Below are 72089 nucleotides of genomic sequence, written 5' to 3' on the forward strand. Positions count from 1 at the left end.
GGCCTAGCGGTCCAGGCGCATACCACATATGTTGGTAATCCAGCTTGACAGCGTGTCACAGGTTCGACTCCCGATCCCGACAACCTTCGCTGTATATCTCCCCCTCATCTCTCTGCCCATTTCCTGTCAGCCTACTATCCTATCAATAAAGGCAGAAAAAGCCCCAAAAAATATCTTGAAGTTCACAGAAATGTTATGCACATCCATTTTAGCGCTGGTGCAGGACAAAATAAGTTATTAGACCAAGATTAGAACAGATTATTTAACTAGAACTGGTCATGTCCCCTCACTGATGATATGATGGACGACAGATATATCCACAGACAATGTTGTCAAATCTATTGCCAGGCCAATATGCTGCTCTGGAAATGTGTTCTGTTGATGTTAAATGTTCATTGTTTAGAGTCTATGTATATGGCTCATCTCTGGCATTCGTACAGGGTGAGGAGTATGCAGAGGCGCCTCAGAGTGGCTTACAATGATGCTATGAGGTTGCTGCTCCACATTCCCAGATGGCATAGTGCCAGTCCATTGTTTGTGTCCTCTGGTGTGCCTACATGTTTACAGTTTAGGCATTTAGCTGACGCTCTTAATCCAGAGCAATTTACGGTAAGCAAGGACACAAGATAATACATCATAATACATCAATAATACATCAAATGCATAGAAATAGTCATCTAATAATAAAGTATACATACGAAAACCATCATCAGCCTACATTGAAACTATACACACTATAGGATCAACAATGACCTGGCATCTGTCTACATAACATGCTATCTAAGTTACATTTTAGCCTTTGCATAATCATGCAAGGTCGTCAAGTGCTACTGGCTGAAGAGTCTGGAGTCTGAAGAGGTGAGTCTTCAGATTACGGCAGAAGATTGGGAGAAAGTCTGCAATTCTAATTGCAATGGGGAGCTAATTCCATAGTTTGGGAGCCAGAAGGGAGGATGTTTTAGCGAAGGTTCTGACAGCTTCCCTGTGTTAGCTGATCTTGAAGATACGGGGGTGCCATACCTTTACATGAGAGGCACTTTGACGACAGTTAATGTTTAACTTTATGTGTCGCCTTGATTTGTCCGAGAATAGCATCATAGCGGCTCTAACAGCCCTATGAGAAGCTTTTATTGGTGCACATACAGGGGGTGTTGCGTATGAACACTATTCCGAAATTCACAACATACACACTATGTCACGGTCACCCAATGTCCTCAATGTGTTTAACACGTCATCTGTGCTCTCCTTTGCTGGTCATGTTCTTGTTGGTGTCTATGATACAGTCAGCCTGTTCATTTATACTCTGTCGCACAACAGATTATAAATCAATCAGGCTTATTACATTGCACATTATATGAGACATACAGTATGGAGGAGCCTATTTAGTAACGGCCCGATTGTTGTACATTGACATTGGAGCATGCAGTGTAGGAGCTGTTTTTTGTTCTTGTTTTTTTATGTGTGTGCATATTCCTATCTGGTCTGATGATAATTAGCCTGGTAAACCACCCGGTCGTGGAAATCATGTGATTTCCGCGACCGGGGTGGTTTACCAGGCTAGGCGAGAATGGGTATAAAGGGAGTTGGCTCTTTGAGACCAGAATTGACTGTTGTCTCAAGGTGTAGTTCTAGTTGACTGCTTAAATCCTCTAATACTTACTAAAAATGGACCTGAGTTGCATTGTACTTGGTGCACTCTTTTCTTCCCTCTCTAGCCAAAAATAGCCGATCTACAAGCTCACAACAAGCCGCGTTGCTACGCTTTGTGAGATTGTAGATCTGCTATTTTTTGGCGAATAGTTCCCCCAGAATAGGGATGCTGTGGTTTAAGTGGTTAAGTGAGTTCACATGTGATAGGAAGAGGCTGCTTGACAGCCCCAAAGACATCTACAATACTGTATGTTCAAAATCACAATAATAATCATACAATCATCATCATCCTTACCAATGCCATTGCTATTTCTCAATCATGACAATCATAGGCTCTCATCATAGTTTAATGGCGTAAGGGATAGTTATATCAGATACAGTACTGTATATTGGTACACGGTACAATTTCAGAACATCATAAAAATTTAGAAATGTCGCAATTGTCTAGTCTACTTCATATACCAAGAAAGAAACTCAACAGTCATCTTTTTTTTTTCACATGACAAATCATTTTATGGATGACTTTTCCTGTGAGAGAGAAAGAGATACGCTAACCCAGACCCTGACTCAGGATTAAGTGAATGAATAAACACAACAGAGCTATGATGTATTCAGTTCTTTTAAGAACCATTTTTCTTGTAGCCTATTTATCTTATCTCAACATACATGCGACTCATCATTACATTGAAAATGTATTATTTGTGTGGTTCTTGGTAATGTATTAACGTCCCCCACAGATGTCATGGGGGCTCAGTTCCCACATCATTTGAGCCCTGCATGTAACTCTAGGCGTACAGTACATATAATGTATGGACACACACACACACACACACACACACACACACACACACACACACACACACACACACACACACACACACACACACACACACACACACACACACACACACACACACACACACACACACACACACACACACACACACACACACACACACACACACACACACACACATTCCTAGTACATTACTCCACCTAAGAGCCACTGATCCACACAGGAACAGAGAGAAGTAAGCCAGTAGTGGATCGCTAGATGGGTCAAGACAGGACACAGCACACATTTCACCCCATGTCCTGAAATGTCCTGGCCCGGCCACTGACAGGGCCTGTACATTGGCCTTATTGTCTTCTTGACTAGACTTTCTCTGTGCTTTGGGCTGTAGTCCAAGCATGCACTCAGTGGGTGAGCGAGGTGGGGAGGGGAGGATGAGAGAGTGAGCAAGCATCAAAACTGCTGAGGATGAGGCTCGGTTCTTTTATATTTGACATGGATCGTGAATTGTCAGAGCTCGTTCTGAAACTGTGTGGCGATAGCGTGACCAGTACTGAACTGAGGTGTTGTGTGAAACTCCTGAATGAGCAAATAAACTGAGTCAAACTGCTGACTCATGGGTTTATTGCATAGCAAACAGAAAGAAGAAGAAAAAGAAGAAGTAACTCAGACAATTCTATTGAGTGACAAGGTAGGAACAGATTACTTGATATCTTAAGCTGTAAAAATCGATAACTTTCTTGCCATCTGTTGCTTGCACTTTGTCTTCTTGCTACTCAATGTTTAAAAAGGCTGTCTAAAAGTGCATTTTCTACAGTATACTAGCCTATGTGCCAAAGCTCTGGGCGCAAGCAAAAAAATAGTTGAAGTAGGCTGTATCAGAGAAACATAAATTTCCCAGCCCCCCTTATTAGTTCAACTTAACTGCTTCCTGAGAATAGTGGGCGTGCTGCAGCCTGTCATGTGAAGTTGTATGCATGCTCTTTGTCATTGAGGAAGTTGGCTGTGACAGGCTGAGGACGGCCAGCAAAGGTGTGGCCTTGCCCCGACGAAACTACAGGTACAGCCAAGGCTCAGACACTGTCCTGCAGTCACTGTCTGCACTCTGACAATGACACGTACGCTCCTATTGTGGATCCCAATGCTAGTAACCTTACTCAAGCCTTCAGGTAAGTCACTGGATACTCTTTGGCTGCACTCAACACAATGACTAATTCATAACTAAACAGTTTACAGGTAGCCATGTTCTCTGCGGTTTCTTCAGTGAAACCATGCTCACATGCGTTTACGTTTTTTAAGATGGATTTCTTGGAAAGAGACATTTAGGGAGAAAAGGACAAGTTATTATTATAATGTTGTTATTATTATTCTTAATTTGATCAAATCAATTACAACAATGACAACACAGACATATAACACAAGCAGCATGACAAGACAGGTCAAAAATACTAACAAGAATAAATGAACAAGTTTAAGTCCAAAACATGACCTGACATATTTTAATTTTCCCATTTTAACAGAGAAGATGGAGTATAACTAATATAAAATATATTGTGTTGATGATGATTTGTTTTAGATATAAATGTATATCTACTGTCTGTGTAAAATATGACAAGAGCAAATCAGTTCATGTGACTCAAGGGACTATTTACGCTGCTCAAAAAAAAAACTGTTGCAGGCAGGTTTTAGGCAATCACAAAGCTTGTGATTGCAGGCAAACACAAAGCTTTATTTTTACCCAATTCTTTGCCCAATGTGCCTGTGTGTAAACAGGTCATGACACAGCATGTTCAACATGCACATGATCTGCCTTCTCTCACCTTGTCATTTGTCATTATATAGTCTATACAGCTGGTTGTCTCAAGGAATCATAGGAATATTGTCAGAACACTGAGGTTTTTCCTTACTGCAATTGTGGTAACCCATGAAATTAAGATTGTTTCACTGTTGTCTTCAAGTCAGTCTTGGTGCGGAAGTCTAAAATGTTAAAGTGAAACGCAGATTTTCTCAACACCATGCTTGTTATGAGAGAGGGTCCATGGGTAACATGCCTCTTCCCTCTTGCCATTGTGGTTTGGGGTTTCATTTACACTTTAGATATTTCGTTAATGGTCTTATTCAGTCCAGTGCAAATATGCAATATGCAGTGTAAGTGTGAAAGTGTGAGCAGGTACAGTAGCAGCTCAGGACTCACGGACACTTTAACAGGACACATGACTGAACATGGGATGTTACCACCAGGCCACCATCCCATTTCCTATTGGGCTGTAAATGCCTCATAAACCTTCTGTAAATATGCTGCATTCCAAAGCACGCATGCATCTACTCTAGTGACACCGTTTTGAAGCTGACCTTTGGAGCAAAACAAAGCCACACCTCCTCCTACGGTATAATAGGTTCCACCATGTACCAGGCAGAAAGGTGAGATAAACAGGGGGCTAGCAAAACATTCAGTACATTACCACGGCAGGTAAAGATGAGTCAGAAAGACATGAATGTTCACAGAGACGATTTTGCAAACGTTTAGGTTGCATAACATGTATTGTAAAACATCATGTGAAGATGACACAATATCAAAACAATCCTAATATGGCAAGGAGAGACGAGTTTTAGAAGACATCAGATTACCAAGCACAGTTACAAAATGGAGAGGAACTGATAATAATTAGATACTACTGTATGTTAAAGACTGCATGAGCCCAGCTGTCTTGTTAAGATAAGATAGACCGGCCTGGGCCGCAGCGTGGCGGTCCAGGCACCCTAGGCTGCAATGCCAGCCTGACAGCGTGTCGCGGGTTCGACTCCCGATCCCGACGACCTTTGCTGCGTGTCACCCCCCCATATCTCTCCCCATTTCCTGTCAGTCTACTGTCATCTATCAATAAAGGCAAAAAAAAGCCCCAAAAATATCTTAAAAAAAAAAAAAAAAGATAAGATAGACCTTTATTGATCCCTGGAGGGAAATTCAGGCATCATGGCAGTGAGTGAAACACAGTGGAGGTAAGAGTAAAATGTTATGATTGTTTGAACCGATCATCATGTTGCTCTTAATTTTAACAATGTGACAAAATGAGTGCAGGAACATTTTGCAAAATACTACCTCCCCTCTAAATCTTTATGATGCAAATGTCCCTGACAACAAGGCATCCAACTGTTTTCCACAAAGACAAAGAGCAGTTTGACTGCATCTGCAGTCGCACTGAAGAATTATTTCAAAGGTTATTTCCTGTCACGCCAAAAGAACTGTAGGCAGACTTGGCACAGAAATGGATCGTGCATTACTTGTTAGTCTAGATATAATTATTCATGGGACATGGAAATTAGTTACTTCCGTTTGTAGGACAATAACATCAGAAACATATCTTATATGAGATAAAGTCACAATGCAACACAAATTCCTGTGTTCCTTAAACTGTAAATGGATCCCTTATCTGTAATAAAACTGTCCATAACTGAGCTTCGTCCACATCTGTGTTGTTAGTGTACACACAGTGCACTGCAATGTGTGATGGATTGCTGGGCACAGACAATGGGAAAGGACATAATTATAGGCTTGGTTGCCTCAGGGTTTGTGGGGCACCCAGCCGAAACACCCCAGAGGTACATAGTTTAGCAGCACTCTCATTTTGTCTAAAGAATGTCAGGTTGGTATGAAAACTGTTGCTGTTTCAACAATCTGGTGTAACTTCATGTGAAAGGCTGTTGGTCAAATGGACATGAGGAGATTTACAAAAGAACATATCCATGACTGATTCCAACTGTTCTGTTAAAGTGTCCTTTTTCCCAACATGGAATTCTACTGACTCCTGTAACATTGTCGAATTGCCTTTTCTGTATGTGTTCTATAGGCAGTGCCAAATTAAATGAATGCACAGCAGAGTTAAATCTTGAATTGTGGATATTAATCTTGAATTGTGGATATCAAATCTTGTAAGATCTTATAATATGGTCATGATGACTTTGTGGCTTCAGGTGATAGCATTCTTTCTTAATTAATTCCTCTCCTCTCTCCATGTGTGTCTTCTCTCCCTACAGTGAGTATTGTCCCTGAGCTTGAGGGGGTGACAAACTATGAGTTGGTTCGTCCAATCAGACTGCACACAGTGCAAAGGAGAGATGCAGAGGTAAAATAAAAGATGTCACACAGTAAATCATACATGCTTTGCCTCAATAGTACCACTGTCCGCCTTTCGGTTGGTTGACATAAGAACAGAGATGTGGTCAACAATGGCATAAGGTCACACACAAGATTTCTGTCTAGCTTTTTAGACCAAACTTCCTGACCAAAATTGTTCATGCTGAATCAGCATTGCGGATGTAGACTATGTAGTTATAGTTCCTTGTTATGATTCCCCCTCAGACCTCCAGGCCAGAAACCATGAAATATGCCATGAAGGTGGACGGCAAAGACATTGAGATGCATCTGGAGAAAAACAGGTAAATCATACCTGATTAGGATTGTAAAATCTAATTTGTGTTGTATCCTTTCTACTGTGTGTCTGTCTGTCTGTCTGTCTGTCTGTCTGTCTGTCTGTCTAGTATTGACTAGCCTGTCTGTCAGGCTATATCACACACTAGAGTGGAACAAATGATTTGCACATCACAATGTACAGCTCCTCTTTAACCCAGACACACAAAAAAACACATCCTACACATCACGTGAGGCTGGTTCTCACACAGACAAAAATGTCAACTTAAGAATAGATTACAGACTGGCATGACGTGACCATCCTGTCCATTTCTGTCTGTGTAATTCTCAGAAAATTACTTGGTGAAGACTACAGTGAAACCTATTACCGGGAAGACAACACACCAGTCACCACAACTCCTACTGACATTGTAAGTGGCCTACCTCCAGGGAACATTAAAAAGCCAATATAGCCAAAACAAATCTACAAGTTTACTCTCTATATAGATGGAATGGAACCTTAGATTTCCATGATGGTACACGTATGGATGGTTCCAAGTGAGAGACCTGTCCAGTCAAATGAATCCATTTATGACAATCATTCACTAATCACGTTCTCTTTTAGGATCACTGCTACTATCATGGCAAGATTGTGAACGATAGTGAATCAACAGTCAGCATCAGCACCTGTGATGGACTCAGGTGAGGCCCCACACTTACAATACAGCATATATCTCTGACAACTTACACCTTATTTTAAATAATAGATAATACAATTCAGTTGTTCATTACTGCTATATATGGGACATTTACTTCCCAGTTAAGCTGTACAATAATGAAGGCATTACACAAGCATTACAACTTCACTTAGACAAAAACAACAACAATGGGACAAGATGGCATAATGTAAAGGAAAGTTAAATAACTGCTGATGCATGCTACTACATGCCTTTTATCTATAGAATCTTGAATCAGAGAATGGGTTCCACAGGGGTACATTTGTTCCTGAGACACGGTTCTTAATCACTCTACTGCAGTGATTCTCTCTTTTTCATGTCAAGGACCCCGTTAACTGCCATCTGAAAAAAAGTTAGATACAAGATTTGTGTAGTTAAAGTGTTTTAAAAATATTCCATATTTTTTTCAGGATTTTTTGAGAATAGATCTACAAGCTCAAAGCGATGCGTTGTGAGCTTGTAGATGGCTACTAGGGTTAAATTGGTTAAAGTGATTTTGATACTATACTTTTTTTTTGTGCTGAGGACCCCTTGGAATCCCCTCAAGTACAATATCAATATACAATATCTTATATTTCAGGGGCTACTTCAAAACAGCAGCGCAACGCTACCTGATTGAGCCCTTGTCTGGCGAGGACACGGGAGACCATGCAGTAATGAAATATGATAACCAGAGCTCCAAGCCCATGACGTGTGGTGTCACCAACACCAGCTGGAGCGACGAGTTTGAGCCCCCGACAGGCCGCAGCCGCTCGCGATTCGGGGTAAAAACCTCAGCGCTTCATCTACTTTACATCCTTATTTAATTTTATTTACGTATTAATTGAGTTTACTTATTTAATTAATGTCCTTGTTATTTGTTTATTTACCTTGTTTAACTAATTAATGTATTTACTTTACAGTAATGTAATGACTATATTATAGTCTAACTTTAGAGGTGGTGTTTAAATGTTTTACTTTTAATTTAATTCATCTCAAAATTGCATTATAATAATCAAATTAATAATACAAATTATTGTTATGATTATACTACTAGTACTACTATCAGTGTCTGTTCTCTGATATCACAGGACTATTAAACATGACCTGTTGCATTTGCTCCTCTGCTAGGGTCAGTCTATTTTCCAGAAGCAGAAATACATTGAGCTCTACCTGGTTGCCGATAACCGCGAGGTAAGATAAGCTTCATGTTACCACCTCAGACAATGTCGCTATCAGACATGGGCCAGACTGTATTTGGTTGCATGCTTGTTATCAGTCCTGAGTCAGACATGAGCTGCAAATCATTTTTAGTGCATTTTGTTTTATCCTGTTTGCCACACCAGATGGATGGAGTTTTTCACACTGTTTCATGTGTCAGTCACAGAAAACGGACATTTAGATGTTTTACTCTGATTGCATAAACCTTAGGAACTCGTTGCACTGTCCTGTGGCAAACCACACACCCATCTGCCACCTAAGCAGACTAAAACAAACAAATGTTAAACTTTTAGTCTTAAAATTCCTATCTTCAACCTCCTTTTGCCTTAATAAGTACACCACCTATCAGATCAATCATATGATGGTGTACTACTGTCTGAAGAATCAAACCGTTGGCCGGTGAGTAAGACATACGAAACAGGAAATGAGGTCACTCTAACGTGTTGACTTTATGTTGCAGTACAAAAAGTTGCGGCAAGATGAAGCAGAACTCCGAAAGAGGATATTTGAAGTAGTCAACTTCGTCAATATGGTGAGTTACGTCATAAAAAAAACACAGGGGAGATTTTCCCAAAGCACAATCAGACCTTATACAGTAGGACAGGCCGTAACCCGTGAACTAATGTACGTCAGAATGCTGCTGAGGAACTGGCTATTTAGATTCGATTTAATATGAATGTTGACCACACATTTCCAACAAAGCTTTTAGTGTTTGTCACATTTAGCTTATTCTTTGTTGTTGCAGTCAGTAAAACCTCAATGATAATTTTTGTAATAATGAGTATTTTTGTGTCACATCCATTTCAGATGTATTTTCTTTCTGCCATATTCATACCAAAGGTTTTACTCTCTATGCCTGAGTTCTCATGGATTTGCACACAGATGGGGTGCAAAAAAGCCTCATGTCACATACAGACCTGAGTGGTGACAACAACATGAACAGAAATTGAAATAACATATAATTTCATAATTAGGTCCTGAAATGCATGGTCAAAACACAAATTGGGTCCTATAGTGTGGAACTACAGTAGACAAAAAACATTAATGTTGTCTCATGTACAGTATTCATATATGTTTTCTCTCTGACTGGGTGATGGCTGCAGGTGTACAAACCTCTGAACACCTTCATCGCCCTGGTGGGTCTGGAGGTGTGGTCCAACGGGGACCTGATCAGCGTTGTGGCCCCTGCTGGATCCACGCTGGATGCTTTCAACAACTGGAGGAACAGCAACCTGGTGAAGAGGAAGAAACATGACAACGCACACCTGATCAGGTCAGCCTAGTTTGAATATGACATTTACCAGGATCCCATAATGTTGTGTTTTAATAATATAACGTTAAAGGGATAGTTCACTCCAAAAATTACTTTTTTTCTACCGGCAGCAGTTCCGGTATAGGAGACACAAAGAGTCTCCTTCGGCTCACTGACTACCGGTTCGCTGGTCATCAAATTATTGGCTGCGACAAAAACAAAAAAATATCCATGAATTCAAGTCTCCATGGGGTGACTAATTGGTTATCCTTTTAATATGAAAAAAATTACATATATTATTATTAGTTATTATACGTTTTCTTTGTGATACAGATACATAGGAACTTAAAGTATACTACATTAGTTCCATTAATCCAAGCCCGAACACAATCGATTGATTGATCATTAAAATAAGTTACATGCTCTGAAAATGCACGCGGCCCACCCATCTGACCACTTAACATGGCTGGTTAATGTATTAGCGACCCCCCCACAGACGTCATGGGAGCTAAAGACCCCTCTTTATGGGAGCTCAGCTCACACTGGCTCCTACAAAACTCCAACCCTGAGGTACAGGAGAGAAGACACGACTCTAGGCCAGGAAAGGCAATAAGCCCACCCAGAGACATGGGGTCATAACCACTACACTATCTGTTCCTTAGCCTCCTTTGCACAAACAATTTTACGTTAACCCATTCAATCCGGGAATGCATCGACAAATGTCTTCTAAAGCGTAACTGTTTTTTGAAAACCGTATGTTGTTGCTATATCAGTGGTTTTCAAAATGTTCATGTCAAGGACCCCCAAAATTATATGTATTTTGGCCGCGGACCCCCCATCTGAAAAGATTTTGTTCCAGGGTCCCTGCAACGTCTATTAATATTTAATCAACCAATAACTGTGGGTGGAAATGTTATTTATTTATTTATTTATTTATATAGAAGCTTGAGGTATTGAGGTATTACTTTCTTCCAACAGTAGATAATGTGCTTTCCATTTCCGTTTTTCAGTGGTATTGACTTTGAAGGATCAACAGTAGGACTTGCTTTTATTGGAACCCTCTGCTCAGGTCACTCATCTGGGATAATACAGGTAGGCTACTGTAAGGAACTCACTCAGCAACAATTGTTACTGATAATCCAGTGATGTTACTTTGTTACGTATTGTGATAACGATTATTGATTGGGATTAGCAGCTGTTGTGATTAGTAGCTGCTCTGAAACAAATTAGATTACTTACATAAACTGTATGCTACTTGCCTACTTCTATAAACATTTTGACCATGTAATTTACAATACCACACTGGCATTGTAAATTAAATTAAATTAGTCTACATTGCTAGATATTATATTGTATTACTATTTACTAAAACTGAAATCACTACCTGATAGATTGTGCAGCCCTAGAGGGAGTGTTTGTGACCAAGTCTAACAGTTGAGCATGTGCAATTCTTCTTGCCCCTGTAGCAACTTCCCCATCCTAAACCTTGCTGTACATGAACATGAACTCTTGTCTGAGTGTTTAAAAAAAACGAATAATGATCACAGAGTCTAAAGAGTTTTTTATGATCCAGCTTACAAAGTAGAGAAGTTATGTTAATAAACTGGGGTTTGTACAATGTCTTCAGTTGTACAATTTGACGTTTTAGAAAAATTGTATGGTTATTTTAACTCAGCATGCATCCTCAATGTGTTGTAATAAGAAGAGGAAGTATATTAGTGGTGGGGAGAAACATCAAGAACAGAAACAGACTTTTGGTCGGCTACATAATACAAGTCTCACTACAAAACAGCAGGAGCTATACTTTGAGTTCTACAGATCACAGGACATGAATAGGGGTTAGATTGCAAAAAATATCATCCAATATAGTCTATAATACAATGAGTGATATTAAAATTGAGCATTGCGTTGGACATAGTCATGTAGTCGCAACATAGTCAAGCTATTAGCTCTTTATGATGAATAATAAGCTGATGGCTGATTATCTGTGCAGTGTTGCGAGCATGTAAATCGGCTATTTACAGCTAAGAGATGTGGTGTAGTGGGAAAACAGGCGCCAAGTATAGAGCCCTGGGGGACCATGGTCAATTAACTATATAGGGAATACAAGATGAACCTCGCAGTTTGTTTCTCATAACAGTTAAACTAGTTTTTGGCTTGGAAGTCATTGACTAATGGCTTGTTTGGTTACTTTTTTTCAGGATCACAACGACAGGGCCATCGCTATAGGGGCGACGCTGGCCCATGAGATGGGCCACAACTTGGGTATGAACCATGACGACTCCAGTGGATGTGCTTGTTCCGGAGACACGTGCATTATGGCGGCAGCACTCAGGTACTGTAGGGGGAAACAAGACGAAGGGCCCCATTTATGTGATCATGGACGCATGTCTATCTCCAATTTTGCTAGTTAAATGGCATGGGAGATAGTCTGGCCACAAAGTAAGGCACAAGGCACAAAGGGGATTTTATTTATCCTCTGAATTAGTCATGTCTATGTTTGGAGCATTACATGAATTAGACCAATCAGAGTGTCTTCTCCCATTCCCCTTAGGAGCCAGGTGCACTTGCACCTGGCTCATTGCTATTTAAATGATGGTGAGAAGTGAACGGTTTTCTGCTGAGGAAAGATGGCCAATGCCTGTTACAGCCTGACAAGAAAAGTACAGTTTACAGTGGCACTCTTGTTCTGTGAGGGACAGGTCCGTGGAGTTGTGAATCCGCACAACTCCCAATGCACTCTTTATAGCAAGGAAATACTGTGCCAGACTTTAGACCAGGTCAGAGCTGGTCTGAAGCACAATGACTTTATTACTTTATTCACTCTCCCTAAAATAGCAATGCGGAAACAATTTGCCTAGCTACACCTCATTTTAAAACCAATACACCCATCGGCCCACAGATGGTCGCAAGCAACACATTCCCTTCCCCACTTACCGGTACAGTTTTTTTTGTGAGAAAATGGGTATTCATGTTAAACTGTCTGCCTCTGCTGCTATGTACGTGTACTGTATGTTGCCCTTTTTTTTAATCAAGCACCTGGTTCTACGTTTTAAGTAGATACCACTGGCTCTTCCATGGTGCAGGGAATCAAATCCACCAAAGATCAGATTTTCAAAGAAAAAAAGTACATTCCTATACAGACTTTTCGCCTCTGTATTAAAGCACACGTTCTTAAGACATCAACCTTTGTAAATAAATAAATAAATGCAGAGGTGAAAAGGAGTGCAGAAATTGGCCTTTTTTCTTTGGAAATTCATTTTACCTTTGCATAACCATTTTTTTAAGCATTTATGAGACATTATGAAAAACAAAACATTTGTACAGCAAAAACCCATGGTGACAACGTTGTTGTTTTTCTTAGCTATGACATTCCTAGGTCCTTCAGTAGCTGTAGCAGTGCCAACTATGAGAAGTTTCTGACTTCACGGACCCCTGAGTGTGTGCTGGACAAGCCGGACTACAAAGAAGTTGTGGCTCCTCCGCGATGTGGGAATGGATTTCTGGAGAGGGGAGAGGAGTGCGATTGTGGCACTCTAGAGGTAAACAGCTAATCAGAGCATTTAGGCATTTATTACTGTATGTTTTAGTCTTTCAGCATCCTATGTTGCTCTTATCCAGAGAGATCACGAGAGAGAGAGAGAGAGAGAGAGAGAGAGAGAGAGAGAGAGAGAGAGAGAGAGAGAGAGAGAGAGAGAGTGCGTGAGCTTAAATTCTAACATTGCTTTATAGGGAGTAACAATTCTAACTGCGTACCGGTTCAGCGACACACTACCCTGCAGGGGTCTTGAATATGGGTGAAAACTAGTAGGGAAAAGTCCAGGGCCCTGGGCTGACAGGGGCCCTAGGATGTAGATATGTACTGTACATGTTATTGGTCCGATGTGCTACTAAAGGTATATGAAGAAATATTGTATTATTAAGATAGTGTGTAATGGCAGAAATCTTAGGTGTGTTTATTTTGACTGTAACTGTCTGCTTCAGATTGTATCAGCAATTTTTAAGTAATCTCTTTAAGATTTCTGTCTGCTCAGTCTTGCCTATTTATCTTGCCCAGAGGCCTCCTGGAAACAGCTACAGCGAATTCCTGACATGCACAAACACATCTCCACAACAAGCCTCTATATCTACCGTACATCACACTGCAACTCAAACCTCCTGATGTGAAGTCTCTGGGGGTTAAATCACAACATGAATCTGAAAAGAAAATGTAATCAAATGCTGAATAAGAGTAAACAGCAAGAATGCAAGGGCCCTCGGCTGGGGCTACCCAAATGTAATCAAATGTGATCAGATGCATGCATTCCAGTCAAATACTCGCTGCAGCTGTCCAGACCTGTTACAAGAGTGTGAGGACATTCCATTACCACAAGAATTTACTCACTTTGAAGGAAAATGACGTGGTACATACAATATACTATTTTCCTTTCAGAGTTTGGAAGATAAAACAATTTGGAAAGTGTAGTAGTTTTCTTCTAAAAAACAGAATCATAAAATTATTGGAATTTTCCAAGTAATTGACTAATTGACAAATTTTAAGTATGGCTTACTTTACAGAGGAGAATTAGACAAAGGGGCATTAATAACTTGGGGACATGGTTTGTTAAAGGAGAAAACAGACTTGGTAATGGCTCATATTGTAGCATGATGAAAATAACAACCTAATGATTGTTTTGGTTGTTCACTCAGGAGTGCACTGACCCATGCTGCAACGCCACCAGCTGCACACTGACCGCAGGTTCACAGTGTGCTGTGGGAGAGTGCTGTGAAGACTGCAAGGTGAGATATTCATAACATCTCTCCACTGGCCACATTAACATGGTGGCTAATTTGCTTCTACGTTAGGGTGGGTATTAACACCCTCAAGCATCATGTCATAAAGATCTTATCCACCATGCCCTTTTTTTTAAACACTGCTTCAACTTCCTTTGACAACACTGTTCTCTGGTGGCGCAATTGTGTATTACACACTCAGTGTTTAGAGTGAACACAACCCTAAAAGCTCTTAAATGTTTTATCCAGAGTAGGCCTAGAGCCAAATTCAACATGAGGTTTATTATGGTTTCTTTGGGGCATCATTTATGTATAAGAGTAAAGACTTATCCCTGGCGTGACTCCTAAACCTTCCTCAGATCCTATCTACGACCAGCGAGTGTCGTAAGACGCAGGATGACTGTGACCTGCCGGAGTACTGTAATGGAAGGGATGCTACCTGCCCTGAGGACGTTTTTGTTGTGAACGGCCTACCTTGCGACGGCGGAAAAGGCTACTGCTACAATGGCCAATGTCCACAGAGACCTGACCAGTGTATGAGGATGTATGGGCCAGGTAAGCATCCTATAGAGCTAGATACCTGCACAGATGAACTCCTCAAATGTCTTTGAAGATTGTATTTTTAGTACTGTCTTTTTATGTTTGGTTAAAATGCACAGGCTTTGTGTAAAAGAGTGAAAGCGTGAAAAGTTGTAATAAATAAAGTTATTTTCTACAAGTGACACACATACATTTGGCCAAAGACAGCTGAGAGGGAGACACTGTAGAGAGACGCCTGCTGTGGTTGTTTATGATGGCCTTGACCTCTACTTCTTGTCTCGGCACAGCAATAAAGTAATGTTCTTCTTCTTGCTCTTCCTGACCACAGCTGCTATAGAGGGCAGTCGTCAGACGTGCTACAGTGCCAACACCAGAGGTCTCTATTATGCCTACTGCAGACGGACCCCCACCAGCTATATCCCCTGTCAGCCACAGTGAGTACCACCATCATGGCATGCTGTTAGAAAATGGTATACTGGTAATACTTGAAACGTTTAATTTAGAGCAGTGGTTCTCAAACTTTTGAGGCATTACATTTTGTTTGATTAAGTAGGCTACCACAGATACATATTGAAAACATTTATCTGTGGCTACTTTTTTATTTATTTTTGCCTCTTTCTTTGGTAATATTTGACAATTGTTTTTGGATAGTTTGTTGATTAGTTCTGTCACAGTAATGGTCTTATTATTCTTTTGATAAATATTTTATTAGAGGTATTCAAAAAGTCTTAAAATTCTCCCTTTAGATATGTACAGATGTAGACCAGTAACTGTGGTTGATAATCACAATTATAATACTTGGGAATCATTTTCATTTTCTTCATAAATGTGTAGACCTCAACCTTTTCTGGATCAGGGCCCACTTGCAAAAATCTCAAAAGCTCATCTGACCACTTAACAGCCATTCGGTTGCCGTGTTAAGTGGTCAGATGGGTGGGCCTGCTTGCATTTCCAGAGCATGTTTATTTTAATGATCAAACAATTGATTGTGTTCTGCTTGGATCAATGGAACTGTACAGTATTTACCTATTTGTTGGTATAATGAAAACTATTTTTTTTAAAGAAAAAACACATTTTCTTTGTACATTTTTTAAAATATAAATGTTGAATTATCATTAAAATATGTTTTGCAAATTATTTGGGGGCCCACTTGCAGTATCCTCGCCCCGGCCCACAGGTTGAGAACATATAGACTGTAAAGGTTGAGAACCTTTGGTGCAGTAGACCTACCTAGCTCAGTGCGAATGTACTGACAAAAGCCCTCCCTGTTTCCATGGTAGGGACGTGATGTGCGGGAAGCTCTTCTGCTCCAGGGGCAATGATAGTCCAAACTACGGCCGCATGGTTCGATTTGGTGACTGCAAGGCTGCTTTCTTCAACGAATACTCCAGTACTGACAATGGACAAGTGGACGCTGGGAGCAAATGTGGAGAGGGAAAGGTAACAGGGTCACTTAGTTTCTTTGAGATAAAACTATCCTGGACTGAGGTCACTCTGGATCACAGCGGAAGATATTGTATAAATATATATATACAGTATATTTATAGTATATTGGTGATACATTTTTGTCTCTTTTCCGGAGGACCCGAGGTGGGTTGGCGGGACAAAGGGATTACACTTTCCGTGTGTGTCTGTCCGTTTGGGTCGATAACCAATCAAATTGTCAGTGGGGAATGTTAACTTTTTCCCCCCTTCACCAATCACACTGCATTGGGCAGGTCAGATGTGAGTCAAATAAATGAGTCTAATCAACAATCACACCATGTATAAAGAATGGTGTCATTTACAAACTTGGAGGTTTGGCAATCAATAGGTCCCTTCATACCTTAAAGCCCCCCCCCCCCCCCATACACCCCAAGCCCTTTTGTCTCCTGAGCCACTGCTGCCCCAAATGCTGAAAATGTAAATGGCTTGCAGCAAAATACAAAACACATACTTAACTAACCAGCCCAATATGACATTGTTTCTCCACTTCAAGGTATGCAACATGAATGAGTGCGTGGACCTTCAGACAGCTTACAGAGCTACCAACTGCTCAGCCAAATGCCAAGGCCATGCTGTAAGTACACTGACATTTTCCAGTCTGATCACAATAACATTCTCACTTCAAAGTACTAAAAATACACAGGAATTTGATGTCACAGATGAGACAATGAGCCCTATAACGATAACTATAGCTATATCATTCACCATTGTATTTGTTATATTAGTTGTAATGTGGACTTTATTGAGGATTTTTAAAACAATATATTTTTTTATAGTTATACTGTAGTTATAGTGCTCTGTGTGAACGGCCCTTGACACTGTACAGCAGGGGTTTTCAACTGATTATGAAACAGGGACCACCACCCTGACTGACCTGGGGACCACTGTTGTGTTGGGAGGGGGGATATGGGCGTGGTGTAGGGGAAAAAGCTTGAAATTAAATATTGACTGTTAAGGGATTAATTTAATTTGTTAATTCGAGGTGAATTAAATCAAGCCCTTAACAGTCATTATTTAACTGAGACATGCTAGTGGTCCAGAGCTCAAAATATATTGAGAACCACTGATCTATTCCTTTCCCATGGTTGCCCTTATTCTGTTCTCTTAACCCTCCATATTAAACTCATGTTAACTGATTTATTGCAACATATGTATTAGCAAGTAGACACATGCGATTGATTATGGGAACATTTCCTAATAATGGTGACTCAACCATGCAATCCGGTACAATTTCCCTTGATATTCTAATCTTCCAATTTCTGTGGAAGTTCTTGACATCTGACTTCCCAGTAACTGACAACATTGACACGTCATTATATGCCACCAGGTAATTTACTGCACTGTTTCTCAACTAGTGGACGATTTTTTTTTTGTTCTTTATTTACCCAGGGTAGTAGCTGAGCACAAGTGCTCATTTTCAGCAACGCCCTGCACATAGAAACACACAGACAGACAGACACGATAAAATAAAATACAAGTCTTCACTTTCCTACATTAGTAAATGCATGGTCAGGGACCACACACAATACCTTCACGGACCACCAGTGGTCCACGGACCACCAGTTGAAAACCCATGCTGTACACAATGGAATATAAGGCAACAATATGTGACATTATAGAAATGCATATTTTGTTAGGGTTCCACTTTTGCCCTGACATCCCGATTTTGGCAAAAAAAACCTACTAGTTAGATTGGTTATTTTTAAAACAATTTACTTTTTTTGTGATCAAGTGGCTCAGTGGTTAAGTGGTTAAACTACAGTACCATGTCCCCGTCTTTGCTGATGTAGTGGATTTTGACTTTGCTCTTACACACTACACTACACTTTTTGTTTCTCAGGTGTGTAATCACAAGAACCTGTGTCAGTGTGAGCCCGGCTGGGTGTCACCTTACTGTGATACAAGTGATGGAACACTAAGCCCTGTGATCAGAAGTAAGACCCACTTTCTTCACTAAAAAAGACAAGATGCTTAACTAGTTCAACAACTAGGTCATTTGTTCAAGGAAAGCTGCATAGTGGCAACTAGTTGAAAACTGTTAAATACTCAGTACTGTATAGTAGCAGCCTACAGGTGGTTAAATATAAAAACATAAATTAATAATTGTATGTACCTGACTAATGCATTCTCCTTTTTTGTGCAGACGGCATTATCGGCGGTGTTGTTGCACTGTTGCTTCTAGGTGCCATTGGCACAGCTGCAGGGATCCTCTTGAAACGAAGACAAAGTCCAGTGTTACCAACGTAAGTGAAGGTATCAGCAGTGGTGTAACGTAACTAAGTACATTTACTCAAGTACTGTACTTAAGTACACTTTTTGGGGTATTTTTACTTTTACTAAGCTAAACATTTTAAGATTTAGCTAGGCATACCCCTTTACCTTAAATCCTTCTCTCACATCCAACAGTGTACGCACAAATAAGCAACATGCGGTGGATAACCCAGGCTTCTACCAAAACCAAAGGCCAGTCATCAGCCAACACCAAAGGCCAGTCATCAGCCACAGCACTGCAGCACAGGTAAGCTTTCATAATCACAGACAGTCAAATGTGAACTCAAGTGAAGTGTTCTCTTTACATTTGCTGCCTGGTATACAGATAAAGAAAAACATCACATGGATGCAACTGGGACGTATCATCAGTGTTGTAGCTGATGATACGTCCCAGTTGCATCCATGTGATGTGAACTCAAGTGTTCTCTTTACATTTGCTGCCTGGTATACAGCAGTGGTTCCCAAACATTTTAGCTCAAGACCCAAAAGAGAAATCTGATGATGTCTCCCCTTGACCCAAACTAGTGAAAATAGCCAATCGATGCAACTCCTTGTAAGCTTCTAGATCGTCTATTTTCACTACTCCTTAGGTTTTTAATTATTTATTTATGGAATATCTTTGATTTTTGTTTTGTTTTTAAATGTATCAAATTCTTGTGAATAAATAAGAATTAAAATAAGAATTGAAATAAAGAATATGTCAAAAACTAAATAGGGATATTTGCTCGATCTAAAAATGGGCCCGAGTCTCCCGACTCACTGTTTGGGAAACACTGGTATATATATACTGGTATATATATATATATATATATATATATATACCTGAGAGTATGTGATTGTGTATTTAGTGATGGTATGGCCTGTTATGACATTTCAGAGCAATCATCATAAACCTAAAGGACCCCCGCCCCCACCCCCTCCAGCAGGGAACAGACCCAAGCCTCCTGGCCAGAACTACATGGCTGCACGTCAGGTAAATGGTGACACTGATTTATCACTAATCAGTGGTGGACAAAGTACTCAACCCCAGTACTCGAGTCAAAGTATAGATGATCCTGGTCAAATATTACTTGGCTACAAGTGAATGTTTCTCAGTCAAAGTTGTACTTGAGTTAAAGTACTGGAGTGTATGCCTTTGAATGCCAAATATGTTAAAAAAACAAAGACAATGTTCTTTTTAATATCAATGCATTGCTGTATTGAAATATAGGCAGAATGTAGCAAGAAAAATATAATCTATATAAGTGAAAATAGCTGTTCTGCAAGCTCAGAATCCTTTGCATCGCGACGCGTTGTGAGCTTGTAGATCGGCTATTATCTCCATGTTTGAAATACTAGAAATGTACAATATTTGTCTATGAAATGTAGTGGAGTGAAAGTCAGAAGTATCCAAACATACAGTACTCAAGTAAATGTGCCTTGTTACTATCCACCACTGAGTAACGGATTTTAGATTGACATGTACCTTCATGGAATTTAACCGATGCTCTTATCCATGGCAACAGCGACAGTAGAATGGGCTTCTGTTCGTAGTTCGTAGTAGCATCACATCAGCAATCAGCAGTAGGGAGCACAACGGTTGGCGCCATGATGCCAATAAGCAAACCGTGATCTTGGGAAGGAGTGCCATCAGAATAAATGAGACGAGAACTAGAGAAGTGCAGAGATCTTTGTTTAGAGAAATGAATATTACTTAATCACTGTATCACAAACATTTTACACTCAGTATTTAGTAATACATTACCTGAGCTATTACTCTGATATATAGGATGGTAAGGACGCATACACATACTGTACATATGTACACACAGTACATTTCCCCATCCGTGTCAGAGTGTAGGGCCAAGTGTAGTCATTCTCCTGTTGAAGGTAGCAGTTGCCAATATCAGCTTGATTATTAGGGGAAAAGATAATGACTCATCTCACTCCATTGTCAGAAATTTTGTTTTGTTTTATTTAGTTTGACACAGTCCAATCTAATCTAAGATGGAAGCTTCAATCAACAATCCGGTTGTCAGACAGTTTAAACCTTTTATTTTCTCTACAGGGTCTGAGACCGGTACCTCCACCAAACGTATGATATCCAGTGGGAAACGAAGAGTAAACAAAGCTCTCAGTCTCATCCAACACCACGCTAACACAAGCCTGCCGGATAGGCAGAGAATGAAAAGAATTGAGACTTTACATCACAACCAAGATTCCTGCGCCATTTTCTCTGCATTCATGTCTAAAGCCTACTTTATGCTCCAAAGTATGACAAAGTATGAATTGTTCTTCTGAGGAGTGTTTGTTTGTACCAATGATATGCAGACTGCAGGATGGGCAAACTAGAAAGGTTGGGCTTTACATTGTTACATGTGAGCCATGCACTGCGTACTGCTTATTATGAGGCATTAAAAATCCTCTATTTTTGGTACTGTAAGGTCAGGAGTTTTGCTGGAAAAACTCTGGTCCTGAATATGAGCCATATTTTTTTGTAAACTTTTTTTAATTTATTTGTATTGCCATGCTACAGAATATTGCACTTTCAAACATACCTGTATTTGCAAATGATACTTTGTCACAGAAAATAAGTAACTTTTCAATACTTTCCTGTGATAAGCCTTATCCTACAGACTCCTGTAATGTTCTATGATGTAACTGCAAGCAGCATCTATATCTAGCACGGTGCGGAATAAACGCTCCAAAGTCTTTGCAAATCATCTGTCGGGTGGAAACCTCCCATGTCGAAAACATTTTTTTCAGGATTTAAATGCAAAAATAGTAGCAGATTTACAAGCTCAAAACGTGTTGCTTCATGCTGCACTTCGAGCTTGTGGATCTGCTACTTTTGATACTTTGTAGTATGATCAAGTAGGACATACATTTACGAAAAAACACAACAAGTTAGAATATGGGGATAAGAGGTTTCTGCCCGACAGCCACAAAATAGAACCAGTTCTGTACAACAAAAGCTACTGAGTGGGGCAGCTGCGAGCTAGTGAGTGGGTTTGCCCATTCAGTTTCTACAGGAGCTGCTTTTCAGCTTCGTTACTAATGGCCTCCATGTAAATAAGCTCTGATTATGTTGCTTATCCTTGCTGAGTATTGTATGATTCAGATCAAGACACTGCACAAAATAAAAAGGGATTGTATAGTTCAAAATATCACGTTTCACATCAAATATAGATAACGGAAAGTAACAAGACATACTGTACAAATCAGCAATACAGGTTTCACATCTTTGCATCACATACTGTTAAGTGTTGCAGCATCACTAAACCACAAACAGACCTAGAGACCAGTGAGATTTCTGTAAAAACTGCTGTTGAAATGATGCCGTCTTTCAAACATTTTCAAAAGTAATAAAACATTTTTATTGTATTTTTTATATTGTTGACATCTGCTTGAATTGTGTAAACAATGGCCATACGTTGTTGGGGCTCAACCTGCGGGTTTTGAGAAACCCATCAGTGATCTGGGTCATGAGATTCTACAGTCTGGAGGAAAAAAAATAAAATAACGGAGGAAGTTATTCATTTGGCCATGATTTCATGATGATGATAACTTTATTAATCCTTAGCCCCGGACGGTGTTGTCTTATCTTGTCTAGTCAGAGAATAACCCATAAATTACACTTTTTCAAGTTGAAATGTATGCCGTTTCCTAGAATGACCCCATCAAAAAGTGAAGCATCACCTTTGTTCATATTTCCATGAAAGTTGTACACCATGAGGGTGTTAAGATCGTCTTAGGGTAATTTCTGACCTAGCAGTTATAAAATAAATGTACCTGCTCAGATTTTCCTTTCCAGAGCATCGTAAAATGTGTTCGTATGAAACAAATTGACAACAACTGGTCTAGATGTTAGAGCCTTGTGGTGCTTAATTTATGCTCCATCGTATGATGGCGTTGTGCGCCAAAAATAGCCGATCTACAAGCTCACAACACATCACATCCGCAACTCATCACACAATGAAGTATAAATCGGGCTCAACACTCCCCACTCAACAAGTATAACTGAGGAGCCCTTAAACAGGGCACTTCATCCCCAACTAGTCTAGTGGTCCTGGCCATTGGCCAAGTAGATGATTGTGGCAAGTAATGAGCAGCTATATGAATGTATGAATTAATGAAACTAGACCATACCCGGCGGACGCATCCGTGGGGGGATATGCGCACATGATCTGGCAACCCGGGAGGCAGTTCGTCCCATAGCTGGGCAGCCCCGTAACCATGGCGACAGTGTTTTACACATAAACGCTAATAAGAAGCTGAGATTTGATGAAATTGAAAAACGGGCTTCACAGTTAAGTTCAGATGGTAATGGTCAATGGCTGTGTGCAAAATCAGAGCAATTGGTCCAGCCACTGAGGAGAACCGGGTAGCTTCACCTACTCCCACTACAGACCCACTACAGACAGAGGTTACTAGAATTATAGTAGGATAGGATATGGCAGGTTGCTAAACACAAAGAACACTGAATCAAACGTCTCCCTAATAATACAAAGTCATAAAAGCATACGAAATTATTAAAGCATTAAAAGAACGTTTGATGCTTTACTAAATTTGCTTTAAAATATCCTTCAAACTTGAGCGACAAGTGAAAACCCAAAATAGAGGGAAAACAACATCATTTTATTTCGAGTTTTATTTTATTATTTTCAAGTGATACATCTACGAAGAGAAAGATTTCATGGCCTTCCATGATAGGTACGGTACTTGATGAAAGGGTTTCTTGTCCCTTTTTACAGCTATTCAGAGAATTTAGTAAATGAATGACGTTCTTTACATTCTGCAAGATATGTATAGAACCTGACAAGAACTCATCATACTGTTTGTTCACCCAATCAAGCCTTAGGTTTTAACTCACTTTGAACATCATTTCTACTAAATGTAAACCCAAAAACTAAGAAAAGTTCCCAGGTTACCCGTCAATAATCTGAGCTGTGAGCTTGGAAATGGTATAGCATAAGGATACAAAAATGTATTTTACCGTCATCCAAATCTCTCCATGTGCTTGAATGAGACGTTGGATTGGCTTCATTTCATACTGCACGCACCCACACAAACGCACGCACACGCACGCACGCACGCACGCACACACACACACACACACACACACACACACACACACACACACACACACACACACACACACACACACACACACACACACACACACACACACACACACACACACACACACACACACACACACACACACACACACAGAGGTCTTGACAGGTGTGGCCAAGGTGACATGGCACAGGAGCTCAAATGCCTTTATAAAAAAGGGTAAATTCACAAGTGAATAGCAAATCTTAAAGCTTTTTTGTATTAGTTTTCTTTTCTCAAAAGACAGAAGCAGACTTACTGACAGGTGTATCAAAGCACCAGTTAAAAGTTGGTTGTATTTCCAAGTGAAAAATAACAATCATGTCTTAAAGGGTTTGGGAGTGTGGGCATTCGGAGGGGGGGTTGTTCAGAACAGAACACAATACTTCAGCACAAAAAGAAAGAAAGAAAAAAAAAAACAGCAACGTGAGCGCAGTAATTGCTTTATGTTTAGATGTAGTCCCCAGTTTCGGTTTGACCACCTGTGTTACAAAATGAGTCAGCCATGACGGAGATGATTACAGTACTGTTTAGGGCTTTAATAGACAGCTGCTTGTGAGGCGGCAGTGTACCATTTCATAACACCATAACTCCCTCCATGGTGAATGACTCAGTCCATCTATTTCTGGGTAATCAGGGTCACATTGGTGTTGCTTAATCAAGAAAAGATGACACTGCTTTAGCGAATAAAGGAAGCAACACGTAAGCACACCCCTTGTTCAGTGTTTGATAAGTGATTATCATCTTCAAATCTTTGCTTGGGTGGAAACCTTCTATTATGTCCAAAATCGCTGTAGTTTGTGACTAAATAATGTCGTTATTTAGTTACAGGCTATTGTTAATAGATTTAATTTATAAAACCCACAGAAAGACTTAAAAAACACTTGACAAAAATAGCAAAAATAGCATATCAGTCTATTTTTGCTACAGTTGCGCGACACTGCCATACTCTGATGTATAAAATAGGGCATTCATTTATTAAAAAACATAAAAAGATGAAATGTGGAGAAAAAAGGTTTCTGCCCAACAGCAACGATATCAAACCAAGTGCCAAAACGCTGTTAAATACAATGAAATTACCATAGTAATAATGCAAATGAATTTCAGTCCAATATCAACAGCTGTTACTCTGCATTAAGGGGGCAAATGTACATTTTTCTCCAAGTGGACTGTTGGTTGGCATGTCAAGCCATATAATGTCCAAGTGCAGTACTCAACCCCAAGATCAAGCTGTTGAGAGAGAAATCACAACCAAGTGGCGCTCTCAGAGTTGATTGGTTCAAATGAGATATACAGCATGTTGTATTCCAAGAACATGACCTTTTGTTTAGCAAATTGAAAACCTACCTCACTGCTGTGCCATCAAATTACCACAGGTACTGTTTTAGCTAGGGCTTGCACAATACATTTACCTCTAATTTTCTCTCAATTATCTCTCATTTTATCCCATAATTACAGAGTACTGGAATATCAGCAAGACTGACAAAATCCACTATATATGAAACTATATACTGTAGTCAAGACTTTTAACATACTGTAAGATGCAAAAGTGCAATAACCCACCATCAGCCTCAGACGGACACATACGTTAATCATACCAATAATCATGATCACGCCATCTAATACAAATAGTGAGGTTTTCCATTTTAAACAATAACCGTGCAGCCCTAGTATTACCAGCACACTACAGCTACCAAATAGCAAGTACCAACGATGTTGTGTCCCATCATTTGAACATTCAATCAACAGCAGTCCAAAAGTTGTTACTCTAAGAAATGACAATGGGTGCAAAAGTAAATGGCAATTTTGCTTACAATGTTCTATGGGAAGGGGGTGGGGGGGTGCACTGATCATATACAGCAATCAGTGATGCTGGGACTCATTATTTCTTTCCCCAGACGAGTTATAAATAAAACTACGACATTAAGTCTTTGTGAAACTTCCTTGGGAGGTATAAAATAATCATTTGCAATAATCTTCTGATATAATCTACTTCCCTTATATATTGTTCCCCATTCAATACATATACAGTATATATATCTTTCAAATGAGACACACACACACACACACACACGTACACACACACACACACACACACACACACACACACAGTACAGAATGTATAACGTTCCAAAAATCATCAGATCTCCTGACAAGAAGCATGTGAGATCTGAATGCCCCTTGAGGCCATGTTATTTGTACTTCCTATACAGTATACTTAGTTGACCAGAGTTCCACAAGGGTCCAAACAAGGCCCCGTTTATTTCCCTCTACACCACATATCTTAGCCAAAAATAGCCGATCTACAAGCTTACAACGTGTCGCGTTGCAAGCTTGTATATCTGCTATTGTCGCAGAATAGAGACGCTAGGATTCATGTGGTTGAAGCCTATATATTTTGTCCCTTACCAAGCACATAGAAGACAATAATAGAAATCCTAAAGCCTGATTTATACTTTATACGATGGTGTTGCGCTGCAAAGATAGCAGATCTACAAGGTCACAATGCTTCACGTTGTGAGATTATAGGCCTGTTATTTTTGGCATGCGACAATATCAAGTGGGAGTATAAATTAAGCATTACTAGAACTTCTGCTTAATAAAGGGTCTGTCTACGGCAATGTATGATTAAATCAACTAAAATTTATAAAATCTTCTCCCTTCCTTTCAGTCCTTGACATTTATCTATAATGTATAGCTTCAGTGTACATAATACATTTGAATGATTGTGAAATGTATTCATTCAATAATTTGTAGCTATTACATACAATAAATCTAATATAATCCATTTAATAAATAAAACTTCTTTTTTTTTCCTGCTCTCCTTTTCCAGCAGAAAACACAGTTTCCCTGTTTTGTTTTGCGTTCTCTTTTTGAGGGGTCCAGTTCCTTTGCCTGTCCCGAATGTAGGCGAACAGAAGACAAAAAGAGATAGAACGATTGATGAGTGAAAAGAGAGATTTAAAGCATGGGTAGGACAGGGTTGAGTGAAAGTAGGGTGTGTGCATGTGCGTGCGTACATGCTAGTCTTGTATGCGTGTCCAGCACGCCTATCCATTGGTGCCGTTCTTGTTGGGAGTGTTGGTGTTGATTGTGTTGCCGTCGGGCTGCTTTCCGTCCTTGCGGGGAGGCATTCTCTCATTTATCCTATCCAGGCCGCGCGCCTCCTCAAAATTACGGATCTTCCTCGTGGGAGAGAATCCTTGGATGGCTGCAAGGCAGAGGAAACATGATGATGAAATGAGGAGCAGCTGAAAACGGTGCTGCTTAGTCAACATGGCTATTCCTTTCCATTATCAATGCACTGTAACAAACGTACGTTTACGAAGTAAAATTCTCAGCGCTAATTTAACACAGGGAGTGTAAAACAAATTTGGACTATACAATCCTCAGTGTTAATTTAACTAACACAACTTGTTAGGTTTAGCTTTTGTTTTATACAGTACAACCTAAACATTTCCCTGGAAAAAGACAAGATGATCCATGTTACAATTGCACCTAAAACACACAAAACAGTATCTGCATAGCGCAGAGGAGAAGACCAGTGAACACAACACATGCACACTATAGTGACACCTAGTGTCCAGACTTCAGTGACGCAAGCTACAGCACAACACCTCACACCAAAGAGCACTTACGTTAAAGGTTCCCACAGCCAAGAAAACATGTGCAAATAAGAAATAGACTGTAAGTGACCGTTCAACACACTATGCGTTCAAGAAAAGTCATCAACAGTAACACAAGATAAAATGGAATAACCTGGGGTGAGGGTTTTAGACAGTAGATTTACAGCTAACACCAACACAGGAATGATAGTCAAAGGGTACTCTTGCACTACCAGGTATCTGTGACAAATACACAATACTGTGTGCATTCTCAAATGCACTTCTACTTTGACCACATGAACCCTAGGGTCCCTCAGGCATGTCATAATGCCGAAACTAGCAGATCGGCTATTTTTGGCGAAGAGGGAGAACAGGAGAGGACCAAGTACAGATCCCTGTGGGACCCTGGTCATAAAGTATGTAGGGTTGAAGTGGTTAACTGACGGTGTCTGGCTCTGCTCAGCTACTATTATTGACTAAATGTGTGGCATCAGGTATTCATATCAAACTTAACACACTGTGCAGTGTCTGAAAAAAGTAATGTATGTTGAAAAACACTAGGCAGTGGTGGAAAGTAACTAAGTACATCTACTTAAGTACTGCACTTAAGTAAAATTTTGAGTACGTTTTTACTTTACTAGAGTATTTCCTATTTGCAATTTACTTATTTACTTCTACTCCACTACATCTCAGAGGCAAATATTGTACTTTTACTCCACTACAATTATTTGAAAACTTTAGTTACTAGTTACTTTTCAGATTATTTTCTGCATTAAATTATATAATGTAATAAATGATTACATTATAAAACATACATTAACCACTTTAGCCCTATTTTATACCTCGGCTATTTGAAAATAGCCGATCTACAAGCTCACAACGCGTCGCATAGCGACTTGTTGTGAGCTTGTCGCATAGCGACGTGTTGTGAGCTTGTAGATCTGCTATTTTAAAACATTTTACTTTTACTTTTACTTAAGTATATTTTTTATTCCAGACTTTTACTTGTAACAGAGTACCTCTACATTGCGGTATTGATACTTTTACTTAAGCAAAACATTTGACTACTTTTTGCACCACTGGCACTAGGTATAACATGTCAACATAGGAAGGATGGGGCGGAGAGAAGAGAAGAGAGGACAGTGTAGCAACAGCCAAGCAGTATAACAGGATTACTCTCTGAAAATATCCTTGAGCGGGGAGGTCCCCCCGGCCTTATCTGGGCCAGGTCTTAGAAGGCTTTTGTGTGGGTGGGGATGCACTCGGCCACACATCTCAAGCCCATGTGACCTCTGCTTACTGCTGCTTGTCAATAAGTGACTGTCACTGGCCTAATTCCCCTTATATTAGGGGCCGTTCAATATCTATAGGAAGGGGTCAATGGAGGCAGGAGGGTCTACAGTTTTTTATTTGACCGCAAGCCATATTTTGAAGCCTGACTATTATCTATAGGAAGTCAGATTTTTACCGAAGCCATAGAACAGAAGAAATTCTGGATTAACTTAATATTTACGACATGAAAACCATGGACTGTGACACAGGGATGGGACGTTTAAATGGTTAACCGTGTACACGCAGTGTTAAAGGCTCCTTCTGTTGTTCAAAGTGACCGGAAGCAGCTCTGACTGGATATAACACATGGGCTTCACTCTGGGACGCAAGGCGTCTCCAGACATTGCAACACAGCAATGTAGTGCCAGGGTTCGATATGCACCAGAGACGTTAACTTTCTCCAGTGGGATTTATCCAATGTGTATCAAATATCCAATGTTTCTTTCTGCAGCCTCACTGTGCTGTAAATCTCTTAAAAAGGAAACGACTTCTAACTGAGACTGGAATCAAAACATAGTTTATCCTTATAAGGTGGGGGAGGGTCAATAAACGTTTTTTTTTAATCAAGGAAAGAATTTCTGTCAGATACATCACCCATAAAATTTGAAATGCTTTATTCAAATCTAAGTCTTTCTAATTGATTAGAAAAGCTTTTTTCTTTTTGACAAAACAACGGTAATTGGTGGAAACTACAAAAAACGGGGAACGGCATTGGTCGGGCTGTAATATGATCCGTTTGGTGACAGTAGGAAAAAAAGGGTTTCATGTTTTCTAATCCCTTGCATGTCTGTCCAGTGTATGTAATCACACATTTATTATCATAAAATGAATGTATGCCAAGAGGCACTGATGATGCAAGAGCAGCCAATATTTTGCAGCACACCAATCTGTGACATAATAGAACACACACAAAAGGGTGATACAAATAAAAGTAATGCAACAGTACATGGATACGTTATACCCCATTCAATCTGGGAACGCATCTGTGTCATTTTAGATTTGAGCTATAACCTATTATTTTATACTTTGGCTATTCAAAAACAGCAGAAAAAAATATATATATATATTCAAAGATTTGCACACATTCAAGATTTTTCAAAAATAGCAGATCTACAAGCTCGTAGCGCCGCACTATGGGCTTGTACATCTGCTATTTTTGAATAGCCAAAGAAATCTAAAATGACACAGCTGTGTTCTTGGATTGAATGGGCTAAGTAGGGTTGTCTTTTTAAAGGTTGCACATTACACACACACGCACGTACACACACAAGGGTTGACCCACAGAGCCATGCGTACCTTTTCCCTCAGGCGCCTCAATGATGGCTATAGTAAAGTACGAGTAGATGTGAGAGGAGGGGGGAAAGAAGTCGTCAAAAGTAACCAGATAACAAATCAAACATGTCACATTGAACCAGTGGTTCTCAAACATTTTCATGTCATGGACCCCCAAATTGATATGCATTTGGCCGTGGACCACGGACCATTTGAAGTTTTTTTTTTTGCCAGAGAAGATCTGTCAACATTTGTCAAAACATTTAAAAAAAAGTAGTTCTACAAGCTCACAATATGTCGTGATGTGATGTGCTGTGAGCTTGTAGATTGTCTATTTTAAAATGTGTAGCTTGTAGATCAGCTTTTTTTTTAAATGGCTGGAAAAGTTAATTCTGCTGCTCATTTTGCAGGAGACCCCTTGGAACCCCTTCAGGGACCACTGGGGGTCCCTAGACCCCACTTTGAGAACCAGGGCCTTAAAACATACAGGCCGACAGTATTATCAGTATCAGGGAAAATAAAGCAGATAAAAGGCCAACACCCACAGCACTGTAATAATGGATACAGAATTCCCATCCACAAGTCAAACCGTAGTATCGTTTGGCAAAGATTCATTTTGTTCTCTAGTATGTATACATAATTCCACATTTCTACAATGTACGTGCACATAATAATGTCTATTATTTACATAGGTTAGAGTAGAGTAAATCAGTAGAAGAAGAACAGCATACATGATAATCTCAAAAGGAAATATTATGATTGAATTATATGAATTATATTCTTCATCAACATTAAAATCATATCATGGAGAAGTCATCATACCGAGTTCCAATATTAACCAACGCTAGGAGTCACTGAGTATGTGAGTGCGAGTGAACAGGCAGGTGGGTGGGAAGGAGAAAAAGATAGAAACCCTGTTGAAGTAAGATGGTGTTGGTTTTAAAGGGTCAGGAGAGATGAGAGGGGATGTGGCAGAAGGACTGTGAGAGACACGGTAATAAACCGCTGTCATGGCCACTGACAAATGCATATTTGGACACCCACGCGCAGCCATACAGTACAGTTGCAATGACTCATAATTAACACACAGGCATGATCACACAAACACACCAAGAGGTTCTAAAATAAGAAATGCACCATTTGACCACCACCTATTCTGACAGAATAATCAACACCACAAGCAAAAAAAGGTAGTTTTTCCAAAGTTCTTGGCTGATTTTTACACACTGGATGCCGCTACATTTTAAAAACATGACAATTAAGTTGTTCTAAAATTGATTATGCACAACTTCACATTGCACAGTTTTTAATCTGTTTGTCGCGGTACATACAACACATAACACATAACATGTTGAAATCTCTAATTAAATGATCCCGATCCTTGAAAAAAAACAATTATATGTTATTTCATTTGTCAGAAAATGTGATAAATGAGTCTGTGTTCCGATAACAGCCTGCAGGGCAGGAAGTGTAGCAGCAGCCATATTTCTACCTCAGTAGTATAATGATGTACTCCGTTTTTCGTGACACTTGGAAAAACAACTGGAATGGGGCAACTAATCTTTCTTAGCTTAAGAAACAAGGTTTTGCATTTTTGATAGATTGCTATGCATGCACTGAAATGGCACAATAATCCAAATCAGTGAGCAGCAGCATCCACACACACACACACACACACACACACACACTACTGTATGTACTGTGCATGTGTGCTCGGGTGGCGCAGTGGTAAAGTCACTGCCCACCACCACGGAGGTTGTGGGTTCGAATCCACCGTGGTGCAACCGGCTTTGTCGAGCGTCTACACGAACACAATCGGGGGAGGGAAGCCGGACGGGGAGGGTGATATTAGTCATTGCGCGCACTCCTACGGGCTGGGGTGGCACCTGTCAGCGGGGAGTGTTGGGCGGGAGGAGTAGGACGAAGGCTCTACGTCTTCCTGGTGAGGATTCCTCACTGGTGAGTCAGTAGGATACGACAGCAGTGACAACACAGAAATGTGTGTGGGGAGGAATTAATTGGCAAAACGACTAAATTGGGGAGAAAAAGGGGTAAAAAAGAATTGGCTACTCTAAATAAAATAAATAAACATCATGAAACAGACTAAAATATATCATCGGCTGATTCATTCCCACCCATCCGATTTTCAACTTGACTAGGTCATTTCTCTGGGAAGGTAGCATGAGAGCTATGGACACAGATGGCCTTTATATCAAAGGTCACCACATCACACTCTCATACCGCACCACGGCAACTCTACACCCCCAGCATGGCGGTCCGGCCCCTGGTGTGCCGACAGGGTCCTTTGGTGGGCAGAGGCCGCATTCTGACCTTTAGATCAGGGAGTGCAAAAGGCCCACTTCAAGTGACAGGCGCACTTCCCCAGGCCAGCCCACCCACAGGTCAGCCCAAAGGCTTTGTGGTGCTGTGGAGGAAGGTGGTTGGGAGGGGAGGGCGGGGCGGGGCGGGGCGGGGCAGTGTTGATCCAAAAGTTGCCAAATTCTCCTGCTGTGAGTGTGCCACCATTAATATAGCACAATTCAAAAGGAGACTGCCTTAGCATATATCGGTCCCCCTTTTGCTCTGCGATGAACCAGTCAAAGTAATCAGGTTAAACGACTGGAGGCCTGTTGCACTCACACCCATAATGAGCAAATGCTTTGAGAAATGCTGCACATAACCAGTGGTAGGTTTGATTTCAAGCCTATATCAAGCTTGCCAATAGGAAGCTGCAGCTTGAGCTTCAATGCTCTCCAGGAAGCCCTGGTTGAGCTTAGAGAGATGATCAACAACAAGTTGCCACTAACACTTGACCCCCTGCAATTTGGGTACCGCCAGAACAGATCGACGGACGATGTAAAACTGCTACGCAGTCTCAAAGCTACTGGCAATAGACTGCAAAAAAGCTTCTTCCCCCGTACAATCAGGTACAGTACATAAGCGAACTGACAAAAAATAGAACGAACCAGAGCAAAGGGAAACGCTAACCAGTTTTACTCTTATGTACCTGAACACAAGATGTAACAATAAAGTACAACCTTGAACCTTGCATAAGGCTAGTCTACCACTACCGAGGAACCATGGTATTTACTCGCTGTTAGGTTAACCAATTATTACAGCACACTTTTAATTTTGGACTTGGTGTCCCGGTAGGGCTTGGTTGAATGGTTAGTGAGGGTAAAAAAGATCAAGGAGGCCTGAATTAAATACAACACGTAGAGGAATTAAATGTCACTTACCACTCTCGATGGTCTGTTTGCCCCCTGACAACACCCCCAAAGGCAGGGTACCGGTGGGAGTCAATCCTTTGAGTGTTAAGACACTCTCACTCTCTTCCCTGGAATAGACACACACATACAATACACACTTCAGACCTGTCATTTAACAGGACAGCAGCAGAGTAGCCTAGCAGCTTAGAGACTATCTTATCCCCAACCTGCTCTGGATAAGAGTGTGAACTAGACAAATTGCTACCACATGACGGTGTCCCCTTTACCCAATTCCATTTAATTTTTGGTTATTTCTATCTTGAAAACATGTGCAGCAAAGTTACAAAAAGAGTTGTGTTGTGAAATGTTGGCGGGGGACAGTTTCATGTGACTAGAATGAATAACTCCAATCATTTGAGACAAGTTCAAAGTTCTTTGTTTAGCTAATTCTTTGTTTAATTAACTATTTTGAAAGTACAAGCATTTTTACCATTTAGACAAACTCTCCCAAGAACAATGAAAATAATGACAATATCTGCACAATCTCAGGGATTGAAGCAAAAACTAAAATCTCACGATTTTGTTTTTTTTATCAGGCCAAGTTCCCGATTTGTGATTTGTGAAACAGCGCAAAAGCAGCCCCTCACACTAACGCTCTGTCGGTCGGCCCCATATGCACATGACCATATCTCTGCATAGCGGCTCTGTGGCTCTGGACAACCGGAACTCCATATATGCCTATATATGGGCATATGGGGTTTGTTTATGGTTATGTCTGAGTCATAGTGATATGCCTATATATGGGCGTATCAGGTTTTTAACGTTTATGTATGGTTATGTCTGAGTCAGAGTGCCGTGGTCCTGCCTATATATGGGCGTATGGGGTTTGGTTATGTCTGAATCAGAGTGGCCGGTCCTCCCTTAAGCTTTAATATAGGATATCTGAGACAATTAGGGTGTTATGGAAGATGTATGAACAGGTATTCTAATCCTAGTTTGACAAATTCAAATACTCTTTCATCTTACAATAAAATAGTATTATTATTGTAGGGATTGACTTAAAGGAGCGCTTTCAACCTCATCTTCATATGCCTAATTCAAATTTTATGATGATTCTGTTCTACTCTCCGTCTGATTGGTGGGCTATGGACAGTTCAGAAACCTGCCTACCAATAGTACCATCAATGGGGATTCCAAGCTAATAGAAACTCCGGCCTCTCTCTTCCTGGAAAGTTAGCATCCTGAAATAGAAGCCATTGTTCTTGCATAAGAAAAAATTATGGGTTCACAAAATGTGAAAAATATTCACAATATAAAAAAAGAAAATTGGGAATGTACTTCCTTGGCCCACTGCAGCGCGCATAAGACATTTGGCACGGATCAGTCCAGTGGTTTGCAAGATTAGCCGTGGACACACAGACACAGACTGTCTTTTGACAGCTCAACCTCTAGGAGCCACGCCATGAACATAAAACAAAACTGACTGCTCTGGTACAGTCTGACAGACTAGCGACAGCAGCATTTATCTGGAATAACGACCTAATGGCATTATGCTGCTAGAGCGCATCGTGACTCATGAGCTGCCAGCTCATAATCCTTGCAGGGAGGCGCCAGGTTTTCAAACACAACTTCATTGTTCAGAGTGAATGTGCACTCAAACGTACTCCTTTCAATTTAATTAACACTCTCTCTTAGCATCTTCTTCAGCCCCATACACACTGTATGTGTGTGTGTGTGTGTGTGTGTGTGTGTGTGTGTGTGATGTTCCATTTGGCTATTCAGACAAACAAAATCCTTTTTTCCCTCAGCAGCGTGCCTTCATGTTAAACACAGCTTGGTGTTAGGGCTGGGTGATACTGACTAAATCAAATATCGCAATATTTTAGGAATGGCCACAAATCTCAGATAGTTTGGATACTCTCTCGGCCAGATAGTATTCGATTTCGAACAGAATTTAAATATTCGGATGCTTCATTAATATATACAGTACACTGCACAGCCACATTGAGTCCGCACACAGAGTTAATGAGGATTGTACACTTTCAGTCCGTTTCCATGTTAACCTGCTGCCAGCTGGAGTGGGAATGACTGGGGTAGTTGTCCACGGCTAAATGGACTTATAGGGATAGTTCACCCCAAAAAAATACTTATTTTCTATCAATTACACACGACACCCCATGAAGCCTTGAATTTGTGCTTTTTTTTGTTTTTTTGTCGCATTCTAATTATACACAGACAGCATAATTTGACGACCGGCAGAGACTCAATGGAGACTCTTTGAGTCCGCCGGTTATCAAATTATTGGCTTAGGAATGCGACAAAAACATCTCCATGAATTCAAGGCTCCATGGGGTGAGTGATCGATAGGAAAAAAAAGTCATTTTGGGGGTTAACAATCCCTTTAAAGAATCTTATAAATACTCTTCACCTCTATAAATATACTCACCTCTATAAATGAAACAGCTTCAGAAGAACAATGATGGTGTAACTAAGAGATACACTGAAAATGTTTTTTTTTAAACATACAGTACAATTCACTCTTTATCACTTTAATTTCCTTGTTGTAGAGAAGACGCGAGTGTACGATTCCTAAACGAGCTTAGCCTAGACCCGCTGTGATTGGCCAGTAGTCACTGTGATTGGCAGTTCTTCCACCAAAACTATGCCTAAACCTAACCTCACAAAAACTATGGCTATACCGATATTTTAGGGATTACTATTACGACTGGTACTTTCAGAACATATTTACACAAAAGCACATTTTGAGAAAAACGATGATTAGTAATGTGGATGTCATGGCCAGGTAGAAAGGTTCATTGTTCATAATATCGTATCGTTATAATCACAGACTTACAGTTGAAGAAGTAATCTTTTCAAAATGATGGGAGAGTGATAAGGACTGATTAACCACTTGAACCCCATGTGGTTGTGCGGACTCCCTCCCTCGCTGCTAGTGTCTTTTAAGTTTTCTGTTATTGTGGGGAAAGCTTCAGCTCTTTGTCGATCTGTTATTTTCAGCGAAAGCTTTCCCCACAACAACGGATGCTGGGCTCTAAGTGGTTAAGAAGTAATCTTTTCGTAATGATGGGAGAGTGATGTGGAGTTATTAGGAAGTATTGAGTCGATTCCAGACCTGAGGACGGAGAAGACTCGGGCCATCTTTCCGACGGCGCGGATCTTGTTCCGGATGACCTCCTTGCGCATGGCCGAGGTGCCTCCTGGAACCATGTGGTAAACAGTATGAACACCAAGACACGGTACACCCAGTAATATTCACAACATGCTCTCAACAGTGATGTTCTCTATTCATTGGCATTTTATAATATGTATTACCTTTGCATTTACTGTAAAGCATTTCTGTCAGTTAATAATCCCTGGCGTGAGGGAGAAGAGGGGCACCACTGCAATACATGTAAACTCCCATCTAGTTCATGCTATTTAGATAGCCTTGAATGCCCCTGTTTGAAGCCTTGCCATGACCACATTAACCCATTAAGACCTGAGGCCGATTTTACAAATGTCTTCTAAAACAGTTTTCTGAAAAAACTTTGCTATAGGTTTTCAGACTTTCATGTTAAGGAACCCCAAAATTATGTGCGTGTGGCCGTGGACCCCCATCTCAAAATATGTTGTTCCAGGGACACCCAGAAGCAAAGATTTGAGTTAAAAATGTTGTGTAAAATATGAAAAAATATGACTTTTAGAGATTTGGACAAATATTTACGATGTTTCAAAAATAGCAGATCTACAAGCTCTATGAGCTTGTATATCTACTATTTTTGAATAGCCACAGTACAAAATAACGGTTAAAGTGGTTACACAGATGCGTTCCCGGTTTTAATGGGTTATTAAGCAGACATGGTACTGTCTGCATCACATCCAAAGGGTGAACTTTGAGCTGCAGGGTTCCCTCTGCTGCGTTCTCGGCCTCACCTTCACAAAGGTCATCTCCCTCCGACATGAGCTCATCATCAGAGCAGATGTTCAACACGTTCACTAGCATCTCCGTCACTGCGGGCGCAGAGGGAGCACACTTCATTATGAAGCCACAATCTATCGACATCATTCAGTGACACAAACAAGTGACTGATAGAATAATGGACAGGCAGATTGAAAATCATCATTGAAAATAATTGCAACACTTTTCAACCTTTGCAATAAAGACATTAAAACATACAACTCTACATAAGCTGTGTCAAATAAAATCCATTGTTGATACATTTGAGGAAGGGAGAGCAATATCATTTATTTTGTAGAAAAAGGCTGATTTTTTTTATAAATAAAATCTTCATCAGGGTGTGTGTTAGCCTGATGAAGATTCTAATTATTACATTTTTCCAGATATTCCATGATTTGTTAACAAGAACCACCCAGATTCCCAGACTTTCCCTGTCTGGATATTCCAGAAATTCCATCACCTGTGGGAACCCCTTGTCCATCACATTCTCCCCTGTACGGGGAGAGAACAGCAATATGAGATCATCAAGGAGAGAATGACACAAACCTTTCTCCCCAACAAAAGGCAGAGACCACGTAAAGACGTCCATGAAGTTGGGAAGCCAGTAAGGATGGGGAGAGCAGTTGAACTGTCGGATATTCATCACGTTGTTCTCGTATTTTAATACAGCAGCTAATGAGAGAGAGGGAGAGCAAGAGAAAGTTTATCCCAAGCTAACTTTTTCTCAGTGGGTGTATAACTTTTGCTGACAGCAAATGCACAATTCGGATGGTTTTGTAAGATCATTTTCAGTAAGTTGCAATGAAACACAGCTGTGTTTACACTTTTCTCTATTCCCATTTAATTGTACAAATGTTGTTTTGTTTGTTTGGTTCCACTTTGGCAATGTAAACGTATGTTTTCTCATGCCAATAAAGCCCATTTGAATTGAACTGAATTGAGGAGAGAGAGAGAGAGAGAGTGAGAGAAAGAGAGCTCAAACCTTTGTTGTTGTAGACGTCTAAGTAATTTGGAGCAGAAAAGATGGTGATTAGTGAGGGGAAGCCTGTAGTCTGGCTCTTTCTGTACATCCGATACCTGTGAGGCCACAAAAGAAAACAGTGACAATTAATTAGACAACACCTGAAGATAAACTACTGTGATACACAGAGGTGTGTTGTTAAATGCCTGCTGACTTACCCCGCATCCTGTGCTTCATGGGCCCTTATTACCGACAGAAGGTTATTATTTACCAAAAAGTCGCACACCGCTGAGTAACTGTGACAGAGATGGAGAGAGAGAAGAACAAAGAGAGAGAGACATCAGAATTAATTATTACTAGACGTATGTTAATGTCTGACAATGCCTTGTTTGATACACCACAATGGTGTGGCAGGTTTCTTGACAGGCACAGAGAAATTCCAGATGCTGCAAAAACACAAAGTTTCACCTGAGTCAGCAGGCCATCAGACATGCAGAACCTCACATACTAATAAACAGCCTCAGACTAGCATTGCTTTACAGTGGCAATAGTGGTTATGACCTGTTGTATTTACTTTGATGTCACAAAAAGAAAAAAGAAAGAAAACTGTGAGGTCACTGTATCGCAGTGCGTATCCAGAGCTAATCTCACAGACTGCTCGACCGATCAGCATCAAATTTTGTATGCATGCTGTCAGTAGGACACATTTTGATGGCATCCCAGCAGCATAACACCCCACCACAACCTTTTGTGGAACAGCAGGTGGTCACCTTACAGCCTTTCTCTATCTTGGTACTCTGTCTTGGTACTTCCAACCAGACAGAGACTGAGGGGGTACTTCCAACCAGACAGAATGTGGGGGTACTTCCAACCAGACAGAGACTGTGGGGGTACTTAACCAGACAGAGACTGTCGGGGTACTTCCAACCAGACAGACTGTGGGGGTACAGCCCATAGACATATAAAGGTACTGTAGACGCCTCCTCCGGCTCTGAGGCATCTGTATCTCGGGCGCCATTTTAGAGAAGGCAAGCTTCCGCGTGTGTCACAGAAGGGGGCGTTCGGTAGGCCAATCAGAGGCAGGTGGGGGCTGGTCTTTTCGTAACCCAGCCCTTAGCCCTTTAAGAGGCAGCCACACAGCAACTAGTCAGTTAGACGCGCTTTGATTGGCCATTGGTCAACTCGCTGTGATTGGCCAGTAGTCACTTTGAGTGGCAGCGTGCCTCCTCTAAAAATGGCGGCCGCGATACAGGTCGCTCCAACGAACTGCAGAGGCCAATGAGGTATCTAGGTTTCTATATCTATGGTACAGCCAACCAGAGGAAGGAGCTCAGAGAGAGGTCGACTGAGCCTAACGAGGCTATGACTGGGCTTTTCCTTCTGGCCCAGCCACGCCTCCTCAACCAGCCCACTGCTGATAGACTGTTCAGGAAATTAGCTAGCCACCTGCATCTGATTAGATCAACAGTAGCCTGAGATGGAACAGTTTCCTGACAATTAGCACATCAATGCATTGCACTGGAGATGAGACTCGGTAGAAGTCTGGCTCAACGAGTGCTGATTTTATTTATTTTTACATTCATTTACGTTTCTAATGTGCAGAAGGGGGTCACATGTGAGGATAGTGGACCAGAAGGTTTAGCTGACAAACGTATTATGGTTGCACCATTGTAATTACGTCATTTCATTTGTTTCAGTTTGTTGACACTCTTATTCAGAACCCAGAAATACGAATTTATAAGTTATCATACTACAGTGTTTCTCACCGAAAATAACAGATTTTGAACTAGTTTTTAGTTAAGTGAGCAGATGAGTCCACTCTTCCATCAACAGTATTATATGCATGTGTTTTCTATAAATCTTTCCTTCAGTGCAGTATTTTGTATGCAACGTCATTTGTGTGACAACCTGCCACCACCATCTCTCCATTGATAACTGCAGCTCTGTGATGCCTACATATTGAATTAACCCTTTTATTTTCCTTTTTTGGGGGGATTAATTGTGAAGCCTTTCTTGTGGGATAAAAGCTGCAGCAGCAATGTGGCTAGATACCTGAAAAAATACGAGCAGCCTCTGACGGAGTTGTGGTTAAAGTGTTCGGATGTCTTTTCACTTCCGTAGTCCTCGCCGGGGTCAGCCCAGATCAGGTCACACATGGGCCCAAAGGCTGGAGGCTCTTTAAACCTGTCTAACTACAGGGAAGAAAAACAACACACAAACTTAATATGGACTTGCTATAGACCAGTAGTTCTCAAACATTTTAATGTGAAGGACCCCCAAATTGTATTTGACCGCAGACCCCCATTTGAAAGGATTTTGTGCGAGGGATAAGGAAGATTTGAGTTTATTTTTGAAAGTTATTCAATTATTTTCACAATTCAAGATTTTTCTAAAACAGCCAATCTATGAGCTCACAATGCATCACATGATCATCATGATGCGTTAAGAGCTTAGATTGCCTATTTCAAATAGACACAACGTTTAAGATAGGGATAAGTGGTTAAACTGTTCCTCATTTTGCTGGGGAGCCCCAGGAAACCCTTCAAGGAGCCCTGGGGGTCCCCGGACCCCACTTTGAGAACCAGCACATAAGACTGAGTGTTTAAACAGGTCCCTAAGCATAGCTGTTATCAGTGCCAAGGAGGACCTCTTGTATTAAAAAATAATACTGCATTTCTTAGCGTTCTGTAATAACTGGCAGGATTTGATTCATATTTCATTAGATCATAGTTTAACAGTGAAACGTTATCCCCCTAGGGTCCTACCAAGTGTTTATTCTAATCTATTTTTGAAACAATGTTGATTTTTCCCAGTTAATAAATCATTAACCTGAATGAATGAAGGCATAACCTAAATAATAGTTTGATGTGAAATAATAAATATTCACACATTTTCGGATTGTGTAATAAGTAATAACATGTAATTCAATTATACTCATGAGTAAAAAGCTACAATTCAATTACCTGCATCAATTCAGACATTAAAATACTTTTCCCAAGCATATTGAAGAGCGTCATTTTGTAGAAACGACTTTTTTACAGTTGACATCTAGTTAAAATAATTATACACCAGTGCAGTGGAATAAAAAGAAGATTGTATCACTGTATCAATATTTTTCTAGATTCATATCATGTAAGTGGTTGCATCACATACCTTTCTAATGTCGTCAAGGCAGTTGATTTCTGGTGAAAGTCCGCCATGTACACACAGGAACTGTTGGTTGAGGAGGGCAGCGAGGGGCAAGCAATCAAAGGCCTCCATGCAGGCATCATACACCCGCTCTGAGTATTTGATTTTACCTGAAATCAAAACAAACTTAAATTTGCAACAGGGAAAAGAGTGAATTCTTTAATAGGACAACAAACCACTACATCAGTCGTAGGAAGTACTTATACAAGGGCTCCCTCGTAAATGAGATGTTGTATCTCAATGGGACTCAACTGTGTAAATAAAAGTACAAAATACTGTTGTTCTATGTTCCATCAAAGTGTAAAGCATACATTAACCACTTCAGCCATGTCTATTTGAAAATAGCCGATCTACAAGCTCACAACGCGTATCTTTGTGACGCGTTGTGAGCTTGTAGATCTGCTATTTTCAAAGGAGTTTTATACATTTGGAAACATGTGAAATGGGATATTGCACATAATGAGTACTTTCACTTTTAGTACTTAAGTATATTTTGACGCTAATACTTGTACTTTTTTTGTACTTTTAAGTAAATTCTGAAATTTTACTTGTAACAGAGTATTTCTACATTGCAGTAGTAAAACATGCAAGTACTTTTTCCACCACTGTAAGCAGGCCAACAAATACAAACGGGCCAGTTGTATCTGCTCTCAGGCGTTATCAGTAAATGTCTTACCGGATGTTTTGCAGGCAGTGATCAGCAAAGCACTCTTGCTTGGGGCACGGCTTGCTGATCATGCTTTCATGAGCCGCAGTGTGACTTGCACAACGCTGCAGGTCAGATTAAGGAAGGCAGGAAGTAATTTCCTTATAAGGAGAAGAGAAGCTATTGGCTCTTATCAGGCCAAGGCAAGTAAACTGTATGATGTGGTTCGATCAGAGACTACTAGACAATACTGACCTCTGGTGCTATTAAGGCAAGTATCTTGACCTCTGAGGGGGATTATATGCCCCTAAATGTTCAAGATACCTGCAATGTTATTATTCATATTATTAAGTAAAGATAAAGACCTGCATTTAGACTTGGACAACTCTCATGGAATGGTTAGAGTGGTTACCAATGGTTACAAGGACCATGCTGCCATGGTGGAGGAGTGACAACAAAACAACAGATTGTAACGTTATCACCTCAAGGTGGATAAGATGATAAAAAGGATATAAATTATACAATCTCTCCTGGTGCTGCAGCTCTCCAAACATACCACAGACATTCTGGTACTCCACCCTTAGTGGATCACAAAAACTGGTGCGTTTCAAAGTGAATGCTCCTTCAGAGTAAACTGCACTGAGGCAGGACAGAGAACACAATCACATAAAGATGCACTGATATGCCTTAGGCCTCTATTCAAGGTTCGGCATCTAATGCATTTGGTTTGGAACATTTCTTAAATATTAATTCATTAATAGTTATAACTTGAGAATGCTGATGTGATGTCACTTACTCAGAGCTAGCAAGAGATTCAGGAAATATAAACTAAGTGACCAGGCTTTTTTTTACCCAATTAGTTTAAGCACATGCTAATGAGTGCTCTTATTATAAAGTAATTATGTTTAAGTAGCTCTGTCATGCAGTGTCCTCCGCCTCCACCCTGAAAGGGGAGGAGACATTTAGGGACTGAAAGCTATTTGCAACTGGCAAATTACATTCTGCTGTCTGCCAAAGTGTTTTGGTTTCTAGCATTTGCATACTAATAATGGCACCACACCTGTGTAGCTGATTATCATGGCTCTGATCAAAGCCTAATTTATGCCTGGGTGAAAAGAGAGAGAGATTCGCATTAACACTTTTCTTCCAGTTGAAAATACTGCATTTTTTAATTGAGCAAAACTTTTTCACCCAAACATAATTAGGCTTCACACTGATTTCTCTCTCTCTCAAACAAAAGCTAATAAAATACGCACGTCACTTAGTTGAGGTGCTGGGTTAGAAAAGAATAAGAAAAAGAATAAAACCCGCAAATGTTTCGAGCCAAGGCTCATCCATCGGGTCAAACTCGAGATGCGTGCACCCCACCCACATAAATAGACAACCACAGGCCACGTTGTTAATTAGTGGGTGGAACAACACAATAGGGTAATAAGGTAAAAAATAATCAAATAATGCAGTGTTCAACATTTACATATCCATAACACAACAGTGAAAAAAGCACAAATGAACAGCATGATTATTAAAATCTAGAGAGAGATAATAATCTAATCAGGTACTGATTATACTTTATTTATAGGTATAGTGGAGATGGACAGGAAACAGGGAGTGAGAGATGGGGAGTGACCCGCAAAGCCACATTGGAGCCTAGGTGTCCGGACCACTAGGCCAGCGGTACGGGCCACCTGCCAACATTTCTGTTTGAGTGATGTGTGTAACTGTGTGTAAAATACCAGAAATATGCCTGACTACTATCTGTGTCACCCCAATGAATAACATATCTTTATTCTCATATAAATCTGCTGACAGACAGGGCTGGGGTGTTGTTGGAATAAAATAAAACAAATTCTTCTAACAATTCAAATACCAGTTCCAATTCAACTAATAATAAATGCTTTACCCAAGGTATTGTTTTGGCTAATCTAACAAATCAGAGCCAAACAAATAATTATTCCTTCGAAAGGGCCCAGTTTTCCCAAAATTGAAGGAACCCTGACTGACAAGACCGACAAATGCTTTTTCAATGCCTTGTCAATGCACTTCGCATGTATTTGGTGGTTGCATCCCATCTGGTAGAAGGCCGAACAAGGTTATAAAAGCCACACTTGCACTTACATTCCTGTTTGAACGTGAAGTACTCTGTGAGGTGCCGGCACTCGTGGTTCCCTCGCAGGAGAAAGAGTGTAGTGGGGTGGTTGATCTTAAGCGACCAGAGGTAGAGCACACACTAAGAGAGAGGGAGGGGGATATAGGCGGAGAGAGGGGCAAAATAAATAGAATTATACACAGACATCGTGCAATTCAAAACTTAGAAAGCACATTAAAGACAGGTCGACCATCATTCAGCTCTTAAGCTTGGAGAACTGCATAAATAACCTGTGTTCCCTTCAGAAGTTAATCTACATAAATCTTCCTTTGCGCACGTTAGAGGCTCAAACATATAGAGGGGGCAGGAAGAAACAGTAGATTCTATCATAATAACTGATGCATCCCTGGGGAAGCTTTGAAGCCAGACCTAAATGGAATCTGGAGCCGTATTTAATGTGCGACGACAACAGTATAAAAAAAGCAGAGGAGGCATTTACAATCCAAATGAGCCCTGCTTCCTCTTCAGGCTCAGACGACAAGGCACTGCTCATTAGTCGCCACTTGCCGCCCTCGGCCCACTCTTTTACATTAACATGCACGAAATCACAGCCCAACATTAAGCCTGGAGAGCAGGACGCCCAAGTAACCGAAGGCAGCAGGTGTGCATTCACGCAAAAACAAAACAAACCACACATTTTCACTCTAAATTCTATTGTGTTCTGACCTTTATTATGTTTATATACTGTATATTAGCTCTGGAAAGAATTAAGAGACCACTCTCTGGTTTACTATTTATATGATACAGTATACGTTTGTGAAAAGAAATTACATTTTTGTAATTTCTTTACAAAAGATATTTCTTAAATATCTAAAATAAAAATATTGAGGTGTGCTTGTTGTGTTTCAATTCAATAGGATTTAAGAAAATCTTTACTGTTGCAATGGCCCAATCTCTACTTTGGCATCAATACAATACATCCGTTGTACAGTATAAGTGGTGAGGAATGGCTGAATATCCATGTTCTACCATGTAGTACTAGTGACTCTCTTGGGGCTAAATTCAACATGGGTTCTTTAAGGGGTTTGGGCTGGGTTTTTGGGGGAACAAGGAAGAGGTGTGTGTGTGTGATGTGTTGTCAGAGTGAATGTAGCATGTGCAACAAATGGACACATTGTTCTGCGTGCCCAACGTGAGAAGTTGCAATACTCTCATTCTTGCAATTCCTACAACCAGCCAAAAAACGACAAATAGCGCTTTAGTATATTGCCATTTGTTAAAGGATGACTTCACCCATTTTCAACAAATCTTCATATAACTGGTCCATACTAATGCTCATAAAATGGTACCATTTTCTCTACTCAGCCTGTGTCTCATAGGAGGGCTGTGGACACTTCAGAAACCAGCCTACCAGTGACAATCATGGTTAAACAGGTTATTTTTCTTTATTTTATTAACACGAGAACAATGGCTTCCATTATAGCATGGCAACTTTCCAGGAATAGAAAGCCTGCAGTTTCTATTAGCTTGGATTCCCCATCGATGATGTCACTGGTAGGCGGGTTACAGAACTGTCCACAGCGCTCCTCTGAGACACAGACCGAGTAGACAAAAATGGTACCATGTAATGAGCATTAGTGAGGACCAATTATATGAAGATAGGTTGAAAATGGTTGACGTCGTCCTTTAATATTACTGTATAATACTCTCATATGCTATTTTAAATGACTATCATAAACATAACACCTTAGCATTATTTGAGTGGACTGAAGGCAGACCTGCAAAGTCATGAGGGGTGAAAAAGGTGACATGTTCCTAAACCAAACCCCTTTTGGGAGGTCTGGGACATGGGACTGTTAATCCACCCATGTTTTGTTCCCTGCACGTCTTACTGCCCTCTGTACTTTGTGTGGAATTGTTTGAGCTGTGAAGTGCAGGTGAATCTGTAGAGGGGCTGTCGGCATGAATGGATCTCTTATGTGCGTAGGTGGTGAAGGGAACAGGAGTGCAGAGTGCCTGAGAGATGACATGGATTTTAATGAGAGAGCTCTCTTCTATCAAGTAGGCAGTCTGCACAAAGCCTGGAACGGGGGAGGCAGACAATGGTGCTGGCTGGCTCGCTTCACTCCACCTCACGAAGCACAAACACACACAGATGGAGACAGACAGACACACCGACACAGACACCCACCCACTCACACTCTGCACAGCGTGTGTGGTTAGAGAGGGGTTGGAGCCAGGTTAGGGGGTCAGTTCAGAGGAATACTCCCTTGGATCGCAATGGGTGAAGTAGGCAGCATAATGAAATGGATTGCCTACATGAACTCGATTTAGATTCTGGAAAATTGCTGGCCTGAAAAAAAGTAATATGCTGCTTTCAGAGGCTTAAGTCGATCTTTATGTTGCCTTGGTAACCACATCCTGAGATCCATATTCCTAAACCCATCCTTTGTGCTATTCAAGCGACCACTATGGCCTTCACAAGACACAAGGGTTTCCATGGCTTCATCTCTTTTCAGACTCCACCTGAGGGAGAGTGAAACCTGGGTAGATGGTAAAAGATTCTGCTCACGCTGGGCATCCTAATGGCCTGCGTTTATGTGACGTTATGAGCTTAAGCGCTATGCTCTTTAGAATTTCCTGTCCTTGCCATCTAGCAATTCACTTGCTACATATAAATTATACAACCACCCTAATGGGCACGACAACGTCCTGTCCAGCCAAAAGTTGTAGTGACTACGTTAGGGGTTGGGACAGTTAACTGAACTGTTAGTTTTAAACAATTATAGAAAAATAAATAAAAAACGATTCGATGTTTTTTCTTTTTTTAGAAAAAACAAAAGTGCTTTGATTATTTGATTGATCAAAAAAATAATAATAATCATAGAATCGCTAAGAAATGAATCGATCTTTGCAGTTCTATCTACTTTGGAACATATATTCTACATTTTTCTCAGTTAATCTAAATTAGTCTTGGCCTGTAGAGACAGAAAGCCCAAAACTTCCTAAACAAAATGGCCAGTTCACATTTCATATTTCTATGAATTTACTCTAGTTTTGACAAGATCATTAAACACTGAAGATCACCAGTTTAACAGCAATCTAATTACATAAAAGGATTGATGACCAACTCTCATATCTCGGCAAATCAGAACACACACATGCAGTAAATCTGTCTCTGCGAGTCACAGGTCCAACTCTGCATCTCTAAACCAAATGCAATGCTTTCCATACACTGCCATAATTCCTCCAACACTTTACAGTATAACACCCCCACCCCTCCTACTGTGCCCTAATAATAATAATACTAATGAATTAATACATAATAATACTTTTTTATATTAACTTAGGGACAGTTAAAATTGTTAAAATATTAGTCAGGAGCCCTGAGTGCAAGCCCAGAAAGCCTTTGCCGTGCACAGGCCTTCAACTCCCTGCTTTCTCGATAAAAGCATTAAAACCGGGGAGTGAGAAAAATATTTGTAATTAAGTTGGAATAGGTGGGGCCCCGTCGAATGCCCAGTATCACTCACCCAATCAGTCCCTATGCTTTCTCTCTCTCTCTCTCTTTTCGAAAACATAATCTCCACCTCCAGACTTCCGACGTTGTGGAGATAATTAACGGTAGTAGGGAAGGTCACAATTAACCATGCACACAAAAATGTATTGCACCTGTTCAGGAACTATTGACCAAAAACGAAAATAACTCATTACAAATTAAAACTTATTTTTTTTATATAATTGTAATTCTACAATACTCTGACAGCGTTATAGTACAGGCTCGTTCTGTTTTTTTGACTGTTGACAGTTCTCAGACTGGATGTAACACATTAATTAGTTCTAGAAGTACAAGGCTTTTTCTACAACATCAGGAATGCGGGATGCTAATTTGCGCCACTAGTAGTGTAGGTGGAAGCACCCCATGCGATCGAGAGCATTTATTGCTCAGAAACTGTAGCTGATAAAGGGGCGACTAGGAAATCACAAAGCAGTGGAAAGTATTTCCAGAAAGACTGATGACTGACACTGTTCGCCCCCGTAGGCTCTGTTCATAATGAGAGGGTTGGCTTAGTTCACTGCGTTCAAGTACTGACGTCTGTTGCACTGTTGCTGTGACCAAGGCTTGTGATATGACACTAAAATGTTAATTTCTATAAACATGACTTTAAATGACGGTTAAATGCAGATAAATGCAAACACTCTGAGTGTACACTTTTACAACAAAAAAAAGAAATACAGCACAGGAGTTTTCAATTAATTAATTAAACTAGCAAGTGACAAAATCAATAGTTGTCTGTGTAAAAACACTAAAGGTCAACTGATCAACTCAGAGGCCTCCTGCGGTTAAACACCTCTGTAGTATAGTATCACTTTACTTTAAAAAAAGAGAAAAAGTTAAACTGACATTCATAAATCGTTCTGGATTTCCATTATTTTCCTTAACGTTTCCAAGGCTCCAAAAACAATATTGTATTGCCAGATTGACCTAGAAAATGTCTGAGCATGCTCACAACCTACACAGCATGGGTAGCATACCCATTAACATAGTACACACAAATTAAATGATGACCATATGGGAGCTCTGCTGTGCTCCTGGCTAAAGCAATCATCAGACTAGTTTCAGTACAGAGCAGGTCAGAGAGGGGTCCAACAACAAAGAGAATCACCATCCAGACAGTACTGATGACTGTGATCGCAAAACATCTGTCTCTAGACAGTCAGGAGGGGGCTGCTGTAGTTGTCTCTGTAGGACTTGGTTTGAAAGCATTGCTTACTACAAAGATATTATCAGCAAAAGGCTGGACATGATTTTTTATTCAGCACTGCAGAAGATAGGGCTGCAGCTTTAAAATAGCTTTCAAATGGTTTTAAAATCATACCAGCAACTGCTAGATAAACTTGATAAAGAATTGTCAGAAGTTTCCATAGTATGTATGTGTAGTAGAGTGATTGACATTGATTTTGAGCAATTACGTTCCATAACTGAGCCAACTTCTGCAGTATGAAAAAATAAATAAAAACGGACTGTTGGAATTCTCCTACAAGAAACCTTATTAGTACAGATCTGGTCATTCTCACCTCGATACTGAAGTAGCCTCGATCTACATAGTCACCGAGGAAGAGATACCGCGTGTTACTGGGCGACCCACCAACTTCAAAGAGCTTCATAAGGTCAAAGAACTGTCCATGGACATCGCCACAAACTGTGGAAAGAGAAAGATTACAGTGAAATAACAACAACGATACTAGCTATACAGGGCCATAAATCATGGTGTTAGTGTGTCTTTTCGTGTCTTGTCTTCGGCAATGCACAGTGAAGAACAGTTATTGGCCATTGAGGCCAGGATGTGAAATTAATACCAGGCAGCAGTCAAATGCTATAGTGCAGTACGGTAGTACCTTTAACTAGAGTCATGAATGATGTAAACAGCCTTGTGTAGTTGTAGTAGCTGATAGAGCTTTGATAACGGCACGGATAACTTTACAGTCACATTCAAAGCAGGGAAAGTGAGCAATGCTAGTGAAGAAATGTGATTGCCGTCACCTGAATTTTGTGATTTAGATATGAACTGCAGTAGTTCTCTTCTCTGATCCTTGGGACCCAGAGGACTGCTGGCTTTCATTCTAAGCCTTTAATGAAGGGAATAATATAGCAGTTAACTGCCTGGTAGAATAAGACAACTTGCAGTCATCTGGGTCCCCAGGACCTCAGCTGTCAATCAGACATTATTAGGGGAACTGACATTTTCCCTTTTCATAGGCTCTTCAGCTTAAGAAATTGCAGTATTCAGCGGTGGGACTTTGATTGCTTTGTTTAATTAAAAAGCCTTAATATCTCTACAGACCACAGCAGATGTGCAGTGAATGTTCCATTAAAACAGCTCCCATTCATTTAATAGAAAAGAAGCACCGCACACCAGTTGTGGAGTGCTAGCAGACAATCTGGTGCCCTGGGATCATTTCCATCCCGTTCGTATTTCCCAAGTGCCAAGAAGACATTGCACTTGGACAAGTACCTGGATGCATTCCTCTCTTCCATTGAGCTAAGGAAGCATAAAATGTATAGTCTAGACGCATACCGCCGTATGGCACAAGTTTATCCTGCCTGTTAATTTGTATTGTCTAAAGCAGTGGTTCCCAAACTTCTTTGCTCAAGACCCACAAGAGAAATCAGATGTTTGCCCGGGACCCTAGTGAAAATAGCAGATCTACAAGATCACAGGGACTTTCTTGAATTATATTAATTTTATTCATGAAATTATTTGTGAAAAATGTTTTTATTTGTTTTCAACTCAAAAGGTGTATTTTTTTGTGGAATTATTTAGAAATGTTTTTAAAATAATAAAAATGAATGACAAAATTTAGGAAACAAAAAATAAAAAGGGATATAATTCACCTGCGACCCATGAAAATGTCTCCACGACCCACAAATGGGTTGCGACCTGGAAACAGTGGTCTAAAGCATGGGTGTTCAACAGGGGGTCCGGCACCCCAAGGGGGCCCTCGGAGTTACTACGGGGGTGCTATTACATTATGTTAACCACTTGAACCCTAGCATCCCTATTCTGGGGGGGAACATTCCCCAAAAACTGCAGATCTACAAACTCAAAGCGTGTTGCACTGCAATGTGTTGTGAGCTTGCAGATCTGCCATTTTCAGTGAAGAGATTTGGTGTGGGAAAAAAAGCAAAAGTACAGAACCAAAGGTCAAGTTTACTAAGTATTGAGGGTTTAAGTGGTTAAATATCTGAAAATACACAGTAACATGAATCTGACATATTAATAGAAAAGATCATGTGGAAACAAGCAAACAAAAAACTTGAATTTACACAACCCTGATGATAGTGCTGTCAAACAGCTCTATGAAGCCATCTATGAAAAGGTTTAATCTGCAACACAATGTTATACAACACATGTAGAATAGGGGTCCCTGCTTCATCTCTCTCTCAGCTAAGGGATCCTTGGCCCGAACAATGTTGTAGACCCCTGTTCTAGAGATTATAGGTATCAACCGTGTATGCAAGAAATGTAATGTATTTGAAATCTGTCTGAAAAAAGAAGGCAGGCACTCTGGAGCGCCAGGTGCTTGGGGGTGATGTTCGCAGCTGGTGTGTCTGCTGTGGTGTGCGCTCCACTTAAGAGTACATTTGAACTGGGGGTGTTGGGGGGTGGGGGAAAGCCCTGTGGTGGTTGGAGATGCCTCAGTCCATTCTGCCACTCGAGTGGTTATACACCAGCTGTCAGAAGATGCAAACAGTGGTGCCATGGAAATGTGCCCGGTGCTGGCACAGGGTTTACTCTCTACACTCTAGTCTCGTCAGGCTTGTCCTTTTCACCATGTCCTCTGAGAGAGAAGAACCATTACAGACCGACGTGCGTGCATGTGTGTGTGCGTGCGTGCGGGCGAGTTGAGCCTTCTGGAGGTATAAATTGCAAAAAGGGACACTCTAGCTTTCAAAACCAAGCATATCAAAGACCTTGATTTCATTATTACAAAAGAATCGTTTTCAGTGGACAATCTAATGAATGCCAATAGTGAGGGAACAAGGTGGCTATTCAAGAGGGTTTATTATTAGTCACTCACTCATACTGGTTGAAGCAGCAAAATGTTGGTGAGGCATGCATACTGCTAACAATTACAATAAGTAGATAATAATAATAATACTGGATGACAAGAAAGCACTCTACCAAACAAATCTGAGACGTATGTAATGGTATGTTCATTTTAACTTAATATCTTCCCAGATTCTCTGCACAATTAACACTTTTTCATGCCCTGGAAATGAACCGATTTATTTTCCATACTTCCCCAAACCCATGTATGTTCTATCTTCAGTACAGCCCATTGGAAGCACCTCAAACTCACATACTCTACTCTTATCTGGGCACCTCCACCTTCTTTCGATATTTATGCCAAATATCTAGATATCAATAAGATACAGTATACACTAATTAACAATTTGATATTTGATATATTTCTAAGTGTAGCAACAGTGAAAACTAAGCATTCTTTTAAAAAAAAGTCGTTTTCACTCTTATTTTGAATTTCTCTGACGGAAGGTAAAACGCTTACTTTCCTAGCATGAACGAGGTAACGCCAAAGTCACGGAAAATCACTGAAAATCATATTGTTCAGCCCTAGCCCTTTGCCAAGCCATCCCCAAGCTAAACCTTACCTGTGATGGGAGCGTCCACCTCCAGCATGCACTTTTCCTGGCGGAGGATGTTGGCCCCATCGTTGATTATCTTCAGGGCCACGTCTTCCTCTAGCCTGCCCTCCTTGACCAGGTGGTTACGGAGCACCTCAGGATTGGGCTTGCCATCCTCAAACAGCTCCTTTAAGGTCAGCTTTTGCTGGGGTGGGTATGGCACAGCTATGGGAAAAGAGGACATTTCCACAAACAGCTCAATTACAGCAAATCATAATTATTTAATTTCAACCATTCCTTTTCCTCCATTATAATTGAATTGGCGTGTGGAGGGTTGTGGGGGGTTCATACCGTTTATGCATGGCATATTTAAGTGACGGTGTACAATATATACATCTATGTACAGTATGTTGGGGGGGTCTGTACACAGAGATAGAGCACTGAGCAAAGTGGAAAGTGAGCAGCGTGTGTAGCGGAGCGGCCACATTTTGACAGGAGTGAGAGCGGGTTTTGAAAAAGGTCAGAGCGGACGGACCTCGGATCTCCGCTCCTAGCCGCTCTGGTGCCACTCCTACCAGGTGATAAGCATGACCGGTCTCATGGTCAGACACGACGCATCATGTCCCCAGTCTAAGATCCCTCACTTAATTCTGAACTGATAGCCGTCATTCAAATTTGTCTGTAATCCGCAAAGTCCGGTTGTTAATTCCTTGCGTCAGTTAGCCAAAAAGGGTACAATTTGAAATATAAGTGTTGGGTTTTTTGCTTCCCCACACTTGGGGTGAATTATCCCACAGGATTTATTATTATCAGTCTTATTAAAAATACAATGCCCTACGTAAAATTGACACTTGGATGGCGTGTGTTTTTGCGACATTGTTGTTGTCCATGGTGAAAACTGCACTCACATAGGGGTACTCTAGGATCTATAGTCTCTACACAGATTATAGGGGACACATTTGTGTCAAAAGAATGCATTGTGCTCCAATTGGTCACACAAGCTTCCAAATGGCAGCAGATTTCGTCAAAATACAATGCGGGGGGGGAGGGGGGCATGGTCAAATCAAGGTAAGCGATGGAGCGGTTGCAAGAGAAGCGAGGAATCTCTTTGAGCGCGAAGCGTGACAACGGGACTCCCGCTTTCCTTGGTGTTTCACCTTAATTGCGTCTAAACCCTAACATTTAACTTCAGTAAAACTATGCCTAAACCGAACCCTAACCTCACAAACACTATGCCTAACTCTAACCTCACAGAAATAATGCCTAAAACCTAACCTCAAAACCATGTCCGCATGGGCGAAACACCGGGGAAAAAAAGACTCTCCCGCATGACAACAGCCTCATGAGTCGATGAGTGCGGAGCAGCATTTCTTCCTGCTCATCTCAGCTTAAATGCTCTGCACAGAGAGCACACTCACACACAAATAAAGAGGAAATTACATTTAGAATATTAGACCAATGCTAATACACTAGATTATATGTTGAGTGCAGAGTGAAGAGCGAAGTGAAAGGCTTCTGAAGTGACACCAAAATTAAGTTCATGGTGCTATAATAATAATGCCATGAGAGATACTTGACAAAAACATATGCACATTCAGTGCTCACCTCAATTTAAAGCCCCACCTCTCCCATTAATCTCCTTCCATGGTACCTCAACAATCCTTTTACAGCCACATAGCTACAAGAGGCTGCCACTGCCAGCTGAAAAACACTGAAGGGTGCAAGTTGTCATCAAAACACGTGGTGACAGAACTAAACCCTGCAGTGTTTTTATTCACAAGTTATACCACAAGGTGAAGAGGTGAAAATGATATATACTTTCTGTCTTAACTAGTTCCTTGCGTGAACTTGATAAATATGTTTCTTTCACTATGCCACCTGTTGCAGTGAAGTAGAAAAATACTGGGTGGTCATTTTACCCATTGTGACTGCAGCGGCTGTATAGTAAGCCAATAATAATCTTTATTTTGTAATGAATAATAAAAAAAAAACATTGTCCAATCTGTATGGTAGAGTATGTTAATACAATATAACTTATGCAATTGGGGTGGTTGTATTTTGTCTCCCTGCTCTTCTATTGAGACATTTATTGCACTATAACCTCACAGCAAGAGGGGACATGGGCCTTTCTGGTGGAGTTGATGTTCTCCCATACTTCATGTGAGTTTCGTCCCACACCAAACGACATGCATGTTAGCGATATACCATGACAGTGACTGGCCTTAAGGCCAGGGCCGTCCACACCAAGAATGATAACTATAAAATGCATTATTTCAAACAATATTAATTCCTCCCAGTGCCCGCCACTGCCGTTGTTTTCTACTGGCTCACCTGCCAGTGAGAAACCCCCCAACCAAGGGAAGTAGCGCCTCCGTCCTACTCCTCCTGTTAAATATTCCCTGCCGCTGACAGGTGCTGCCCCAGCAGTGACAAAGATCACCGTCCACAGCCCTGCCTCCCTCCCACGAAATAGATGCTTGGCAAGCTTGATGCAATGCAGTGGAACTAGTGGAACTAAAGTGGATGTCGGAGTCCACACCGCAACAATGATGAAAACAGCAGTAGCGAACAATATCACAAAGAATATTGTTGGGAATTGGGATATGGTTCCCAAACCTTTTCAGGCTGTGACGCCTCAAAATAATTTGAACTGGCCCCCCAGAACCCCCAGATAAATGGTCATTCTTTTAGATATTAAAAAGGTTTTAAAAGTCCTTAAATTGTCACTTCACTGTCATCTGGGGATCCCCCCCAAATCATGTGGGTACGCCCTTAGGGGTCCCGACCCACAGGTTGAGAACCACTGACCTAGCCCATACTCTTTTGTGCAACAGGAGATAAATTTTACTTATCAGTCAGTTTCACTACTACTTAATGTTGCAGGGCAGCACAGATTGAGGTCTGACTTGCGGTGGGAACCCAAAGCAACAGTTCCGACTTCCTCTGTGATCAGGACAAGCTGTCATGCACCGACTGGTTGTGGTATAAATAAAACAGTAAGGCGCTCCTGGGGCCTACGAGGCGAGGCTAGAAGAGAAGTAGCGCAGTAAGCTGAGGTACGAGCCTTAAGAACAGATTAGGCAAAGCCTCTATTAGCCGTGGCTTCCAGGTTCAGGGGCCATTTACTTAAAAGCCTCGACACACTGAAAGGCAAGCACCAGCGCAGTACATGATACAATGGGCCTACCTTCTTCCAAAAAAAAAGATGAAACAGAGAGAGAGAGAGAAGAGAACATTAGGACCGCACATGGAATCAGAATGGCAGGAACTCACCTTTAACCACAATGCACAGTGTAATCATGGTTAGAGAATATTTTTTTCTCAGAAACAGAAACCATAGTTGGCATTTGGCAACCTGTGAAAGTGGTTAGTATAACTGACCAACTACCACAGCCAGAGACGAATGACCAGAGAGTTGTCAGGTTAAGTTAAAGTGGAGGCCTGTCACAATTATTGCATAATCACCTGATCACAACTATTTTTTAGCTAAGGATAAGGATATTATATAGTTAATTGCAATTATTTTACATTTTGCACAATCGTTAGAATCATATCCATTCACTCCGATTAAGGGATCTGGCCACAGCAGTTATGGTAGCTTTCGCTTGCATGAGCAAAGGCAGCAGAGGTCTGGTCAAGCACAACACACAAAAGCTGCTGCCACAAGCCTTGCTCAATTTAAGTAGCTGTACCTTGAATGAATGAATGAATTTGGTGATAAAAGGAAAGAGCACAACAGCACTTCCATGACACAACAAAATAAACACAATATCACAGAGGATAAAAACACATGGTCCTAGACCGTCCTAGAGACAGACCAACACACAAAAAGCAATCAAAAGTAATGAAATGAAAAATGTCTACTACAGAGTCAATTTGGCCACAGCGGCCTTAAAGAAGGGTCCACTTTGTCTATTAAGCATTAATGTTTGATGGCTGCTCCTTAATGACAGACAAGCATCAGTAGCCAAAGCTGTGTGGTTGCACTGACACCTTCGTTGTCTGTCTGGCACGACAACAAACACCCAAAGAAACAAAGGCAGTATTATCCGCCAGGCTCCTCGTTCACAGTAGTGTTCTGGATCATGATATGAGTGGCTAGGATGTGTTGTATTTTGTATCAAAGTCGACACAATAGGATAAGATTGAATTACAACGATACAGGCTGAGTGTAGATGAATGGTGGTGGTGGGGTGGGGGGGTCGCTAGATGAATCATGAATTCCAATTGAGATTGCTCTAATTATCTTTGAATGCAGCCTATCACTCACCACAAATGAACATCCAGGCCCCAGGCACACGGGTTGCCTCTGTCAGTCAATCATATGTTTTGTGTGGCAGCACCACACATTTACCTTCTGGGTCCTGCCTGTTTTTTTTGTGTTTGTTTTTTCCGACACATCAGAAACTAAATGGATTACATGACAGCCTTCAGGTTCAATTAAAATCAAAAGCCATCGTCCGACCTGATCCAAGTCAGCGTGAAATGATGTGTGATTGATTGATTGAATACTTTAATAGCAGTTTCTTTAAACCCAAGAAAGCCTATGGCTTGTTTCCATTGGGGTCCTTTGTACTCAATTGCTGGGAGAGGTGGGAGAGGACATCAGATCAAACCGGCAACGTCACTGAGCTGCACAGGTCGTGAAATTATAGTGAGCTTCCCTATTGCCTTACACAACTGTAACTACATCTTAGACTTGGGCAGATGACCAGCTAGGTGGCATCGGATCGGATACAACATTTTGTAAAGAGCTGTCAGATTGTCATCACTCCTGCTTCTCTCTCTATGGCTCTGCTCTGTCTCTCCCTCCTGTCTCTACAACTCGGTGTGTCTATGCCTTCCTACTCTCCCTTTCTCTCACTCAATTCAATCCAACGTTTACATTGCGAAAGCAATAGTCTCTGTCTCTCTCTGCTGGGCCTTGGGCACATCACTTGGGAGATTCTTTCCACAATTAACTAACCCTCTCACCACTGGCTCACACTTCAGCATTCCAATCCCCTACCAGGGCACATCTCTCACTCATTTAGTCATTGCTCGATGCTACTGCCCTTCTACAGGGGAGGAAGATGACATACTGTGTTGGCATGGACAGTGAAGGTCTCCCCTAGGGAGCCGGGTCAGCCTCGGGCATTCCTTGGCGTGGCTGGACTGCCCCATCTCATCCTGGACATACTCACAGGAGATCCCTGTCTGTCTGTGAGTGTCTGTCTTGACTCTTGAGAGTAACAATAACAACAACACTGTGGAGAATCACAGGCAGCCGCAGCGAGCCAGTTATGGTCTGTCGCTCGGTACAAGATGCCGACTCAACGCAATGTTAATAAAAATCTGCGTAGATGTTAGGAATTCCAGTCCGTTATAAGGAATACATCTACTAAGATTTCAACAATCCAACAGGTCCACAGAAGAGCAGATGTGTGGGTCAAAACAGAACAATAATTTACTTCGCTTTCCTCTGGATTATTGTGACAAATTGCTCCAATCTCATCCACGGTGTGAGAGGAGACAATAGCATTAGACTTTTTGACTTGGGTTATGAATTCCCCCCTGATTCAGTCACCTTTGATCACTAACACGCAGCATTTTCTCCTAATGACAGCAGTTTTTGTCATCACCACATAAGCATCCTCTTAACAAGCTTGACTGAAAGACAAACCATTAGAGGAAGCCCTGAGGGTTTATCTCTGTTGGAGTAATAACAGCTCAACAGCAGATTTAATGGCTCACTGTTCATAAATGACCAACTGACACATTTCCATAAAACCAACAGAATAAGCTTATTAAATCAAACGCTACTTAACCGCTTAATGTTTCAACTAAACACTTTTAGTTCATGTTATCTCAAAAGCCACAGGTGGTTTTTCAATTAATATGCAAATCTAGCTAGTGGGCAGTGTCAGAGACCAGTGGTGTAAAGGAACTAAGTACATTTACTCTAGTACTATACTTAAGTACAATTTTGAGTTTTTTTTTTTTTTTTTTTTTTACTTCACTGGAGTATTTCTAATTCTCAGTACTTTTACTTCTACTCCACTACACCTCATGGGCAAATATTATTTTACTCCACTACAATTATTTGAAAACTTTAGTTACTAGTTACTTTGTTATTACAAAACATACATTAACAACTTCAGCCCTTCAGAGAGTATTTTTTTTCCACCACTGTCACTGTCAGAGACAAACTGGATGCTGTGCACAAAATGTTCACTTATAATACTCACCTTTTACCAAGCGCTCCGTGGTCGACTGTTTCTCTTGTTTGTCTTTGTCTTGTTTGTCTTTGTCTTGTTTGTCTTTCCCTGACATGATGTTGCCTTCGTCTAAAGACTAGATTTAAATCAGAATATTGTTCAATGAGCTTCTAGCACATCAATTTGGCCGTCTATTCCGTTTGGAGTTGCTGTCACTTGTCTTTTTAAACAACTAACAGCATAAGGTTGGCCAATTACCAACGAGCAGCCTGGCCGTTGGCTGGATGGATCAACTATCAGGTTATTATCAATCTCCTTGTTGTAACATTTATCTTAGTAACAATTTAGAACAAAATCGTAAGGGTAATTTAAAAAAGGGCCTCAAATCAATGAGGTAAAATAAAAAAAAAACATGTAGAAAAAAAGTAAAAGGGAGGGAAAAAAATTACATAGGAAAAAAAAGATCCACCAATTTGCTGTGAGATGGTTGCCAGGTTGCACCAAAGACCTGGATATTATTGGTGAGCAGCTGCTAACGGTAGCAGCTAATCCGATTTCTTACTCCTTTTTCAGCTAGTTATTAGCCAGCTAGCGATAAGAGGCTAGCAGGCTAATAATGTTAGCAGCAGTCAAATTGGGAAACAGCCGCAACAACCGAATTTTGGCGTCTCATTGTCTATCTGCTGCTCGGTTTTCATGAGAAAATAAGAAACGCATCCAATAGCCTCGATGTCACTTGGTTTGCATGAGTGTCGACACCTACTCATCCAGTCTGTGAACACCAGAGTGTCTTGACCAGACCGTATCCCCTAGGATTACACTCTAATCTGACAGGGAGCCAGTGTTGCCAGGTTTTGGGAAATAAATAAGCAACCAGGTCTATGAAAACAAGCCCAAGTCAATTCTCAGACTTTTTCATGTCAAGGACACCCAAATTGATATATAATTAATATATATCAATTTGGGGGTCATATTATTGTATTTGGTCGTGGAACCCCACCTGAAAATGTTTTGTGCCAGAGACCCCCAGGACCAGGAGAGAAGATTTGTGTAAAATTATTGAATTGAAATTCAAAAATCTTGAAAACACTTACAAGATTTTTCAAAAATGTTCAAAAATAGCAGATGTACAAGTTTGTGAGCTTGTATATCTGCTATGTTTTTTAAACCAAGATAACACATTTTCTGAGGACCCCCTGGAACCCCTCCAAGGACCCCTGGGGGTCCCCGGACGGCCGGACCCCACTTTGAGAACCACTGGATTTAGGCCTCCTGAGCACTTATATAGCACCTATATACATTGGCTATTTGAAAATAGGAGATCTACAAGCTCACAACGCCTCGCGACTGCTATTTTTGACTGCTATTTTCAAAAGAATCCTGGGGGAAATTTTGAAATACAAATCTGATACACAGGTCCTTGGCACAAAATATTAATATATGTTCTTCTCAAACATAATAAATGCAAATTGAAAACCACTGATTTAAACAACATTAGGAAACAAGCACAATAAGCAACTGCACTTTAGAAACAAGCCCCAAAAACCCGCAACCTACTGATAATTTACAAGCAGTTTAACAGAAAAACAAGCCCACAGTCGCTTATAATAAGCAGACGTGGCAACACCGTTGACAGGGAACGCAGAGGCGGATTTCCTACAACATGGTGGAGCCGATGTGACGTAGCTATGGAAACGTAACACGTGTGGATGATTGGGGTGCATTCAATATAACACTCGCTTGTATTAAATTCAACTGTATAAAAATGTTAAACAAATTGAAAATAGCAGATCTACAAACTCACAATGCGTGGTGGGCTATCAAATGGCCAAAATGTATATAGGGCTGAAGTGGTTTATGTGGGTTTTGTAATAATAATCAAACTCTACAAAGTAACTAGTAACTACATTTTTCAAATAATTGTAGTGGAGTACAATATTTGCCTTTGAGGTGTAGTGGAGTAGAAGCAAAATTATTGAAAATAGGAAGTACTCCAGTAAAGTAAAAAAAAACAAAAAAAAACATTGTACTTAAGTACTTGAGTAAATGTACTTAGTTACTTTCCACCACTGAATTTGATGCATCTTGGATGGAAGCATGCAAGTGCCTTCTCCTCAAATGTCTGAGCATGAAAAAAATAGGAAGAATTCACCTGTTGCTTTTTGCAGGTTTTAGTTTACAACAAGCATATCCTATATTATTTGAATACTTACATTGCTGTACATAACACCCCACGACCACTAGGTGCCTCTCTTGTTTCACTTTAAGTAAGCTGGTCACCACAGATGTAAACATGCATATGTCAGCCATCTGAAGGTGCCCACAATAAAGGAGGAAAAACAAGAGACAAAATAAATCTACATACAAAAACTGAAGTATTTATTTATTGAATTTGAAAATAGCCTTAACTCCACTTAACATTCATTATACGTAAATTCCTACATTACACTGAAAATGTCACCAACCACATATAAAACCAGGAATACAGAGGTTCAGCTCAAAACCTAAACAAAAAGTGTTAAAGAGGAATCTCCAAACTTAACCTTGAGAGCAAAGGCCATGCACACAATAATTGTTGTTAGTTGTTAGAAATGCTGGTTTATTGACATTGATACTTTAACTTATGCAGGCTTGTATACATTTTTTTACTTGCCAACAAAGCAGTCTTTGCTCAATCTGTGGTCCTCTTCTTCCCATAGACTATATTCACATGGCAGCCATTTTGCTATTACTCCCCCCCACCTCCAAAAGAATAAAAAAATAAAAAAGACAAAATGGCCATCACATGAATATGGTCATTGAGGGAAACACTTCAACTTCAATCAATATGATATGAAACATTATCTAGGGAGGGAGCCCCTATTATATTGCCCATCTTGAAACATGCACAAATCTTTAAAATCCTCTGCCCCAAACAAACGTCAGTACAATATAGAAAGAACGGAAGAAAACCACAAGCACCAGTAGGCACACATCCTGAGGGCCCGTCTCTCTGACTGGCACATGTTCTACAGCAGCACTCAACTCTGGCTTCCAGCCAAATGCAAATCCAGGCTTTCAGGACATAAGACAAGTCAAACTTCAAAGCTTCTTATGCCTTCTGGCATCTTGTCAAATCAACTGCAGTAGCCGGGAAGAGAAAAAGACCTAATGTTGAGTTACAGCCAGGAGGGAATGGGAGTGTTTGTGGGATTGGAGTGTCAATGTTGGATCTGGGTGGAGTGGAGGGTGGGGCGTTATTTTGCGGGAGATGGGGGGGGGGGGGGTCTCCAGAGCTGTCAGATCAAGTCAGTGTGCTGTATACACATGAACAGAGAGACCCGGATTATAGTCAGGATGCCTGTCCTCGACAGTGTGATCAACATCAGTTTCAAGTGTAGGCACTCATGGCTCTTCAACAGTGCAGAGACAGTAGTCACAGGATAGTGATGTTTTCCCCCCTATCGCACCTGACGCACCACAGTCAAATTTAAGCTAGAACCACTCACGCTAAGCGACTATTTACTATTTCGTGAGATTTGACGTATTGATGTATAGTCTACAAACTTGAAACGCTATTGAATAGGAATCCAGCCCGTTCCTTTTTATGGTGGCTTAATATGATTATTAGCTCCACATTGCTAATGTGGAGCCCAACTATCTGTTACAAAAGACAATATCTTCTTCACAAGCAGATATGATGGGGAAAATATAGTCAATTATCTACCGTAATCAAATGTCACACTTGTATTTTATAAAAGGAATTATGGCAGAAAATATTGAACAAAACAGTGACATTGGAAAGTCTTTGGTGCAGAGCCATTATGATAGTAAAGGTAAGAGGTTCAAAGAGATTTGTTGGCATAATTGTATCCCAGTTCGACGTTCAAGATAATGGACATCATAAAAGGAGTGTTTGCATTACAACAGGAACCTGTGACAAAACAACACAGAAGAAATGTACTACAGTATATGGCTATACATCAAAGATCCTTCATTTTTAGGCAAGGCTCTGACGCATGATTATACTTAGTGGGTGCGCCAGTGTCACACACACACCATAAATAGAAGATCTACAATCTCACGCACTGCGACGCATTGTGAAATTGTAGATCTGGTATTTTCTGTGCGCAACATGGTGCGCAACCAAGTATAACTCAACCTTAAGGCCTGTTCTTCTGTCGCATATTCATTGGAGTGCTTCTACACCACTCCACTACCCCCTCCTTCAACACCCAAGCTGTGCTTTCTTCTTCCATATCTGCCTTGAGATACGGACCAGGAGCAATGTTTGGTCCTCTTGAACGAGGCAAATCTGTGCACTCTTTAAACTCTTGTCCATAGAGGAGATGCTCTACCAAAAGCCCTTGTGTACACAGAACAATGTTAATCAGTCTATCCTGGAAAAGCATTAACATAACTCCATTAGTACACTATTGTAAAATATTATTGTAATTTAAATATTTCTATGTACCTTTTGGATTCTTAACCCCCACCACACTCCCTCCAAAACAAAACAAAGAAAAAACAGCACAGATGCAGTTTTGCCACAACATAATCTTGGAGATGATATTTGTTTTATCAAAACTGCACAGTAATTAAGGTCTCTCTTTGTTTGCATATATTTTACCAGTCAGTTACTAAGCTCCAACTGGAAAACAGAAGAAAATAAAATTCAACTCTTTTGAAGGACTGAAGTCTTCCTTTAGACAGCATAGTCACAGGAGCATGTAGTGTCCTGGTGAAAAGAGGGAGATGATAGACTGAAACTGAGAGGCATGCACAGCCAAGGGCGCTGCCCAATGACAAAAAAAAAGTGCTGAGAAGTTAATCTAGTGTGAGATGCCAAGTCCCAAAGCCAGTGTTCCATTGACGGACACCTGGTTCACTACAGCCTATTGTTAGCCCCTTCCACTGAAGGGATTCAGGCCAGCAGAGTCAGACTGGGTCTAAGTCAGGTCCTTATGTTAGAAGATGGAGTATTTTGTGGCAAGAAAGAAGGAACTAGAATCCAGAGAGATGATCTGTTTCACTGAACATGACCAGACCAGCCGGTGTTAAATGTCGGGCTCTCCTGTATTGCGCGACGTGTCGTATTCCTTTGAAAAGCGGACACGTGGATGATGATTGTATCCAAAAGGAGTTCCAGAGGCGTTCCCGGGTATTAAGAGTCCACGATACGCGCTGCCTCCTCTGAACAGTCACCTGTTTCTTTTTCCTTCTTTTTACTGCATGATGAAGCCAGGCTGTGCAGCCATGCGTGGCGGGGGCCTTTGTGGCAGAGCAGGGGGGTACTGAGACAGGAATGGATTGGGATAGCCAGAACTGACGTTGGGGAACTGCTGTCCTGCTCTGGGAGGGATTGGCGGGTAAGGAGTAGCCGCGTAAAAGATTGGAGGTTGGGGCTCCGGCGCCGAGGCTGTAAATGGAGGTGGGCTCGGGACAGGCTGCGATGGAGGAAGCGGGGGTTTCCTCCGGGGATGAGGGATGGGAGAATTGCCATCACCGGATACCTCCGGGAGGAGGGGTAAAGGCCGGGAGATTGCGTCCTGGGGGCGGGCACTGCTAGAGGGAGGGGCCTGGGGGAGCCGCTGGCCTCTTAGCACCATCTCCTGCAGCTTTTCAATCTTCACCCGCCGCAAGTGGGCCAGATTCCTGTTGCTCTGGTAGGCATCAATGAACGTGTCCAGTGTCACATCACCATCAAGGAAGGAGTCTGCCATGTTCTGTGGACAGAGAGGAAAAAAATGATTTAGAAACAAATAAAGGAATCAATTGTTTAAATACATTGACACAGAAGTAAAAAAAACTAGAAGTACGGCTTCGCAGTTGTATGCTTCTGCCAACCAGTTGATGTTTACATCTTTGTCTGGACAGAATCATAATTTGTATATACATTATGTAGTGAATACTTTGAAGGAATTTAATGAATGTGTTTTGTGAGGTCAGTGACCTTACCCTTTGACCACATACTTGTAATCAGTTCATCTTTGATGTTTGTGCCAAATGTCATGGAATTCTTTCAAGGTATTTCTGAGATATCACGTTCACAAGGTTGGGACGGACAGACGGACAACCCAAAAACATAATGCTGTCCACCGACTGAGGATTAAAAACTGCATGCATGAATCATGCATGCCATAGCCAAGACATAAAACAGACATTCAAGGATGATCACAGATCACAGGGGGTGCAGCAGGTAGGAAGGTAGGACACAAGGACGCTGCACGTTTGTGTGGTGCCCCATATGGGCAGAAGTGAAAGTGTTTTTTGAGGTGCCCTGGGCCTCAATTTGGGGTTGACTGAATGCAGCATTTATGATACAGTATATTGCGTTTCTGTGTAAGATATACTCAGTTCCATTGGGGGGAGGGATATCCCCCCACTTTTGGGATGAAGAAAAAAAGAAATAGAAGAAACCTCCGACATCTACACTTCATGGAGTACATTTTTTGTACCGAATTAACTGAAATGTTTGCGCGCGCACACGCACGGAACGCATGCGCACGCGTCCCCTTCGGTTCTAAAATGCTCTCTGCATCCTTGTAGATCGGACTCATCGGATCATGATTTTTGCCAATTTTTGTCAAACAGGACCCTCCCGCAAACTTTGGAAGCCAATCTTAGCTAGTCGAAATGGAATATGAAAAATCTGAATAATACATGTTCATCAGATGACTCAGATGAGTTTACTCAAAGTCAACATGTCATCCCACAAGGAAGCCCTAACACGCTGTGAATAATGCAGGTCTTTGTAATACATAAACCACATTTCAGGCAGATATGGGCTTACTGATGCCACATGTGACGTGCGGTGGAAGGTGGCAGTACAGTTCTTACCTCTGTCTCTTCCTCTATTTTGGCTCCCTCTGCCTGCAGTAGAGCCAGCAGAATATCCAGGGAAGAGTTTCCTGAATTGTGGTCTATGAGGGGACAAGACAGGCTGTTATAAAATATGTATACATTTTCTAAGTTACAAAGTAACTAGGTGCTAACCCTACTTTCAAGACCATAATGGAAACAAGCCCCTAGGGCTTTTTGTGTTATCCTTACCTCTGTATAATTTGCAAACTGTTAATAAAGTATTCAATAAATCTAAATTTTAGTACAAATGTTGGGATCTGTGCATTACTTTTGGGACAATGCAAAGCTAGTTTGTAGCTACTGTACAGTTGCCATAGCTGGCATAGCACTGTAGTTAAGGTACAGTATCTGCTCTTAGAACCTTCCGATAGCTGTCTCACTATCAGCTTTTCTAATGCCCATCTAAAAGAAAAAAAGAAAAGGGAACTAAAATACTAAGGATTACAATCTCTTTTTTTAAATGGTGTACTTAGAGTATTGCACAACCCACTAAAGTATTAACAGAGCTCATTTGACTCAAGAAGTGCCTGGATCTACAGTACTTGACTTTGAAATAAAGTAACTAAGCTGAAATTAAGTATATACTCTGCAGTAATGGGATAGAGATGAACTAGTTTTATTTTAAAGGAACAGAAAGAGTAGGCCCCAGTGAGTCAACTAAAGCAGAGATGGTGAGTGTATTTGGTTTTGTACATCAATGTCAGTAAACTCTAGTTGGAGTAGGAATTACTTGCAAGACACACACACACACACACACACACACACACACACACACACACACACACACACACACACACACACACACACACACACACACACACACACACACACACACACACACACACACACACACACACACACACACACACACACACACACACACACACGATAATAAAAGGTATAAAATAAAGAGAACATCTTGGTAGGGAATGTGACTGATATTAATTGGACCAATTACGGTTCAAGAGTTATAGGCCAAAAGGCAAAACTGCCTGATTTGGCGTGGAGTGTATTCCTAGGCCTACTGGGAGTGTGCATGTAAAGTTTGATGCCAATTTGTCCAGTGTAGTGATGGCAACTATCGTTCATTTCGTTCCCGTTCACTAAAAAGATTAGTTCCAGCTCTTCAGGTTCCGCCGTCCTCATGACTGACTGAACCTTGCATCACCAGTCTTTCTACACGGAGGAAAATTTGCAAGGAACGATTTTTGAGGAAAGGACCGAGTTTGTTCCCACTCACCAAAAAAATACGAATCCCTTCGAACTAATTACTTGCAAACGACCCAACACTAGTCCAGTCACACAGACACAAACACGGACAAGTCAAAAACATGGTCTTTGCCTCCCGGCCTGTTGGTCTTGCGAAGACATCTACTGTACCTATGCTGTGGGCTCTTGGCAGTTACCAGCCACTACTGTAGCCTTGTTGTATATTTAAATCAATCAACAGGAGGACATTAACCAGAGGTCTCAGTGCTGGACTTTCATAGTGCCAAACATTACTGATTGTAAATGAATGAACCTACAAATGGCCCGAGACTCTACTTCTGGCACAATGCCTCTTTCCAGGGTAAATTTCCCTGCCAGTCCATACTGTATATGTCTCTATCACACTCTCTCTTCCGTAAGACCGTAACAACTAACAAGACAAGCCTCTACAAGCAAATCAGCAGCAGCCCTTCTCCACACAGAGCAGCGATTCTGTGGCTCAAAGCAAAGAGAATACAGTCCCAGACCATCATGAGATGGCCATTTAGTAAATGAATCCACGTCATCCTCCACTGAGGAGCAGAGGGGAGATTTGGCCTCCGTAACTGCATTTCTCTCCAGCCATCTCTCCAACGTTCTGTCTCCCGACTGCCTTTCACTCTTTGTCTGTGTGATTGCTTATTGCTCTCTCCATCTGTGTTGGATTGCCTTTGCCTCGTTTTCTCAATTCTTTTCTCTCTCCGCTTCTCTAGGCCAGTCATCCCCCTCTCCCTCCCACCAGACACTGTTGTTTCGCCCTCGCCTGCCCTGGTAGTACAATGACCCAGTGTGGGTGCAGTCTATGGGGGCAGGATGGTTGATGGTTATGATGGGGGTTGGGGCACTGTCTGCCTTGCCACCCCAGCCTCCACAACTTCACAGAGTGTGAAAGAAGTTACTATGATGCATGGACCATTCATTGCCGGGGGCCGGCGTACTGTACTGTATGCGAGTCTTTGAAAGAGTCTTTATTGGCTCAAAACCAGCTTTCAGTTCAGGACGTCTTTACAACTTGGCTATGCACATGAATGTAATACTAACACATTCTAACAGCCCACAAAACTGAATAGGCATCAAGTGTGTTGTAGTACAAAAGAATAATGAATATTAATAACATATGAATGTGAAGGAATCTATAACTGCATGGAGTTGAGTGGCCCAGGCTTTTCATACTGGTTCAAATGGCTGAGATGAAGTGAACAGTCCTGTCTGTCATCAGCCAGCCAAACTCCTAGTGATGCTCACAGCAAATCCACAACTAGGACAGTGAGCGGGGGGGGGGGTAAGCAAACTGGGTAACCTACATTTGACAAAAGCCATCAACAACTGCCTGCCATGGCGGTCCAGCTGTTATCATCCTTTCTCAGAATTAACAAGTAAAGATCAAGCTCAAGAAATATGAATTTAAAAAAATAAAAAATTGCAGTGAGGCCAAATGTATAAAATATATAGGATAAGCTCATAAGGTGCTCTTAAGTAGAAAAAAAAAACAAAGTTGAAGAAAAACTTTTTAATGCCACAGCTGGAGCCATGACAAACAATGGCAGATTGTTTGTATGCTATTTTGAATTGGCTGCTTGGCAACCAAACTCATAAGTGTTACCGGTGCTCCATCTTACTCATACATGCTAGGGAATGCTGTAGAACACTACAGAGCCATGTAGGTAAATGGTAAAACAGTCAATCTCTGGCCCTGCTTTTCTGGGGTCCAAGCTGAATAAATCACCAGCATCTCTGTATGCAACATCACTACAACATGAGCATCTTCCCTATATGAAGAATTGAGTATGACAGTACCCGGCCCTTTGTACTGTTTTTGTTTGTTTCTCTGCCAGGCGGTAAAAAAAAAAAAGAGGGTTTGGGGTGGGGGGGTCTTACCTGCAACATTGTCTCGGAGGACATTGGTATTTCTTATTTCACTGTAACATAGAGCTCTCCGTTTTTTATGAGCGGTACTGTACTTAAGTGGAGATCTAATTTTGGAACATTGTCTCGGAGGACATTGGTATTTCTTATTTCACTGTAACATAGAGCTCTCCGTTTTTTATGAGCGGTACTGTACTTAAGTGGAGATCTAATTCTGTCAGAGATCAGTTCTAGCGACTGTCCTACTGCAGAAACACGACCCAGCGCCTCCATCACTATGGCTACAGCTTATAACGGGAAACCAGGGAACTGGAGGAACAGGTTGGATACGTGTGTCACGCAGTGGAGGAACAAACAAACGACGGAGGGAAATGATTGCATAACACAGCAGTCTCCCATGACAGAATGAAACATTTCAAAAGCACACACACAGTGTAACTGTCGGCCTTTTGATGTCTGGTGAACTACTGACAGCTAATCAGTAATCAGAGTCTTGTATTCCACCAAGTGCTATAAATGGCAGAGGAATTTGCCTTGTAATAATAGTATCGTTATATTAGGTGACTTAGAGTGTAGCGTTATGTGAACAGCTGTGGCTCTTTGAGATGAAAGTAAAAGACACGACAAACTAACAAAAAAAAAGCAGTGGGTTTAAGATTCACTCACTCATATACAGTAGGTACAAGCAGCAAACAGTGGTGTGGCATTTTTGGCACAACTGTGCCTACAACAACATACAACATAAGAAGATGATAATAGTGATAATACTGGGTGTAATATAATAGAATATAATAAGAATACAAATAAAGCTGGCAATAGCTACAACCAATTTATACAAAATAAAAGTTGGCAATAATACAGGTAAAACCACTGGGGTTTTATTTGCAGAACATAGGGAGGGGGGAATTTGGTATCTGGATTTATATCATTTGTAGCAAGATTGAACATGAATTCGTGGAATGACCTGGTTCAATCGTTTAACAAAGACCTGGAAGGTTGAAATGTGTGAAGTGTTTATGGGTGTCCACTTATGTGTGTGTTTACATTGTGGTTTGTCCTTTTGACATTTTCCAAATATTGTTTTGTACAGCATTTCTATGTAGACACTGGCAATTAGTCTGATTGAAATTGAAATGTGCACAAAATTACAATTAGCTTTGCATCTAGATTGTAAGCCAACTAAGTTGCTGAGCCACTCAGACAACCAATTTATTTAATTTTTATCCACTCACTCCTGAAGGTTTTGCCCACATAATACTTGAAATGTTCATCAGTACCTAGGGTGGTTTTGCGGAGCTGGTAGGCCTCAAATCTTTCTTGTAGACAGCCGTAGCACTTGGTGAGTTGGTCCTTCTTATGTTCCAGCCTGGGCTGTAGGGCCAGGTTCTCCTCAGCCAGGTTCCGGTTACTGGCCAGAGTCATTTCCTTGGTCTGCTGGACCTCTTGCATCTAAAAACACACACACAGTATACATGCTTGGTGGGACTGACTCTTGAGAAGTTGTGTGGATGGAAGATGTGCCCCAAGCATTGTTGTGTTGCCACTGCCCTTGACCAGTAGAACAACTTACAGTTTTGCCATTGTGATTGTATTGTCTCGTGACAATCAAACAGGGTTTTGATACTCCATACCATTTGCCGGGAATTGCTTTAAAAAGCAACTCAGCTGTTTTTCTGACAAAATCATCATGAATGCAAAATCCAATTATACCCAAATTGGAATAACATGTTATGGAGCCTCTATTGAGCACACCTCAAAAAGCGCCCATATGGGCCGTTACAAACGTGAAAAGTTGCACCGTCTGCCGTACACACCATTTTCCCCTGAAGCTTCCTCGTGCCCTGCCAGCTGCAACCCACTACTGACACAGTCCTGGGTAGGCAACCCAGCTTGACGGAAATCTGTGCTCTGAAGAACATCCTATTCTAGTTTTCTATGCAATGAAAAACTATTATAATAGATTATCATCAACAATAGGCCAATATTTAGGACCAAAAATATATTTTAATTTCTGAGCTCAGTTGATAGATAGCCCTAAATAGAGATAATGTTGAAAATCATGATTGTTTCAATTTAAATATTGGGTGATTTAACTGTACCAGCTTTCCCGTCTAGGGTAGTAGGTGTATCAAATTCTAACCCACAAGCACCTGATTCCCTCAGATTAGTTTACCTGTTCACTGTTGGACTAAGGAATAAGGAATAGGGCGCCTGGAGGCCTAAAGCATAAGCCAGCCAAAAAGAATAACAGAAAAATCATAGAACCTACCAAATACATACTGTACAACACATCACAGCATCAACTTAGAGCGGCTCTTAAGTTTTGTTCCCCATTACTGCTGCCATTCTTCAGGTCCCACCTTCAGCAGCATCTGAGTGTAGCTGGCCTTTCTTTGCGAATTATGCAAAAAAGGGTTATGCAACAGACTCAGAAATTCATGGAAGAAGTTTGTGGTAACTCACTGCAACCCTAAACCGCCCGAGTCAAGAGTAATGTATTCAACACTGTGGCCCAGACAGAGGAAGCTGTACCTCGTCAGGATGTTTCCTCGTCTAAAAGTATATTAATTAACAATACTGGCCAACCCAATGACAGCTGCCTATGAGAGTGTAGAAAGCTGGGGCCCTTTATCTGAGACATGATCCTTGTTTAAGTGGCTAATGTTAAAAAAGGAAAAAAGCATAGTGCTTTGAAACAATATCATGTTGAGATTCTCCTTTAAAATGATTTTGTGCTCAATATAGCTATGTTATATTGTTGCCGTTGGGTGGAAACATTGTATGTTCAAAACCATTACTTTCCAGGATATGGTAAACAACCTCTGTTCAATGCAGCTATTATTTAGCCACAAGGGTTGTTAATACTTTTCATTGCTTAAATATTTGTAAAACCCACAGACAGACTTAATCACTCTCACTTCCCAAAATGTTCAGAATAGAAATTAGCTAAAATAACAGAGGCGTGTAGATCTGCTAAGGGTATTAATTAACGAGAGAAAAAACGATCAGTTCTATAAATATGGAGATACAAGGGTTCTGCCCGACGGCAACGATATAATATGAATGGTATATGATTCCCTGACGTTTCCTCAAACGTCCCAAGTTTCTGGAACATTACCACCTGAGGTTTCATCCCTGTAGCAGCCAGTCAACATTCATGAGTCTTTTAACAAGACAATGTACTGAAAAGATGAGGTGAGTCACTGGTAAAAGAAATTGCAGAAATCTGAAAGAGTAATAAAAACATATCTGCTGTGACTTCATTTGTACGTCAAATTGTATGTCCTGAATGCAAATAAACATCACTTGGAATGAGCGGGAA

At 40.9% G+C, this 72089-nt stretch overlaps 3 protein-coding genes across 6 annotated transcripts in view; 1 reads left to right on the forward strand and 2 right to left on the reverse strand.

Annotated features, from left to right (window-relative positions):
- The first annotated feature begins 3451 nt into the window (after window positions 1–3451).
- On the forward strand, window positions 3452–22477 carry adam28 (ADAM metallopeptidase domain 28). 2 transcript variants are annotated; one of them, XR_014600571.1, is made up of 23 exons: window positions 3452–3612; window positions 6479–6567; window positions 6804–6880; window positions 7204–7282; window positions 7477–7553; window positions 8169–8352; window positions 8699–8761; window positions 9249–9320; window positions 9892–10061; window positions 11051–11132; window positions 12242–12375; window positions 13405–13582; window positions 14730–14819; window positions 15173–15368; window positions 15682–15787; window positions 16634–16793; window positions 17332–17412; window positions 18679–18772; window positions 18982–19081; window positions 19245–19356; window positions 19987–20082; window positions 21157–22259; window positions 22314–22330. XR_014600571.1 is itself a non-coding variant. In XM_084054085.1 (22 exons), the coding sequence occupies exons 1-22, from the start codon at window positions 3555–3557 to the stop codon at window positions 21187–21189; spliced, it is 2331 nt and encodes a 776-aa protein (XP_083910211.1). In that variant the 5' UTR covers window positions 3452–3554; the 3' UTR covers window positions 21190–22477. The 2 variants fall into 2 exon arrangements, 1 of the variants encoding a protein (XP_083910211.1); XM_084054085.1 differs by having other exon boundaries at window positions 21157–22477.
- Window positions 22478–23576: 1099 nt separating this feature from the next.
- On the reverse strand, window positions 23577–59606 carry ppp3cca (protein phosphatase 3, catalytic subunit, gamma isozyme, a). 3 transcript variants are annotated; one of them, XM_084055702.1, is made up of 15 exons: window positions 58841–59606; window positions 52641–52838; window positions 49544–49668; window positions 44494–44605; window positions 41697–41842; window positions 40596–40735; window positions 38762–38839; window positions 38565–38659; window positions 38129–38254; window positions 37558–37635; window positions 36758–36842; window positions 33655–33752; window positions 30440–30466; window positions 24272–27417; window positions 23577–24141 (listed from the first exon to the last, which is right to left on the reverse strand). In XM_084055702.1, the coding sequence occupies exons 1-14, from the start codon at window positions 58923–58925 to the stop codon at window positions 27257–27259; spliced, it is 1554 nt and encodes a 517-aa protein (XP_083911828.1). In that variant the 5' UTR covers window positions 58926–59606; the 3' UTR covers window positions 23577–24141; window positions 24272–27256. The 3 variants fall into 3 exon arrangements, with proteins under 3 accessions (XP_083911828.1, XP_083911829.1, XP_083911830.1); XM_084055703.1 differs by having other exon boundaries at window positions 24268–27417; XM_084055704.1 differs by lacking the exon at window positions 30440–30466.
- Window positions 59607–61176: 1570 nt separating this feature from the next.
- The window catches only part of vps37ba (VPS37B subunit of ESCRT-I a), a 15984-nt gene continuing 5071 nt past the window's right edge, over window positions 61177–72089 (reverse strand). The window contains exons 2-4 of the mRNA XM_084055713.1: window positions 70045–70216; window positions 65630–65712; window positions 61177–64515 (exon numbers count right to left, since the gene is read on the reverse strand). Coding sequence (XP_083911839.1) covers window positions 64015–64515; window positions 65630–65712; window positions 70045–70216 — 756 coding nt within the window. The 3' untranslated portion in view covers window positions 61177–64014. The remainder of the gene's footprint in view (window positions 64516–65629; window positions 65713–70044; window positions 70217–72089) is intronic.

This window comes from Gymnoscopelus microlampas (assembly GCF_963454915.1).
Source record: "Gymnoscopelus microlampas genome assembly, chromosome: 4".
In the NCBI taxonomy this organism is placed as follows: Eukaryota; Metazoa; Chordata; class Actinopteri; order Myctophiformes; family Myctophidae; genus Gymnoscopelus; species Gymnoscopelus microlampas.

Bases quoted from the DNA above. Each gene is read 5' to 3' on its own strand.
- adam28 (XM_084054085.1), top strand. From the start codon at position 3,555: ATGACACGTACGCTCCTATTGTGGATCCCAATGCTAGTAACCTTACTC. The intron at 15,788-16,633 runs GTGAGTACCACC...TTTCCATGGTAG, and splicing joins TATATCCCCTGTCAGCCACA to GGACGTGATGTGCGGGAAGC. The intron at 19,357-19,986 runs GTAAGCTTTCAT...ATGACATTTCAG, and splicing joins GCCACAGCACTGCAGCACAG to AGCAATCATCATAAACCTAA.
- ppp3cca (XM_084055702.1), bottom strand. From the start codon at position 58,925: ATGTCAGGGAAAGACAAACAAGACAAAGACAAACAAGACAAAGACAAA. The intron at 44,606-49,543 runs GTGAGAATGACC...CCTCTCTCTTAG, and splicing joins GAGGCTACTTCAGTATCGAG to TGTGTGCTCTACCTCTGGTC. The intron at 38,660-38,761 runs GTAAGTCAGCAG...GTGGCCTCACAG, and splicing joins CATGAAGCACAGGATGCGGG to GTATCGGATGTACAGAAAGA.